The 70,233-nt window shown below is 33.0% G+C and overlaps 12 protein-coding genes across 17 annotated transcripts in view; 5 read left to right on the top strand and 7 right to left on the bottom strand.

The window, feature by feature from the left end:
• Positions 1–1,949: 1,949 nt before the first annotated feature.
• On the bottom strand, positions 1,950–2,567 carry LOC17891762 (transcriptional regulator SUPERMAN). The gene has a single exon (XM_006299807.1). The coding sequence runs from the start codon at positions 2,565–2,567 to the stop codon at positions 1,950–1,952; it is 618 nt and encodes a 205-aa protein (XP_006299869.1).
• A 6,434-nt stretch (positions 2,568–9,001) lies between these two features.
• LOC111831368 lies at positions 9,002–9,205 on the top strand. The gene has a single exon (XM_023785286.1). The coding sequence runs from the start codon at positions 9,002–9,004 to the stop codon at positions 9,203–9,205; it is 204 nt and encodes a 67-aa protein (XP_023641054.1).
• Positions 9,206–22,490: 13,285 nt separating this feature from the next.
• On the bottom strand, positions 22,491–23,890 carry LOC17892886 (putative F-box protein At3g52320). Its single transcript, XM_006297687.2, has one exon. It carries the CDS (start codon positions 23,863–23,865, stop codon positions 22,594–22,596), a length of 1,272 nt encoding a protein of 423 aa, XP_006297749.1. The 5' UTR covers positions 23,866–23,890; the 3' UTR covers positions 22,491–22,593.
• Positions 23,891–25,639: 1,749 nt separating this feature from the next.
• On the bottom strand, positions 25,640–30,878 carry LOC17890731 (DNA repair protein XRCC4). Of its 4 annotated transcripts, none has more exons than XM_023786874.1 (6): positions 30,702–30,878; positions 30,475–30,617; positions 30,213–30,341; positions 29,935–30,057; positions 29,578–29,815; positions 25,640–25,871 (listed from the first exon to the last, which is right to left on the bottom strand). In XM_023786874.1, exons 1-5 carry the CDS (start codon positions 30,841–30,843, stop codon positions 29,603–29,605), a joined length of 750 nt encoding a protein of 249 aa, XP_023642642.1. In that variant the 5' UTR covers positions 30,844–30,878; the 3' UTR covers positions 25,640–25,871; positions 29,578–29,602. The 4 variants fall into 4 exon arrangements, with proteins under 4 accessions (XP_023642642.1, XP_006298402.1, XP_023642644.1 ...); XM_006298340.2 differs by having other exon boundaries at positions 25,640–25,866; XM_023786876.1 differs by lacking the exon at positions 25,640–25,871 and adding an exon at positions 25,904–25,987.
• Positions 25,994–28,483, top strand: LOC17891521 (receptor like protein 30). Its single transcript, XM_006299258.2, has one exon. The coding sequence runs from the start codon at positions 26,023–26,025 to the stop codon at positions 28,312–28,314; it is 2,292 nt and encodes a 763-aa protein (XP_006299320.2). The 5' UTR covers positions 25,994–26,022; the 3' UTR covers positions 28,315–28,483.
• A 2,639-nt stretch (positions 30,879–33,517) lies between the features above and the next one.
• On the top strand, positions 33,518–36,186 carry LOC17892139 (protein WVD2-like 3). Of its 2 annotated transcripts, none has more exons than XM_006297871.2 (7): positions 33,518–33,635; positions 34,475–34,923; positions 35,017–35,090; positions 35,174–35,267; positions 35,374–35,445; positions 35,584–35,706; positions 35,828–36,186. In XM_006297871.2, exons 1-7 carry the CDS (start codon positions 33,632–33,634, stop codon positions 35,999–36,001), a joined length of 990 nt encoding a protein of 329 aa, XP_006297933.2. In that variant the 5' UTR covers positions 33,518–33,631; the 3' UTR covers positions 36,002–36,186. The 2 variants fall into 2 exon arrangements, with proteins under 2 accessions (XP_006297933.2, XP_006297932.2); XM_006297870.2 differs by having other exon boundaries at positions 33,519–33,635; positions 35,584–35,694.
• Positions 36,187–38,027: 1,841 nt separating this feature from the next.
• On the top strand, positions 38,028–40,434 carry LOC17892216. The gene is made up of 6 exons (XM_006297666.2): positions 38,028–38,503; positions 38,582–38,729; positions 39,144–39,320; positions 39,390–39,473; positions 39,583–39,664; positions 39,747–40,434. The coding sequence occupies exons 1-6, from the start codon at positions 38,136–38,138 to the stop codon at positions 40,172–40,174; spliced, it is 1,287 nt and encodes a 428-aa protein (XP_006297728.1). The 5' UTR covers positions 38,028–38,135; the 3' UTR covers positions 40,175–40,434.
• A 12-nt stretch (positions 40,435–40,446) lies between these two features.
• LOC17892399 (CRM-domain containing factor CFM3A, chloroplastic/mitochondrial) lies at positions 40,447–44,754 on the bottom strand. The gene is made up of 9 exons (XM_006299946.2): positions 43,394–44,754; positions 42,733–43,201; positions 42,515–42,645; positions 41,889–42,245; positions 41,620–41,776; positions 41,241–41,533; positions 41,103–41,162; positions 40,900–40,989; positions 40,447–40,804 (listed from the first exon to the last, which is right to left on the bottom strand). The coding sequence occupies exons 1-9, from the start codon at positions 44,255–44,257 to the stop codon at positions 40,571–40,573; spliced, it is 2,655 nt and encodes an 884-aa protein (XP_006300008.1). The 5' UTR covers positions 44,258–44,754; the 3' UTR covers positions 40,447–40,570.
• A 4-nt stretch (positions 44,755–44,758) lies between these two features.
• Positions 44,759–47,497, bottom strand: LOC17893861 (probable E3 ubiquitin protein ligase DRIPH). Of its 2 annotated transcripts, XM_023785410.1 has the most exons (8): positions 47,211–47,497; positions 46,631–46,730; positions 46,134–46,506; positions 45,987–46,047; positions 45,461–45,893; positions 45,285–45,365; positions 45,120–45,192; positions 44,759–45,023 (listed from the first exon to the last, which is right to left on the bottom strand). In XM_023785410.1, the coding sequence occupies exons 1-8, from the start codon at positions 47,320–47,322 to the stop codon at positions 44,763–44,765; spliced, it is 1,494 nt and encodes a 497-aa protein (XP_023641178.1). In that variant the 5' UTR covers positions 47,323–47,497; the 3' UTR covers positions 44,759–44,762. The 2 variants fall into 2 exon arrangements, with proteins under 2 accessions (XP_023641178.1, XP_023641177.1); XM_023785409.1 differs by having other exon boundaries at positions 45,461–46,047.
• Positions 47,498–50,325: 2,828 nt separating this feature from the next.
• Positions 50,326–51,512, bottom strand: LOC17893642 (F-box protein At3g19880). The gene is given in 2 exon segments (XM_023785592.1): positions 50,326–50,816; positions 50,819–51,512. Coding segments are annotated over 2 exon segments (1,185 nt in total).
• Positions 51,513–54,382: 2,870 nt separating this feature from the next.
• Positions 54,383–56,582, bottom strand: LOC17893912 (auxin-responsive protein IAA7). The gene is made up of 5 exons (XM_006298189.2): positions 56,258–56,582; positions 55,554–55,780; positions 55,279–55,414; positions 54,890–54,951; positions 54,383–54,784 (listed from the first exon to the last, which is right to left on the bottom strand). The coding sequence occupies exons 1-5, from the start codon at positions 56,497–56,499 to the stop codon at positions 54,744–54,746; spliced, it is 708 nt and encodes a 235-aa protein (XP_006298251.2). The 5' UTR covers positions 56,500–56,582; the 3' UTR covers positions 54,383–54,743.
• Positions 56,583–69,753: 13,171 nt separating this feature from the next.
• Positions 69,754–70,233, top strand: part of LOC17892099 (auxin-responsive protein IAA2) — a 1,012-nt gene continuing 532 nt past the window's right edge. Inside the window, exons 1-2 of the mRNA XM_006298617.2 lie at positions 69,754–70,014; positions 70,111–70,233. The exon at positions 70,111–70,233 is cut by the window's right edge and continues 532 nt beyond it. Of these exons, the coding sequence (XP_006298679.1) occupies positions 69,842–70,014; positions 70,111–70,233 (296 nt within the window). The 5' untranslated portion in view covers positions 69,754–69,841. The remainder of the gene's footprint in view (positions 70,015–70,110) is intronic.

Here is a 70,233-nt window from a genome sequence, read left to right as displayed (position 1 = left end):
AAAAAGAGATGAGTCCAATTATATATGAAGAAAGTAACAATTAATTATAATTTTTTTTTATTACGATGGTGCGTAGACATTTGAAGTGGGCGATGCATGTTTGAGTATGTGAAAAAGGTGTTGAGAGAAGAAAAAAAAACTTTAAAAGCTTTTTCAAGGAAAGTAAATTTGGTGGAGGAGTTAGTACTGTTTAGTTATGTGTAACGCTTAGAACTGACGAAAACATAACTTACTATAAAAGGAAAGCTCATCATGCCATTCAAAACCCAGACATTGTCGGGAACATGCAAACCCTCAGGTTTTGGGGAATACCAAACTTCCAGCATATATACCCTCTTGTCCAAATCCAACTATGGTCACATACACTACACACATGTACGTACGTACGTGTTGCGTATCTGTGTTGGGTTCAAAAGATTTTAATATCTTTGATCTTTGCTTATATAGTTTTTGTATGACTTGTATAGTTGTATGCCGTACGTGTTGACCTTTTCAAACCACAAGAAAAATAAAAGATTTTTAAGGAAAATAATAAGCGATCGAGTAATTATGACATGTTTACAGTTTTTGCACTCATGAAACTGAAATATGCTTTGGGACTTGTTTTTAAATAATGATTTGTTACCCTCAGTGCAATGATTCACTCAGTATATATTTTTGTACAAATTAGTCATGATCACACGCAAACGCAGTTTTCTATTCAAACCAATTTCAGATTTGAAAGATATTAATAAATTACCATACAAAAGTCAATACAAAAAAACTAACCAAAATTGCTCTAAACGTCTAGAAAACTTTTGCTCATCGATCATCGTTCGGCGTTTGAAGTAACTATAAGCTCTCCTTTCGTGTTCACAAACACTAGAAGCCTTGCATAATTGATTTTATATATATATATATATATACATTTTTTTTTCTAGTAGAAAATGCTTAATACTAAATTTTCTTAATGTGAACAGAATTCATATACTTGTAAACGCGAAACCTAATACATACATAGTTGCAAAAGCTAATAATCCATTTAATAACTGATATTATATTGTAGTATACTATTATATATTAAAATAGTGTCTACGTAGAAAAAAGGATTGAAACCCTAAGAACACGAAGATCTACTAACCAAATGAAATTTATATTTTGAATCGTAATAGGCTCTCGGGTAATCGTTACCCAAAAAGGTAGGTTAGGACGATGTCCAATGTTTTTGAGGATATGATCAGCATATAGCACTATCTATGAAGTTCGAATTTTAAGTTTTGTAAATAATGTATCGTTCAAGGTAGAGTTCATTGATATGTTTTCACTTTTTTCATATATATGCATGCTCTTGTACAAACACATGTGTAGGAATTTAATATGAATTACCAAGCTAATGTGATTTCAACTAGATTCGACCTACAAGTTCCACTACCGTGTTAGCTATTAAAGATTTGAAAAAAAAAAAAATTACAAACTCCCATCCAAAAAATCAAACCATGTTTTCGGCTAAACATTAATAGTTGTTATTCCATTTATAAAGTTTGATGCTTTGGGTCAGTTTTTCACACATATTAAAAAGATCTGATATATTTATCTAATTATATTGTCATTATTGTAAATTGTGCAATTATGGTCATATAGGGCTTCACCAAGAAATAGACACAAATTCGCAACAACAAAAAAGAAAAAAAATTGAAGTACAACACATCAGTTTATAATACGAGGAAATAATATATCAATTAGGAGACAAAACTGAATCCATTGTCATATGTAAAACGGTAGTAAGCACATACATATTATAAGACATCTTATACTATAGTCATATAATTAACCATCGACATGATCTACTAATTAGCAAGCTTATAGAGAAATTCTTATAGATGAAACTAAATAACCTTAACGAAGCAGCATATCTTTTAGAAGTGAGAACTTCAAATCCTTTATGGACAAAGCTCTACAGCTTAAACCATCTAAGCGAAACCCAAACGGAGTTCTAGATCCAGATCTTGCTCTGATTCGTTGATCAGACCAATCTCAAGCTCCAAGCTGATGATTTCATCGTTCCTCAAGAACTTACAAGCATCTTTATTGCTCAACCTTTTAGCTTCTACATCCTCCAATAAAAGAGATGATTTCTCAGTCTCACAAGCGTTTTCTGGTGTATGTTCTGACTTGGGGCTCAAGGAACGGACCACATCTGCCCTATATTCTGGCGAGGACGGGGGAGAAAGGTTTGGAAATAGGGTTAGAGGAGAATGATGATGAGGAGGAGGAGAGGTTGCCATGGAAGAGTACGAGTAATTAGGGTTAGGGTAAGGAGGAGAAGGTGTTGAAGATGATGATGAAGACTGTTGTAATCTGAGTCTGGCTCTGTCTCTTCTGTGAACATTCATGTGGCCACCAAGTGCTTGAGCCGATCTGAATTCCCTTTTGCAGAAGCTGCAAGTGTAGGACCTTGGTGGCCATGAAAACCCTAGAAGATACTCATGGTCTTGTTGGTAAGTATCATAATCACCATAGCTCCATGGTGAAGTTCTTGCACGGCCGTAGAAGCTGTTCCTCAACTCTATGTTGTTTGATCTCTCCATATCTGAGCTCTTTCTTTTTGGCTATAGTAGATCACAAACTGTGAAGAAAATTAAGATAGTACTACTAGTAATGATTTGTGTGGCACATCAGTTTAGTAGAAGCAAAGTGTTTGTAAGATCTGAAAAGATGAACTCACTTTTTTCCCCTGGGAAAAAAAATCTAAGATCTATGAGAGAGAGAGATAGAGATGAGAGAGAGGTGTATGTGATGATAGGGTTGGGGCTCTTTGGTGTTAAGACTGTGAAAGAGACTGATTCTTGGATGCATTATCAAAGCCCCCATCTTAGATTTTATAAAAATGAAAATTAAAAGAAAACTCCATATTTATGTTGGTGGGGAAACATGTGTTAAGCGACGAGCTTCTCCATGATTTGACTTATGGAGAAGACACAAGTTAATTAAGTACATCTATCTAATTTAATTAGACGTTACTTTCATTAAATAATATATATTACACCTTTAAGTTTCGTGAAAATCAAATATTGTACCAATTTGTCTTAAGATATAATTTAGTTACTTTCTTCTATGGAAATTGTAGTTTTTATTGAATTGAGATTTTTTTTTTTTGGGGGGTGCAAATATTAAAACATAGCAAATTTGCAAAAGGGAAAATAAAGTTAATATAGAGAGTTTGAACGGCTACAGTTCTCATCAATATATAAAGATCACTCCCTATATAGTTCTCAAACAATTTTATCACAAATGAAAATAAAAAGGGTACGTAACGTAGTCCACTATAAAAAAAAATCTCAACACAAACATGATTTTCAAAAAGGGAAACATGAAATAATATAAGGGGATGGGGAAAAAAGAAGTAGAAATGAGTATATGATTTAACTTTACGAAACACTAAAAATAAAAATTCGAAAAAACTGTAATTATGTAATTCAAACCAAACATTATAAGTTTACATTAATTCTGTAATGGCCAATACATCAAGTTATCGGTTTTTAATATCGCATATCAATCAAATTTTTGTAACACCAATTACTTATTTGCAACAATAAAAGACCAACTAATATGACATTTCACAGAGTAGATATCATAAGAAAACACTGTTCTTAATCATAACTTTTCTCTAAAAGATTATTAATTTTAAAGGAGTGATGGGTGAATGAATATGTGAGAGATGGGAGAGAGTATAAATATGGAAAACCTCGGCGAGCAAAAAGGACATTATATCAAAAGCTTTATACCAAAAATAGAAAAGTGGATGTTCCTTTCTCCCATTTTCTATTTTATTTAACAATTTTTTCATCTTCTAATAATTTTAAAAATCCTTTGCTATAAAGCTTTCCTCGTGAGCCATATCTTTGACATTTGTTTGTTATCAAATCTAAGAAAACGACGCACATTATTATTAGACTCTTAGGGTCTTTTAGATTTTGCCTTTCCATTACATTGTCCCTTTCTTTTGTTTTTTATATAGTTAATAAAACCACCATGAGTTCTGGACCAATTCCTTTCAACATGTGTTGTGTTTTTCTCAAATTGTGACCTCTTTACTTTGACATTGATTTCATCTTTAGTTTATGGTGCGTACATATGGATGCTTAATTATCCTATCTTAGTCGTTTGATTAATCATTTGTTTTGCAATACATTCAACCCAAGTCAACCCAATCTTGTGTTTATATTAGTGTCTATATCTAAACATCTTGTAAAACCGAGGGCAAGAACTATAATTAAGTTCATAAGTTCTTTAAACAAATTAGATTTTTAAAGTATGGTTTGTGCTTCACATGTACATATAGATTAATCTTGTGTTTGAACTATCTTTAGATAAAATGGATTGTCAAATGAGATTGTTTCAAAGGCCACACCATGCAAATACTTTGGAGGAACCGTACAATTTTACAAAGCGCAACATTCACCAACGAGGAAAGTCTCATTTAATACACATCCAACTGCTACATATATATCCACCCAATATGAACACATTTTCACAATTGTCGACAAACCATATCGCTCTTCTTTGTTTTTTATCACTCTCGTTGAAATCAAACTTTTGTTACATGTTACTATAGTTCTTTTTTTTTTTTTTTTTTTTTTTGTCATCACATGTTACTATAGTTCACCGATTCGAAAAAAGCTTATAATAAATAAAATAAAAAAGGTTTAGAATAATGTTCTTATAAAATCTTGTTTTATCTTCTACATATGCTAGATAAAATATATATTTGACCTTGTAAACCGAAAAAAAATAAAATCATAAATCTTGACTTCCTTGGAAAAGAGCCTTGATTAGTTATTCCGGTCAGGAAGAGTTTCGAATGAATAAATTAATATATAACATATACTGATCATACAGAATGATTAGACTCGAGGTATACCGGAATTAACCAATGGATTTCTTAAGGTTCTCTGACTTGAAAATTAAACTACTGTTCTTTTGGTTTCTTTTTGTATCGTTTATGTCAAGATCCATAAATTTCTGAAGTTACAACCACACCAAATATAAATATAGTTCTTCAATCTCGCCAAAAAAAGGTTATATTTCGAATTAATATACATGTGTTTGACAAGCCACATCTAATAGGACGGATTAACGCAGTTTGACACATTGCTTAGTTTTAATTTTGTGTTAGTTATGGTTAATTAGTGTTGTTACGACTCTTTTCTAATTAAATTACACAATTCTTTTATATATATATATATATATATATATATATATATATATATATACATATAGTTCTCTTCTGCTTGCACAATCTATATATCCCTCAACTCGATGTTATATATCAAAGTAATTCACATGTTCGTAATCTGTTTGCATGCCACATGGATTAAGGCTGTTTGACACATACATACTTAGTTGTAGATGGGTAAAATCGCATGCATGATCGACTCTTCTCTCTACATCATATCATCTAATCAATAAGAAATGTCACACCACCAAATTTTGTAAAATATAAAAGAAGCCTTTAGCAAAAAAGAAAAAAAGTTCACCGTACATTTGCAATATTTTACGGTTCACAATCATTTTTATTTTTCATTGTCTAACATTTACATTAAAACCTGAAATGATCTGGTTACGTACCTGGTGAATGAAGTGAAAAATATGGGAAACTTTAGGACAGAGAGAGTGGAATTAGACAAAAGATTCTGCCAAAATTAGAAGATGATATACACTATCATCGATAGGACATATCCAACGGCTGAAAGAGAAGGTCTAAAAGTCTAGTGGCCTCAGCTCTCTCACTCTCTCTTTTATTATTATTAACGTTATATATCTCTTTTGTTTACCATTTGTGAATAAAGGGCCTCGAGTTACTTGTAGCTTACTTGATCGAAGTTGCAGAGTTTACTCGCAGTAGTAGTTGTTTCAAAACCACTTTAGCCCCTTCCCTACGTTGTTTTTACATCATCACTAATTCCCTAAAGAGTTTACTTTAATACAAGACTCATTATTGTTTAATTTCTTCTACAAAAATAAAAAATAATCTGAAACTATTTTTTTGTTCTTTATGAATTGAGATGGTTTTGTTTTTATTGTTTTCCACAACCACATATAGTTTGGCTTTCATGGTAAAACTTGTGATTGGCTTGTCACATTTCACGTCAAGATTTTTGTATTCGCAAATAGTTTTCTTTGTCTTTCTTTATAGGAATGGTGAAAGCCTAAAGACGTCAAATCACAAATGGAACTATACAAATTAGAAAGGTCGTACACACATACAATGGTCGAAGTAGAACTGAATACAAGTATCAATTTGGTTTGGTACCAATACAAACAAAAAAAAGGAACCATATAGATATATTTTGTTAGGGGGCTCTTTTCGAATTTATTTTTATTTATCTTCAAAATACTAATTGAAACCAAACTGATATGTATAAAACTATAAATGAGCCAAATTTTCATTATTTTATTTAAAGAGTTAAATTTGTTTTTTTTTAATATTTTTAAAATAGACAGTTGCTGTGATTAATAATTATATTTAAGAGAAAATAATACATATCACAATTTGGTGTTTTTTTCTTATGGAAAATACCAAATGGCAGTTTCTTATAAGGTGTCAAAAAAATTTACTTTTTTTTTCGTTCAACAAAAAAAAAAATTACTTTACTGTTAATTATAAAACTTACAATTAAATACCAAATACTATTAAAAATATTTAAAATTTACTTTAATTAAAAAATAAAGTAAGAATCATACAATATTTGATGAGGTTATAGTATTTTAGTATTCATCTCAGAACTTTTAGATTCGATTTAACTTGTTTTCTTTTAATTCTCTATTAATCGGTTTAATTTGTTTTTTAATGAGATTAATTAACAGAAAAATCATGTATATTAAATATAATTGTAATTCAAGTTTTTTAATCGGTTTTACACAACATCTTTATTTAATGGGCTCTTTATAAGACCCAATGGGCTTGGACTTAACATTACACAAGCCTTTTCTGTGAAAAGGTTGTCCTCCTCTCGGTCTCTCGGCTACTCCTCAGCTTACCTACCGATGAGCGATGGAATTCGATAACCATAAACAAATATCAATTCTCATCTCATTGGATTTTCAATTCTCTTAATCAACCAAACCAGTAAAAAACTAATCCTAAGAAAATATTAGAATCAAGATTTCTTTTTTTTTGAACACCAGAATCAAGATTTCAAAACTAGTCAAGTATTCATAGATCTGTTACCAACAAATTAATAAAACATTATCATTACCCTTCCTATGAACATAAACTCAAAACGAACATTCAGAATTACGAAGATTTCAAAACATATAAGCTCATGGACATGAATTTAGAGACATCGAGTGAGAGATAAGGTTGGAGGAGCAAGCTCTTCCGCTAGCACAGAGAATCACAGAGGAAAGAGACTTTGAAGCTTTTGACCACACTGTGATTTCTCTCTGCAAGCGAAGGTGCTTAGTCACCAACGCAAGATTAGTTTGTTTTGTAGAGTAAAGAAGATGAAAAGGTTTGTTTGCAATATATATAGGGAGACAGAACATTAGGGTTTTGGGCTGAGGTTACGACGAGACCGCCGCTTTTTAGTTTTGTTGACTTGATGCGCTTTTGTGTTCGGTCTCCAAATATATTTTTCCTTTTTCAGCTATATTTTATAAGATTTTATTCCTTTTATCGTTATAAGATAATTTTTTTTTAATGGTGCTTGGACAACAGGATTTTCTTATTTTAGTTTCTTTAACTCTATGCCTTTAACTTTAAGTATCAAATAAATTCAAAGCTTTGGATGATACAAAACAATATATTTATTTCAAAAACATATTAAAAAGAGGATATAGACATGATTATAATTGGTGAAAAATATAGACCATTTTGTTGGAATCTCTATAACTAAGCCAACTTTCCATTAGTATGATATTGTCCGCTTTGGCCCTATAACTCAAGTCCGCACGAATTTATTGGGCTCCTTCCCAAAAGGCCTCAATACTAATTGGAATGTGACTTGACTTATATATTAGAAACTTCTCTTTCTAATCTTCCGATGTGGGATATTGTTTTGTATTCCAATACTCCCCCTCAAACCAATATCCATTCCCCTAAGTCCACAATCTTGACCTTAGGCTCTGCTACCAATTATTGGAATCTCTATAATCAAGCCAACTTTCCATTAGTATGATATTTTCCGCTTTGGATCTATAACTCAAGCACGCACAGATTTATTGGTCTCCTTCCCAAAAGATCTCATACTAATTGGAGTGGGACTTGACTTATATATTAGAAACTTCTATTTCTAATCTTCCGATGTGGGATATTGGTTTGTATTCCAATACATTTTTAGATTTTGACAATACTTTTGGGATTGTCATATTATTTGATTAGCTTCTTTTATAAACAAGTTTAGCTTAAGATAAGAAAAAAGATCCACAAAGTTGGTATTGCAATTCTATAAAGGGTCCCTTCTATAAACTACACTTCCCGGAAACTACTCATCAAAGCCACCTTTACATAAAAATACGATTTGAACAACTTTGAAGCAATTAAGCTTTTCATCCGTAGATATTGACCAACAATACTAATTTATTTTAAAACAGTTTTACTCCAACTTCTCAATAGAGATTTCTTGTAAACAAAGTTGACCGATGTTGTGCTCAAGGATCTTACGGTCTAATACATTGACCATGCCTAACTTTTTTTTTCTTTTCCTATTCGTTTAAACAAATTTAAAAATCGAGTCTATGAACGAAAATGCATATTTCGTATAACACCTATATACAACAAGTCAACATTCAAAATCTCTGCACAAGATAATATTCAACAAACAAGAAAACACCAAATAAAAACCATCGTTCTTATTACCAAAGCCTTTCCGTCTATAAATACAACAATCGCCACCACAAAAACTCCTCACCAATTAAAATTTTTAATCTTCTATTTCCTCTCAGGTGTAAGAAGACTAACAAGAAAATACTCCATTTTATTCATTCATTCATTCATTCATTTTACTTTTATATAAATAACATGAAAATATCTCTTCCATTGGTGCTCTCACTGATTTTTCTTCTACTAATGGTTTCACACATTCCATCAAACGAAGCAGTCAGGCTTTTACCAAAAGAGCGTCTTGGCAATTTACAGTTTCTACAAAGAGGTGAAGTCACTCCTTCGGATCCTTCTAGCTGCACACACATCCCCGGTGGTCGTGGTCCACCATGCCCTTCCTAACAACATCATTTCGCTGGTTACACTAGTATGTATTGTACAATATCGACTACTATGACGGAATTTAGCACTTGACTCGGGCTCCATTTCCAAATAACCCGACTCATAGACATTGATTTCATGTTCCCATAGGGTTCAAGCGTGTATACTGCTAATAGCCTTCTCCCTCCCATTTTTTATTGGTTTAAATTCTTTTATTTTTCTTTTATTCCATTTCAAAATTGTAAATATAAGCTTAATATTCATTGTCTAAGCCTTAGTATTTAAAATCAATTGATAATTAGTGAAATGTTATGTGAGTATCATAAATAAATTTATATATATATATATATATATATATATATATTTTATATGTTAACTTTTTATACTCATAGCTAATAGAAGAATGTTAATTTAACGGAATAGTGAAATAGGATGGAATCTTACTCGTAAAGAACGAATAAAACAAACAAAGAAACCTTGTTTGTTACATACACTTTCAAAATTTTCAGCATTTTCATTGTTTGTAATAAGAGAAGAAAGCTAAGAACAAATGAAAAACCACTAATATAATCAAAGTAAGTCTCTGATGGGATGCTACCTCAGACTTAGAAAGGTGCCATATTACCTCTATTTTATTGACACAAATACCACTCTTTAGATATGGCGCAATGTATATTTGTGTAACTCAGCTCAGTCAAGGTATCTGATAGGTGCTTAACATCAAGTACCGAGTGGAATGATTGAAAAGTTACAACAGGGTTGTTCAGAATTGGCAACTCGTTTGGGATGTTGAGCCTGAAAGACAAAATAGTGGACTCACATTGCTGGAGCTCTTATTGTTAAAACAGAACATCATGATTTATAATATACGATAATAGTATGTTTGGCCAGTTAAAATTCAAAGACTTTCAAGAGCATGCTAGGAGAAGGGGCCACAACGACTTTTGATACTTCAACTACTAACTTCATCTCATACAATACTTATTTGTATGCAATATGCATACCTCTCTGGCTCTCTCTCTACTATCAACTCTACCCAAAAGGCCAAAAGTCATATATAGGGCCCCTCATATATACCCTGTTACTATTTTATCTTAACGCAAAAAAGAAAAATAAAGGTTCAACTACGGCCAGCTTTTGGAGAAGTGACTTAGTTAAAGGAGCATGAGATATTGTCCTAAAGTTGCTGTTGTTCATGGAAGCTCTCCACCTCTAAATCCATACTTGACATTAGGGTTACCAGATTCATTTTAGTAACCTACTTGACCAAACTATCTCTCCTTTTAAGCTGATTTGTGTAGCTATTATCAGAATGCTTATGCATGTTAATTTTGAACACATTTTTTAGTTAAAGGATCATAAAAAAAAATAACAAGTTTAGTATTAAGAATTCTGAAACTTTAAATGCAAAAGAAGAGTGCAAGAGTTTTAGGGGAAAAGAGAACAAAAGCATATGTAGTCAATCAGATAATAGAATTAAAGAAGAGCAAAAAAACTTACGAAACATATGTTAAAACCCACCAAGTTATCACAATCTTAGGGTTGGGCAGGTAAGGCAAAACGACACAAGGGGCAAAAGTGGCTAGTCTTAAGCCATTCCACGATACATCCCTTGTGAAAGTGATGCCGACAAGGCAAAGTAGATGCCTCGGCTCCAACCACCAACTCGTCAAAACATATTGTGCAGCCTATCGTTTCCTCCATCCATGATTTTTTCAACCTTCTTATTGCACTCTCACTTGCTGGCTTTAACCGGGGTTTATAATCGGAAAAAATCGCAAGAGGATCGAGCTGGATAGAATCGCGAAAGGTATACTTGAGTGTGTTGTTATCATCTATGTTAAACAAGACAACATTGTCCCAGCCTTCTTCATGATCTACTACGAGAGAGTCCGAGTCCCAGACTCCATTGTACTGATCAGCCTTGATGATCCGACATCCCTGATCAACTTTGATTCCCCTCCGAATGTTTTTGTAGTGATCAACACCAACCAAGATATTCATGTACAGCGTTAGACAACCCCCTAGAGACTGACAGTTCAAAGCAATTGTTTCACAACCAAAACAAGAGATAGATGTTATCATGAAATCTGCATCTTCCTCCCTTATTCCAGAGCTGGTCAAGAATCCAAGTATGACTTGTCTTTCATGCTCCTCCATTACAGGATGCGAAATAAAGGTAAATTTGAATAAACGACCCTGACGTGAACCGAGTCCCTCTTCAACTATAGAAATCTCAACTTTTAGAACTAATAAACCTTCTCCCTCTCTTAGATAGTATCTCTGTCGGCAATACACCCGAGAAAGTGGACGACCAAGAACAACCTCCTCCTCCTCCTCCATGATACGATTTTTTTGGTCTGATCCTCTCTTCTTTGCAAAAACGCTTTTATTTATAAGAAAAGATAAAACCAAATAAAAAGGGAAAACAAATCCTCTTCAAAATAATAATAGGAAAACAAATAAAGGGAATTTCTAACTTGATATATCTTTCTAGTAGTTTTCAGTTTTTATCATTATTACTTTTTTATTTATTTATTTGTGGGTTATCCGACTCTATATTTATATTTCTATTCTCTGGTTGATATCCAAATTCCTAAGAATATTTAAATGTATGTCTAATCATGTTTTTAAATTAATCAAGCAAAATTTTATAAGAGATTATGAACTGATGAGTTTTACTAGAAGTGATTACATTGGCCGTTATTTTTATTTTTTACATTTACATTGGTCGTTATACAGAGAGTACGTAGCTATGTATACATTAATTAACCGAATTATTTGACAGCTAAAATGTAGTGCAGATTCAAGATTTGAGTACGGATCTTTTATTGATGGGTGAGACTTGATGCAACTCATAATTAGGATAATTTCCATTAATTTATATTAATTATTTTAATATATATATATATTTATTTTATATAGGATTTTTAGAATATTTAAGAGGTTTTATAGGATATTTATGATTTATTATATATAAGCCGTTAAGGCCTCATTTTGTCTTCAGTTGATTTGATTATTAAAATTAAAATGTTTTTAGCTTTTCAGAGTGAGTATGGTAAGATCTAAAACTGATCACTGAAAAATAAAAGTAAGATCTAATATATTTTTGAAGAATGTTAATGACTTTGTTTTTTAAAGAGTACTTCATAACATACATGCTAATAATAATAACTAGAGGATACATTGTAACAAAAAAAAAAAAGATATACTTGCATCATGCGTTCTTCATACTTGCATCGACATAAATTAATATAATCTACAGTACTTACGTAAGAAAAACATATTGTATAATGAATAGAATTACTTGGGTAGTAATACTGTAACCGTAATAGTGAAATCGTATACTAGTAATAAAAATATAAAAAGGGTTCAAAAGGTTTTTAATAATAAAGCCCATAAAACAAATTATTCAAGTGATCGGGCCTAGAATGGATTCGTTTAAAAGATTTCTGAAAAACGCAGCGTATTTGGTTGGAGGTAAAAGTTTGTCGTTTACTTAGTTTCAATTTTGGCCGTTGGATGATAAAAGAATCTGATGTGGCGTGATCATACGGTCGATTTTCATGCAAGGGACTGTAACTAACTAAGGAAAACAAAATTCAGTTACGGATCTCAAACATTTTACAAGTTCGATTAAGAAGAGACTTGAGGTACGCTGCGACTCCCGCCTTTAACACATGAAAGGAACCCAGAATTTTTCATTTTCAGAATTGAGAATTCTCTCTCTAAGTCTTGTTTCTCTCTCTAAATCTCTCTCTCTTTCTCTCTCGTTTCAAGCTTGGATTTACAGAGCGAAGATGGCGACGACTCCCAAGTATGATCACTCTTCCTTTCTCCACTACGCTAATACTCTTCTTTCTTTCTTTCTTCGTCGTTTCTGTTTAATTAGCTTTAGTTTATCGATCTGACTCTCCTCTCCTGTTTTTTTTTCCCGATCTTAGCAGTGAAGGAGGGATCCAGAATCAGCTCGTTGAAGACGATGCTCTGTTTGAAGCGACTAAGAAATGTAAGTTTCTATAAGCTTCGAATTAGTGCGTATAGTATCTGGATTCTTTCGAAATCTTCAAATTCGTTCAAAAGCTTCGAATTAGTGCGATCGCTTCAATTTTTTTTACCAATCTGTTCCTCTGAAACTCATCGATACTGGATTTTGAAGTTGGATCTGGAATGTTATCTCTAATTTGCTAATTGCACTTGAAATCTCGGTTAGATTCTTTCTTGAAGTATGATTATAGTTGTTTTTAGGAAGGTTCGAATTTACATTCGTTATCTCTTACTATTTTCTTCCCAATTTGTTCGTCTAAAACTCAATTGATGTTGGATTTTGAAATGGATCTCGAATGGTTGCAACCAGCAGCAGATTATACTCGAAATCTCTGTTAGATCCTTGAAATGTTAAGTAGGATTATAGTCTGTGTTGTGGTGGTCTTGTTCTACAAGGTAGTCTCTCTTCTATTTTTTCACAATTTGCTTGTCTTGAAAGCCATTATTGGTGTTGTTTAATTGAGAATTTGGAGTCTGGAATCTTGAGGATTGCAGATTTGACGACATCGGTGGCTCTTAACTCTACAGGTGGTGGAAAATGCAGTAGGGGACAAATGGCGCATTGGGAGAGAGAGCTTGAATCGTGCAAAAAAAGAGTCGCGAACATGGAAGCAAACAATTTCAAAAAAGGAAAACAGTAAAGGAGGGGAATACATTGTTTACAAGATCTTGGGGAGTATAAAAACATCTCTATGGGAATCTATACTTCTAACCTCTTATGGTTAGATCTCTCTTAGATTCTTTTCATCCAAAGACTACATTGTTAATCACTTGGTTCATGTTCTCTTACATCATTACAACGCTTTTATACTAATGTTTCATTATTAACCTAATTACTATAGCTAACCAACCAAAACCCACTAATCTTAATGGGCTTGCTTGAGGCTCAACAACCATGACACTCATAGAACAAAAATTATATGTAGTCATTCAGATTATATATTTAAAGAAAACCAAAACGAAAATGTTTTAACTTATTAAACGTATTTGAAACCACCATTATAATTAGGGTTGGGCTGGTAAGGCAAAACGACACAAGGGGCAAAAGTGGCTAGTCTTAAGCCATTCCACGATGCATCCCTTGTGAAAGTGATGCCGACAAGGCAAAGTAGATGCCTCGGCTCCAACCACCAACTCGTCAAAACATATTGTGCAGCCTATCGTTTCCTCCATCCATGATTTTTTCAACCTTCTTACTGCACTCTCACTTGCTGGCTTAATCCGAGTTCTATGATCAGAAAGATCCTCCGCAAGAGCATTGAGCTGGACAGGACCGCCAAAGGCACACGTCAGTGTATTGTCCTCATCTATACCAAAGAAGACGACACTGTCCCATCCCTCTTCTTGATCAACTATGAGAGAGTCTGAGTCCCAAACTCCATCGTACTGATCAGCCTTTATGATCCGACAGCCCTGATCAACTTTAACTCCCCTATGCATGTTTCCATAGTGATCAACACTCACCAAGATATTCATATACAGCGTTAGACATCCCCATCCCTCTAGAGATTGACACTTCAAGTCGATTATTTCACAACCGAAACAAGACAAGGACGTTATTATGAAATCAGCATCTTCTTCCCTTATTCCAGAGCTCGTCAAGAACCCAAATATGACTTGTCTTTCATGTCGTTCCATCACAGGATGAGAAATAAGGACAGACGACGACATACGACCCTCACGTGACCCATGTCCTTCTTCAACGATCGACATCATAACTTCTACACTTATTAAACCTCTGTGTATTCCTGCTCCTTCTATTAAATTATATCTCTGTCTGCAATGAACCCGAGAAACAGGACGAGCAAGAACAACTTCCTCCTCCTCCATGAATGATTTTTTTTTTTTTTGGTATGTATCTTCTTAGCACCCCCACCACTATTATGTTTGTGAATAGAGTTGATATAACTTCAAAACACCAAAACCGTTTTATTTATATGAAAATATAACACCAAAAATAAACGGAAAAGATGTACGTAGAAAATAGAAATCCTTCTTCAAATAAAGAAAAAATAATCAAGAATGGAAATTCTAAGTAGACTCTTAATTAGAAATTGTCTATTATATTGCTTCGTAATTTGTATTATTAGTAGTTGTACAACCCAACTATATTATATTAGTTAAGGTCAGGTTAGCGATTTTGGAACTTGGGTACCTTTTTTTTTTCCTTTGAATTGAATGTAAAAAAAAAAAAAAAAATGTTTGTACATCAAAGTGCAACTTAAATCTGAGATTCGAAGAGAGAACAAAAACTAAATAATAAAGCTATGTTATGTACTAGCTTGTAGAAGTAAATCAACACTGGAGTGCACCATCCAACACAATAGTGAATCGCTAACCGTACAAGGCCGAACATTGAGAACTAGACTTGGATCCCTTGTCTCCCAAGGAATAGAAGAAACTCTCCAGTTTCACTTCTGACTTCTACGTGAGTTATCCGACACAATGTGAGTTATTATGCTTCGATTCAGCTAGATGTCCTATTTATCTAGAAGGGGATATATGTGATCCGACGCAATGTTTAAACAGTATACTTTATAATTCTATGTCCAGATACTAACATACGCATATGATAAAAATAATTCACCCAAATTTTTATTTATTCAAAGTATGAAAAAACCACATGTAAACAATATATACAGTAACATTAAAACATATTGTTAATTGATTTTAAACTTATAATGTGTAGTCTCATGTATGTTGCATGGACTCAGAAGAAAAGGTTCAAATTCTAATGTCTTTGCGTTTGCTTCTCATCATTTCTATAGTAATTAAGATATAGTTTCCTTATATACGAATCTCAACTAAACTCCTTAGAGAGTTAACTCACAATTTTGTTCCTTTTGATCAAATTGTGTGAGGATGTTGACGCAAAAGTAGGATGGAATTAAGGTTCGACCAAAACAGAGAGACTCGTTAGCCTCTTTACAACCACACATTAGCCAGTACATAGTACATAGATGATACTGTTTGTAATAATTAAGGTTGGCTCTATATATAATCTTATACATATTGACAAGTGATGTCAAGATCTAAATAATTGTATGCATGTCAATATATATGTCATGAATTATAATCAAAAGTTTACATCGCACATAATAAAGTAGCAAAAAATATATATATCGATGCAAAAGAAGAGCCCAAGAAGTGTGTTCTGTTTTACCTTTTTACTCTATAGAGAACTAGAGAGTATCTAACTTATTATTAGGGTCTGTTGTCCTTGTTGAGAGGAGAGATCTGTGCACGAAAGCAATAACAATGAGGTTGTCTTTTGGTCTTGCCGCCGTGAAAGGCCTGAGGAAGAAGAGGTAGCAGGGGTAGGAAGAAGAAGCATCTTAGAAGGCTGATGCTAGATCTGCCGCAACCTTTGGGGAGACCCCCGAGTGATGAATACAAAGTGCTAAGTAATGTTTGGTCGGTCAGCAAGGGATCGAGGAGAGTGAGATCAGAGACTCAGGTTTTGGTTCTTGGGGCTGGAGCTTTATGGAGAAACACTCGGAGCCACACTCATCCTCCTCCTCATCGTCCTTACTCCGATCCCAAGGGATCTTGATCAATGGTGGTTTCTACTATGGTGCTTGGTGTCACGGGAAGAGATGTGTGCTCATGAGTTTTAACATGGCTTCTGACGAGTTTTAATTTGATTTGAATTTTTTATTTTTTTTTAATAAATATATTATAACATGATATATTGTTGTCTATTGACTAGCAAATTAAGAGGGGATGCATGAATATGAATGATGCACCCTAGAAGTGAACTTTATTATTTTATTTTTAAAAATCACTAAATACATTATTAGCCATTTATAAACAACTTAAGATAAGGAAAAAAGATAATAAAACCAGAAATGACTTGCACGCATCGGGCCCAAAGTTTTTGATCGGAGTCGTAGGGAGATCCGTCGGGTTCCACCGCTAGTTGAGACGGTGAGTAGCTTACGTAGTTGTTGCTACCGTGAAGGGTTTGGATATGGCTTACGGAGTGGTTGCCCAAAGAAAAAAAAAAAAATGACATCCCTAAGAGAAAAAATATACATAGGAGAATGCTGTAGGAGGAGGAGACCATGATTTGGTTTTCTTAATTTCTTTTTTATGAAAGATTTGTTTTTGAGTCGTAAGACAACTTTTATATATATAATGTTTCAGTAAACCGACTTATCCTTCTTTATTCCCCAAAACCTATTAGGAATAGGAACAGTCCTCTATGACCTGGGCCAGACTCTATACTTGAGTATAGGACCATGCAAGTGGTGTTTCTATAAGGCCATGCATATCATGTTGAGAATAATTTTTAGCTATTCGTCATTATCTTTTTTTTTTTTTGGTAAAAATTCATCATTATCTTATCGTCACACATGTACATCAATCGCAGAACATCTTTTTAAAGATATATCTCTAATCACATTCCACTTTCACTCATCTGAACCATCATCTCTTGTATATGGTCAAATGAACACTGAGTGGATCAATGTCAAACTGAACTCTAGGGGATTTTGGAGGTTTAAAGGGGAGTTATGGATCATTGAGGATACTTAGTACATGTCCATTCCCCTTTTCTTTCATCAATGCTTCTTACATTATGTTCCAAGCCTCCAAAATTATTTCTCTAAAATTGCTAAGTTAAAAATCTCTAAATCTCTGAACTCTATTGATCCACCTTTTGACTTTGGTTCAGTAAGTTTATCCCATGCTTTCCAATTAAAATCTTCTTCCACCCAAAGGCAGAAATAAATGAGGTTAACTTTGCACATAGTGTCTTTGGGAGGAGGAATCATGACATTGTGTAAGTTGGGAGAGCCATGGCCACTGCCTATCATCACCTCTTATACCTCTTGAGAGAATATGGTGTTCGAAATATTGAATTATCACTCTTTTTATTTTATTTTTTAGTTATAAAATTTAAATTGTAACAAACTGAAATGAATATACTTGATTTTCTATTCCGTCTATTCTATATACATACATATATATATATATATTCTAGTTAAAAAGCCTACGACCATGCATGAGTTCATCACCATAAACAACTAGTTATAACATTTCTTCTTTTTGTTATTTTTTCAGAAAGATATATTATATAAAATTACAAAATAACTCTTTTTGCAGGAAAGTTATAAAATAACGTTTTCATAAGTATAAGTTTTGGGGAAACATAGTACAAAAATTATATGTAGTCATTCAGATTATATTTAAAGAAAACCAAAACGAAAATGTTTTAACTTATTAAACGTATGTGAAACCAACATTATAATTAGGGTTGTGCAGGTAAGGCAAAACGACACGACATTTGCCAACTTAACCAAGCTTTCTTTTTATTTTTCTCAATATTTTGCCACATAATTTCTATTTATTTAACAAATAGCAGCTACAATGTTTCTGTTTAGTATAGCACAAATCATTTTAGAGAAAAATGAAAAGAGAATACAAAAATTTGTAGGATCAGAAATTTTGTGTCTTACAAGTCAGGAACAATTTTCAGATGTCACCTTGATCCGATCTCAAGAGGTCAACAAATTACTCAAATTAATATGCTTCTCTGTTTACGACACTTTATTCTTAGTTTTTGTAGAGATTTCTAGTACTTTGAAACTCCGTAACAAAGTTTAAAACAAAACTAAACAAAAAAAAACTTTGTAATAGTGGTATGCATATGTTTTAAATTAGAAAATTTGGGGTTCATGTGAGCTATACTGTTTGATTCAAGTTTGAAAACAGAACACCACCCATCTAAGGCAAGCAAAACCTTTTTTATTGAGTTCCTCTTGTACAATAAACATAAATAAATCTTCTTACCAAAAAAAGAATAAACATAAATAAATCTTCTAGATAGCCAGAGTCAAGGAGAAGGGAACTTGTAACTTTTATTCTTACCTAAGAGCATGTCTAATGCTAAACTTGTTAACAAGTTTTTTAGCATCTTACTACTATTAAAAGAGAAGTACACATTTAATCATAGCAAAAAAAATTGGTTTCAATTCCAAAAATTACCCTTAATTAGTTTAAAAGGAAAATAGTTTTCTAAATTAAGAAGGGTAATTTTTGTCAATTTTGCACAAAAATTAAAATGCTCCGACCCGACTAACTTTAACCCGCGCGTATGTCCACATTTATTGTTGACCTGAAGCAACCTACGTTCGATCTGTAGTTAAAACCATATATTCTTTTATCAATAATAAACTAATGGGCTTATTTATCATTCAGTATTCTTTGATTTTTACGGCCCATGTTTGTTTCGATTTGAACGCATCGATTAAAGAGTTCATGTAAGCTTCTTTTATCACCGGTGAACTCATCGTTAACCTCTGGTTCCATTACAGCAATCGACGTAGTATGTATATATTCTTACCGCTAACCATTTCTCTATCTCCTCCTCCTTTCTTCAGAGTCGCTTCGTCTCTGGTTCCGTTAGTGACCGGGAAGGTGATGACAACATATGTTAAGATGTCGTTGAGGTTTATCACTGGAAGTATTTGATCAGATTCGAAAGAGGAATCTGAAAATTCAGTATATCTGAGATGAGAGAGTGATTGGAGGAGAAGCAGTGAAAATGGTGGGACAAAGAGAGAGAGACGCACGCTGCTATTTTTCTTGATATTTTTTTAGAGAAGAAAGGTGCAAAATTGATTCTCTTTGTTTTGTTTTTTTTTTTTTTTTCCGATGTTTGTTGTTGTGCTTGAGATTTATTTATTTATTTTATATTATAATAACTTCTTTTTAAAAGGGCATAATAGAACCCATATAGTCATATAAAAAAAATCAAAAAAAAAATCATGATATGGTCATGATATGGTGTGGATCAAGTAAGGAAGGATCCATATAGTCATGATATGCATAGCAGATGAAATAGTATTACGTAAAACACAAAAGAATGATCCAAGATGAAACTAATTTTGAATGGTTACTTAATTATTAGAAGATTTATCTTGAGGCAAAAATTTAAGTCCAAGAGTAACTAACCTCCAAAGACAATATACATATATGGGTGACCATCTTTTAAATTGCATTGATTATGAAGTAATGCCTAAATATTATATAGCATAAATATACTATATTTATTAGGATCGGATCCGCGCTACACCGCGGAGAAAATAATTACATATATATAACATTCAACGGATTATAATATGTTACATTTTAATTTTATTACATTTCAGTCAGTGAATCATATAGTTATGTAATAAGTTTAAATAAAATAATAAACGGAAAAAGCGAGTAAATGATAATATATTAAGTTTTGATACAATTAAAATAATGGTAAAAATTTAACAGCACGAAATAATATTTGTCGATAAATTTTTCAATTTTACCATATTTGTAGTAAAAAGTAGGAATAAACGTAAAAATTACATACTTACAATATATGTTTTGAAGGACTAACATGTACATTAAATCATTTCGTAAAAGACATTATTATATTGGTCATAATTTTAAATCATTGTCCCAAATATTTAACCGAGTGTAGTTGAATACTATATGTCCGTTTTGAAAAATTCAAATTGCAACATATGAAAAAGTTAAATTTTCTTAAAACATTTTTATTATATAGTATAATATCATAAATTAAAAATAAGATCAAATAAAAGTTAAAGAAAAATAATATTTTTTTTTGATATATTATATTAAATTAGTTAGAGAAATATTAGGAAATCCTAAAATTAGTTATAGAAATATTTTAATCCTAAAATTAGATATAGAAAGTACCTGATGTATGTATCGGAACCCAATTTAATATCTAATTTGTTAAAATCGGGTTAAATTTTGATTTTGACATGACCCCGTCTCTATTTTGTACTTTTGTTTTACTAATATAGAAATAATACAAATATCTAACAATTTCTAACTAAACTAACGATAAACCAACCCATTCTAATATGATACACGGTCCGAAATTGAACACACACTAATAGAGACGCTGTAAATAAAATAAAAAATAAAAATAATGCAAAATAACGATGACTAAAACTAAACAACAATCAAATTTAACACAAAACACCCTACGGAACGTATGTACATTATATTGACTACTTAATTTATAACTATATACCATAAAACAAAACATATCAAATATAAAGTAGTATTACCTAAAAAAAATTAAAAAATAAACACCCGCGGTACACCGCGGGTTTAAACCTAGTTATTGTAATAAAAAGAAAGTACAAGTTTTGAAATTAACAAATTTTTGAAGATGAAAGAAATATTGTTTCCAATGGTAAAGTTCTAAATTTAAAGTTTTCAGGATTATTATTATTTCTTTTACTAAATTCAAACCACTCAAATACCAACACCTACCACTAAGAATCAATCTATAAATATGTTAACTAAGGGCATGGGCATTGCAAGGACCCATTCCTTGGTCCTTGCAATTTTTTATCAATTATTTTTGTTAAGGACAAATGTTTATTATTTTGGTACAAGCATTGGTCCAACGGAATTCGTCCCACGGGAAAAACTAATTTTTTTAATTATTAATTATTTTATTTTAATTTATAAGTAAAAACATTTCAAATATTAGATAAATTTATAACATATTAAGAGTGGAAAAAAAGAAAAATTAAAAAGTTACAAAAACATGAAAAAAATTAAACACACAATAAAAACATTATAACATAAAACACAGAAAGATTAAAACATGAAAACATTTTATTGAATTTTTGAAATTTAGAACTTAATCTTCAATCTTCATTATCCGGTAGATATTAAGATCGTTCATAGTACCTGGAGCTCCAAAGAATGCATGCCAAATCCAAAGGTCATAGGAAGCAAACGCCTCCAACACGATTGTAAAAAATTTAAATTTTCTTGAAAATTTCGATAATATGCATCAAATGGATCATCCTCATCTCTTTGGTAGTGGTAATGATTTGAAGATGATGCCATTTATGTTTTTTTTTTTTGGAAATAGAAAGTGAAATAAAAAGAAGACCGATGGTATGAGAAAGGTTTATTTCAGCCAAAGTGTTAATAATACGAAGAAAAAGAGTAGAAGATGTGGAAAGCAAAAATCATTTGGGTTAATAATACGAAGACCCCGATTCATTTTTCCCCTTCACTAATCCTTGTCCAATAACAGCATGCCACGTGGTGAGAAGGACGCTCGTTATTTGTCCCGTTTGAGAATACGTTTCTTCGTTTATATCGCATAAAACATTTTCTTTTAAATGTTTAAAGCCCAAGGACGATGTCCATATACGGCGATGCCCATGGTGTAAGATACATTTTTTAGCTTAATTATCATTATTGATTTTTTTTTTTTGCCTTTTATTACTAAGAAATATGTTAACAATCTTGCATTGTACATGGTCTAATTAGATGTGTGCGTATTATTGTTATTACGTTTAAAGAAAAAAACTGAGAGGTTAATTTCAGCCTTCTAAATACATGATGCTCTCAACATCATCCCAAAGAATCGCCCGCAAAGGCCCGACACAAGTGAACCTGGGGTATAATGGCTCCATAACAACCCCTCCGGCTATACGATTCTTCTCCAAGTCGTAAATAACATTGATTGATGTTTTACTTCTATCAAATCTTCTTCGAGACAACCTGACCTCTCCGCTGCGACTGGTACTTCTAATCAACAACTCATTAATATCGAGGCTCTGCCTAAGCTCATGACAAGGTAAAACAAAAACCTTGTGCGACCATTTACTCTTCCCGGCATCCTCAACCACCCAGAGCTGTAGCATACATTCAGTAACGAGACGGGAACACTCAAAGACAGCTACTTTACCTCTGTAATTCATGAGATTAGCTCGACAAGGATGCCAGATTACACCAGCCTCAACTGGTAACTCAATCAAATTAAACTCCTCAGAAGCCAAGTTAAAACTAATGAGCACACATCTCTTCCCAAGACACCAAGCACCATAGTACAAAACACCATTGATCGAGATCCCTTGGGAGTAAGGACGATGAGGAGGATGAGTGTGGCTCCGAGTGTTTCTCCATGAAGCTCCAGCTCCAAGAACCAAAACCTGAGTCTCGGAGCTCACTCTCCTCAATCCCTTGCTGACCGAACTAACATTGCTTAGCACTTTGTATTCATCACTAACAGGATCATGCCCAAAATAGTTCCACATAAGAGAATCACCTTCCCACATGTTGGATTCTACAATGGGCAACCTCAAGAGCTGCCTTGTGGTGAGGTTATAGATCCGTACTTCTCTCCCAAGCCTGAAACACATCAACCCCCGAAGCGGGTTCACGAAATGGCCTCTCATTGCCGGCAAAGTCAGATCTTCGTTGAGTTGAAGGAAAGATACTGATGCGTCCCAGTTTCTAGGCGATGATGCTGAGAACAGCATATAGTCACTGTAGCTTTGCAAGTCCACCACAGACATGAACACACGCCTTTCTAGCGTCTGTGACGACAATTTGAAGAAAAAATTGGTGAAATACCGAGAGGAGATCAAAGAAGACCAGAGCTTCGACACACACTTGAACCTCAACAGCGAATTCACTGGCAATCGCGCCAGGATCTCCATCCACACTTCCTCGGGGGTCTCCCCAAAGGTTGCGGCGGATCTAGCATCAGCCTTTACGATGCTTCTTCTTCTTCCTTTTCTTCTTCCTCCTCCTGCTACCTTCTTCTTCCTCAGGCCTTTCACGGCAGCAAGACCAAAAGACAACCTCATTGTTGTTGTTACGTTCACAGATCTCTCTTGTTAACAAGGACAACCGGCCCTAAGACCAACATTATAGGTAGTATGTTAATTAGGGTATCTTAGCATTAAATTTGAAAAAGTAAAGTTTAAGAGTTTTTAGTTTTGAGATGTGTTTATTGGTAGGATTTTAAGTTGGATATCTTAGAAAAAATTATTTTTAAAAAAATTAAATAAATTTATAATTTGTAATTTAAGAAAATTGTATAATTATTGCAAATTTAGAATTTGAAAACATACCTAAGAGAGAAATTATAAGATAGAAATTATAACATAAAGTACAGTAAATTTAAACTTGATTGTGTGAAAATTTATTCCAAATATGTTCGACCAAATCGTTCTTCAATTATTCATGCTTAGCTCGATCCCGAAGTTGAGTTCTAGCAGCCATCAGATCGACGAGATTTGAAGGCTATCTGTATCATACGAGAAATCCACTCGTGTACTTTCGGCAGTTTCCGCTTGTTGAAATTCGGTGACATCAAACTGAGTATACATATCTTGTTCATTTTCATCTGGAGATCTTACAAAGAAAATAAAATTATTTAAAAATTAAATTAAATTAAAATTTGTAATTTGAGAAAATTTTATAATTATAGCAAAATTTAAAATTTAAAACATACATAAAATGGTGGTCGTCAGTTGACAACAAAAAAAAGTGGTGGTCATCGGTGATATTATTGTTTCGCATCGCGAGAAAAGGAAAGAAAAAAACTAAGTTAATTTTTTCCCCTTATATATTTATCTCTGTATCCAATCAAACTGTGCCACATATACGTATCTTAATTCTTCAAAAGTATCTTGCATAAGATACTAAGATAGGTATCTTAGCTAACATTATGATTTTTGATTTTGATTTAAATTTAAATCCTAATTCTGCTAAGATACCCCTTAAATCTCGTTGCTCTAATAAGTTAGATACTCTGTACTTCTCTAGAGAGTAAAAAGTAAAACAGAACACAACTCACTTATTTTTAAGGAATCGAAAGTACAACTATTTTGTCTTCACGCTGGTACTCTTTATATAACACTATTTGAGGTTAAAAATGGGCCGAAGACCAAAAGGCCCATATCTATTTGAGTATAATTAACTTGGATACTATTAATTGTTTGGATATGTCAACCTTTTTGATCTTTGATAACTCGTCCACCCACATTTGAATTCCTTATTAGAGCTTCGATTATGAATAGCGTAGGATAACTCACATATACCCTCTTCGAATTAGGAAGTATATTACTTAAACATTGCGTAGGATAACTCACATATATCCTCTTCTAGTTAATTAGGACGAAATCTAGCTGAATCTAAGCATAATATACTTAGATGGAAAACAAGTTACTTAAGAACCCAAGTCCAAAATCGCTAACCTTACTTAAACCTAATATAATATAGTTGGGTTGTACAACTACTAATAATACAAATTACTAAGCAATATAATAGACAATTTCTAATTATAGAACCCAATTAGAAGCAATGATAAAGTCACTTGGTAACACATATTTTTAGCTAACAAACCAGTGATATGTTTGGTATGTGTTTTGCTTATTACAATACTTCGTCCAACACATGATGCCGTTTCAGTAAACTCTTAAGTAATGAAAAATTCAGTCCTTAGATGAAATGTCATGGAATTCAGTTAATTTTTGAATCAACTAAATTATTAATTATCAATTTTTGAAAAATCTTGTGTTTTGCTTAAATAATATACACATAAAGACCTCGGGTTTGGTAAGCACTAGGTTTAAATAATCATATGTTTTAAATTCGAGCTAGGTACACAAATGTCTAGTACAAATTTATATATATAAAGAAAAAAGTGTATAATTACAAAAGCAAGTCATAAGTAAAAGTCTTCCTTCATTTAGTACATTCATTCTTATGTACGTAAGTAAATCACGTACAAGTTCATAGAAATCCTTGCTCGATCTCAACATCATCCCTAGCTACCTTAGTCGGTGGGAGCTAAGAAATTTCTACACTAAAAGAAAAGAAAAGGACGTAAGAAAGGGTTCGTTGACTTTGTCTCAGCCACATGACCCGACTATTTCATAAGAGGAAGACTTGCCAAGTCAATGTCCTTACGAGTGATGTGCTCTATATTATAAAGATAAGCGTGTAAGCAATAATACATGTCTATCACATATTCACATAACAAAACTAAAAATAGCATTTGTCTCCAAAAACTTAGTATGATACAAAAAAAATCTTATTGCTTTCTTGGTATTACTACCATCTATTTTTTCTATGGCTTTCTTGGTATTATTACCTTTGCTTCTCTCACACAGTCGTCCTTGTGCCGCCACGACCAGAGAGATGCTCTTTTGGAGCTACAAAAGGAGTTCGGTATACCAACAACTTCATGGAACACGAGCGTTGACTGTTGTTCATGGCTTGGTGTTACTTGTGATGATATTTTGGGAGAGGTGAGATCACTATATCTCCGTGCCTCCAATGTCACTGTCAACACCTCTTTGAAAACTCACAGTGGTCTTTTTAAACTCCAACATCTTCGTGAGCTAGATCTTTCATTTTGCCATCTCCAAGGTGATATTCCTTATTCCATTGGAAATCTTTCCCATCTCACATCTCTTCGTCTTTCTCTAAATAACTTAGTAGGTGAAGTTCCGGCTTCAATCGGTAACCTAAACCAACTAAGATACATGGATCTTTCGTGTAATCATATAAGAGGTAATATTCCTACTTCATTTGCCAACTTAACCAAGCTTTCTATACTCTCCCTCTATGAAAATAAATTCACTGGTGGGGATATAGAAGTAGTATTAGCCAATTTAACCGGCTTGACCGACATAGACCTCTCCACAAATCACTTCAAATCCTCGTTTCCTTCATTCTTGCTCAAGATGTCTTCCTTAGTCAAGATTGATTTAGTTGAAAACCAATTCGAGGGAACTCTTGATTTTGGGAATACCTCTTCATCATCTAAGCTTGAAGTGTTATCTGTTGGCAACAACAATTTTTATGGGCTAGTTCCAGAATCTATATCTAAATTACAAAATCTCAATTCTTTAGATCTTAGCAAGAACAATTTCAAAGGGAAACTCCCTAGTTCCATATCCAAATTAGATCTCAATTTCATTGATCTTTCCTACAATAAATTCGAAGGCCAAGTACCTCATAATTTCTGGAGAGTCCAGCTGAGACCGTCTCAGGTGGACTCGGGGTCTGTAAAGCTTTCTCATAATTCTTTCAACAGTTTCGGCAAACCAGTGGAAGTTACCGATGGAGCAACGTTAGCAGAGTTGGATCTTGGGTCAAATTCATTCCAAGAAACATTTCCCCAATGGATATGCAAGTTCAGACATTTAACTCACTTGGATTTGTCAAACAACCATTTCTCTGGTTCAATTCCTCAATGTTTGAAGAACTTCACTGGTCTTCAAGTGTTAAATCTCGGACGCAACAGTTTAAGTGGATTCATACCAGATTTTATTGCCTCTCCGTTTCCAGATTTTATTGGCGCTCCGTTACGCTCACTCGATGTCAGCCATAACAATTTGATAGGAAAACTTCCAAAATCTTTGATCAATTGCTTTGATATGGAGTTTCTTAATGTGAAAGGAAACAAGATCAAGGACACGTTTCCTTTTTGGTTGGAATCTCTACAACTTTTAAATGTTCTCATGCTCGGATCAAATGCGTTCCACGGTCCAATCTATAACCCTTCTGCCTATTTAGGTTTTCCAAATCTGCAGATCATTGACATATCCAATAACAACTTTGTTGGATCATTGCCACAAGACTATTTTGCCAATTGGACAATAATGTCATTGGTGTGGGATGAGTCCGACATCCCAGAGTTTGGATATATGGTATATTCTGAAACTATTGATTTGGTGTACAAAGGAGTAGACAAGGAATTTGATCGGATCTATCTTGGCCTCAAAGCCATTGACTTTTCTGGAAACCGGTTTTCCGGACATATCCCTGGATCCATTGGTCTATTGAGCGAACTTCGTCTTCTAAACTTGTCAGGCAATGCATTCACAGGCAACATCCCACCATCCATGACGAATATCACAAAGCTTGAGATACTGGACCTATCACGAAATAACTTGTCAGGTGAAATCCCTCGTGGTCTTGGCAAGCTCTCGTTTCTGTCATACATCAACGTCTCCCACAATCATCTACAAGGATTGGTTCCACAGAGCTCACAGTTTGGAAGTCAAAATTGTTCTTCGTTTATGGATAATCCTGGACTATATGGCTTCGAAGATATTTGTAGAGAAAACAATGTCCCTCTTTCTACAACGCAACAGCTCGAGGAGTCTTTGTCGGAACCGGAAGAGCCAGTGCTGAATTGGATAGCAGCCGCGATAGCGTTCGGACCTGCTGTGTTTTGTGGATTAGTGATCGGACACATCTTCACTTCATACAAACACATGTGGTTTATAGCTAGTTAAGCTCAACGGTTTCGTCAAGTTTGTATAACTCAAATAACTAGTCGTTAAGTGTTTGTTATTTTGTGGTTTCTAATAAACATTGTCGGTGTTATAAGTTGTAAAATCACTAGTATGGAACTATGGATCACTAGTATAAGTTTTTATGTATGAATCCTCAAGTTTCTTTCAAGTGAATTAAATGCCATAGAAGATAGACTAAATTACTTGGATTCATCTGACCATGATGATATGAAACGTACGTATGTCAACTAACTAAGTTACAGTTATTTGTTGGAGCCGAATAGCAGGAATACATCTTCAACCTAGAACGCTTCGTCAAAGAACAAATCATCGGCCACGTTTTCATACTCTAGGGTTCTGGTGACTTGAGGTGGTGTATAATCCATATAATCCATTAATATAGGAAGTGAATCTTCTGAAGAAAGAATCAAACTAAGAAATATTTCATTCTTAATTTACTACCCTTATAAATTAAACGACTGGACGAAGGATGGGTAGGTGAACTTATAAGTAAAAGGAAACTTATAAACCAAGAAACAAAGTTACCCTAAACTTAGAGTGAGATCATGCCTCCGCACTTGCCGCCAGTTTTAGCTTGGCAATGTTTTTAAATTCAATGCCCAATTAATTTGGTTCGGTTGAACCATAACCGGATTTTGGTTCGGTCACAAATTGATCACTCGATTCCTTCTTAAACCTAACTGAGAAACCATAAGTATTCTCCAAGATACAATCTCTCCGATCCGATTAGAATCTTCTCAAAAGCCGTACATGGCTTCCCTCAAGCGTTTGTTGCCGTGGCTGCCATCAGAGTTACACACACATACTGATATGTCTCGTCCGTGTTACTCCATTGGCAAGTCAAGAAATATCATGGGCGTGGTGTGAAGATGTAGAAGAAGATGAAGATGATATGTGGTATACTTGCATCACTCTTTACGACAAATTGAGACAGAGCGACAGGAATTTCGCTACATTGATCCATTTATTTCTAGCTATGTGTATGTCCAAAGTCTGATTCCAGTTCCAGAATAAGAGATAGATATATCAGTGTTGTTTAGTGTTCTTTAAACCAACGGAAATGTGGTTGTAAATCTCAAGATAAGACTAAATGAGGCTTGAGGCTTTATAGTAATCATTTCATCTCCAAGCATATTGCATTTAGTTCTACAAGCAATACAGATTCTAACGAGTTTTCCAACAAAAAGATGTTTCTCTTTTCCTAGCTATGAGATTCACAAAACATGGAATGGAATCTCTGACCTGAAATCTCAAGCAGTGGAATCTTTTAGTTGGGTGCAGCTCTTTTCCGGCCACGGGCTTTACTGCTTGTTGCCTTCTTTGAGTCTACTTCCTCGCCCTGCTCATTGTCACTTCTTTCACTGTCGTCAAAGCTTTCAGTTTTATCTGTTGACTCTTCCTCCTCAACTGCCTTCCCTGAATCTTCTTTGTCCCTTAGTGCCCTGAGTTTTGCCTTCTTTGCATTTAACACAGATAGAAACTGCATTGACACATAACAAAATCAATACAATATCCTTTCACAGAGACTGTTCATCCCTAAAATTGAAGCAACTACGAGATAACAAAAGCCAACGATTCTATTCTAAAGATAACACATGCCTTGGCATAAGTTGCATCCTCAAACTCTGTTTTTTCTTTGCAAAGTTTTTGACCTTGCGCGAGACATTTCTCAGCTTCACTCTTCATCTTCTCAAACGATCTCGTCTTGTTCACAACTTCTTCCTGTGGAGTATAACTAAAAAACTTGAGAGTTGCCAATCCTAAGAAAGCACATAGATCAACTAACTTAAGATCGATTCCATCACATTCATTGGCAACACCTTAGCCATTTCATTCTAAGACATCACAAGAAATCCCCAAAAGTATCAGAGTCATACACTTAGCCTTATATTAGACTCCATAAGAAAATCCAAGACCCCTACAGTGATCTTCTTGCTATCATGAGATGGCTTACACTTCCACCTCCACTCAAGTTTAGTCCCTTCCTTCTCAAACGTCCAAGAGAGCTGTACCCAAACACAACATCCAAAATTTTCAAGACTTACTCAAAACATTAACGAACCATTTGTTCACCAAACAAAAGATTCAAATACTAATTTGATTATAATCAAAAGAAGTTAACATTTTTCATGAACTGACCCGTTTACATCCCTCAAGAGCATCAGAGAAACCATAGATAGAATCAGGCTGTTGAAACCCTAAGTACTGTTCGGCGAGCTCCAAATACTCCGATACAGGTTGGTCCCATTGCGCCGCTCGCTCCGCCACCTCCTCCTCCGTCGCTTCAATTCCGAAAACCAAAAAAAAAAAAAATTCGAAAATCTGTAGAGACTTAGTGACAGTATGAATTTAGGGGTTTCTTTTACCATTGCAAATCCAAGAGGAGGAGCCATCGGTGACGGAGATATCAAAACGAGAGTGATACCAAGTGCCTTTGACGAAAATCGGATCGGCGCCGGAGATTTCAAGCCGGAGACATGTGTGTTTCGTTCTCTCCGATTCAACCATTGCCTTCACATCAAAGTCGCCGAAGACGTTTTTAGAGTCAACTCCGATAATAATGTATTTGTTTTGTTTCGCTTACGTGGATGCTGAGTCAGCTTCGGTCATTAAAACTTGGATAATTCTCTTAAATAAAATATATTATAAATTTTAATTTTTAAAAATAGCACTAAAATATATATTTTTAAGAATATTATAAAATTAAAACTAATTAACATTCAAAACTAATTTTAAATCAATAACACTAAAACTTACCCAAAAAAACTATATCCTAAATATAAATAGTCAATTCAAACATTTTTTAAAAAATTGAACTTTCAAAAGTCAATGTTTTATATTTATGGTATTTTCTTGGAAAAATAAAACTTAAAATGTGGTATTCCAAAGATATTTCTCTTAAAACTTTAACATTTTTTTACATTTTAATGATTTTAGTATTTTACTATATGGTTCTCCTTACATAATTAATTAATTACTGTTTTTATTCATTATTTAATTTGTTTTTGTTAACTTTAAGCTTTGAAAAACTCATCATAAAATTGAAGAATATCTAAATGTAGTTTTACAATTTTTATGTTTGATATTTTTGCATTTCCTATCTCCCTCACTTATAAAGTTAGAATACATCCTTTTTAAAGTGTATTGTAGTCTTTTTTATTTATAATAACCACGTTTGTTATTTAATTAAGTTAATCAAATTTTTTTTTTTTTTTTTGATGAAAGAAAGAGAGAGTTCATTACGTTGAAGTCGCTTTCCAGATACTGAATTACCATTGTAATAGCGCAGTGAAAATATATTAAAATCTCAACACAATAAATCATTATGGAGTTATGAATGTAGATAGAAAAGTCTTGAAAATTTTGTAAGGATTGAAGAATTAAACAAGGTATATTCACCGGAATATATATATATATATATACACTTTCACAACTTTCATAATCTAACTAATTATTAGTTAAAATTTTGTTCAGCTTTGGTGCGAAATCTTAAAACAATATCACAAGTCAAAATAAATAAAAAACCAAAACATTTTTACCTTTTTTCTTTCTAAAACTACAAATTACAACAAACATGTATGTCTGGTGTGTTGAATCTGTGGCTTTAAAAATTATTTCACAAATCCTTCGCCTTTTAAATTACCATTCACTATACTAAAATGTCAAACCTATAAATGCGACGTCTATATACATCTCCCAAAAATATAAAGCATCATAATAATTATGAAATTATTTAATTGTTTTTATGTAACCATTTTGGAGAATTATTATTTATTATTTATATGTTTTTGGCATATAGACAAATGGGACCGACCCACTTATTTGTTGGATAGTCTTTCTTTTACTCCACTCAGCGCATAACCTCTTTATCACACACATCTCAATCATCTCCCACACGTCTTCTTCTTAGTTTTTCAAGTTTACTATCTCACCCTTGAACCTATCACTGATTCGACTTCGACCCTTACTTGTAAGAAGGGCATGTCAGGGAAATATGAAAGCATAATGAGATGCTTATCTTAAAATTTAAATATTAATCAGGGGGTGGTGCAATGTGTTTTTCAATTAAGAGTTTAGGTGTGGGATAATCTAAATCAATGAGCAATTATATTAAATAAAGATTTGATGCATTGCCAATAAGGATGCTATGTCTTTTCCATAATCATCACTTTTAATTTATGTATTCCTTGCCAAGTCCATAAACTCATGTTTAAAAAATAAATATGATGTGTTTTAGTAATCATCTCATCAACCATTGGCAGTGATGGGAGTGGAAGTAAACAAAATATAACAGATGTACTTTTGACTAGTTGCACAAAAAATACTATAGTTTGTGTACCCAAAGTTTATAAAATTTGGAGTTTGGAAAATAATAATTGGGTTTGATATCTTGTCCCTTTGTGCGTTCATAATGATTGTCTGATTAATATTCAATTGTTAGTTCACAAATATATAAATGGAAATATTTTGCATAATTGCCGGAAAAAAACTTGCCCCACCACACTTAAGCTGAAAGCTTATTAAAATATTACGATTAGGAACCAATTTTTTTTTGTAGTTTAGTGATTTTGTTACTGCTAATGTTGGTGAGGAAGACTTGAAATCAATTTAACTAGTAGTACACATTATTCTTAACCTCTGATCAAACTCTAATGAGTTTACGTGGTCTAGTTACTCTAGCTAGTTTCATCTTACCAACTTTGTTCACAAGTCTTTGCCTTTGGTAAGGCTAACCCGATTATGTGTATTATGAATTGAATTAAAACATTATTTTGTTGTAATTGACTTCTTTTCTTAAACTAACTCTATATGTGATTAATTTAAATTTATCTTCACCATTTCTCCAATATTAAAAAAAAAAAAAAGGACTGAAAGTTATTATTGGAGTTTGCTAATCAAAATAGTTCAACAATCATTGAAAGATGTTAGACATCAAACAAGTATGCTATTTCTTGTTTTTATTAACCAATCCAAACATATAATTGAACTATATACACCAAAAATAAACCAAAAAATAAAAAGTCTATAAAAGTTAATATCGAGTAAACCTAATTAACAAAGTGTTAAGTAGTGGAGCACTATTAAGAAACGGTGTCTAGTAACGGCGTTAGCACCGACGAGGAAGGAGATGGTATAAAACACACACACCAACATAAATTGCAAATAGTATCATCATCATCATCATCATTCTCATTACAACACAACACAACACACAGAAGAGAGAGAGAGAGAGATAGAACAAGAAAGACAAAAACAAGGAGAGCGGTTACAATTTCTCTTGTTTGTCACAAGAACAATGGGTAAGCAAATTCTAATCTTCTACTTCGATATCTTCTATGTTCGAAATTTTTGGTTTGAGATTTAGAGTTTTCTTGATTGTGATTGATGATCATAGTTCATAGTTCATAGAGTAGTTGAGATCGTTTGAGCTGCATGTTCATTTTTGTTTAATGCAAGAAAGCATCGGTTGTTAAAAACAACTAAAATTTTGAGTTTCTTATTTGTTTATCATGTTCTTTAATTGTTTTGCTTGATTAAAAATTTAGTTATATCATTAAGGAAAATTATTAACAAAGAAAGTCTTCAATTGAAAAGTTTTGATGTTGGTCCAAAGCCATGATGATTTATGCGTTTAACAAAAGTGTCTTTTCTTTGTTGATTCTTGACTATGCAAAAAAAAGATTTGTCTTTTGGTTTTGTCTAATGCAAAAAAGATTTGGTCGTGTGAACAGTATAATTGATCTTCTTAGAGAAATTGAAACTTGTTGATTATATTATTATATATGCATTGTTTGATTATGCTTAGAATACTATATTACTTTTGTTTAAATAAACAAGCTGTATTCGTCTTTGATGTCCCTACGTTTGGTTAGCGCCTAATGCTTTTAGAAGAATAATTTAGATGGTTAGTTGAATTCTTGGTCATCATTTGTAGCTAAGTATACTTTAGCTTGTTATACTAATAATGAACTTGAGTTGTATATTGTCTATGATTTATATAAGGTGGCATACCAAATATATATCATAGTATTGAATTGTGTCGTAAACGCTCTTTGGAAGTGAGTTTTTCTTGGTTTCACATAGAGTATGTGTAATATGATTATCTTTTTTACTTAGTTGATTTGTGTTTGTGTGGCAGATATCTGTATGGACAAGGAGCCAGATGGTGTGGTGGTCTATGCGAATGGTGATTCGTGTAATCCGAACCAAGAAAATGTTTCTGAGCCACTCTTAGATTCAGTATCGCGCGATGATGCGAATGTACATACAGAGCTTCGGTATGCAGAAGAGAACATCGAAGTGAACGAGTATGATGTTAAAGAGTGTACTAGTGAGGTTCCTGTTGGTAAGCCGACAGGAGATGATTTTGAGTCCAAGGATGTCACTAAGTCAAGTTTACCTGCAAAGCATGGTTCAAAATCAGGTAGAGGGAATAACAAAACAAGGAACACCGTTCCACAACCGTTTTGTTTAGCGACTGAGAAGCGTGCTTCGTCTACACGTTCGTTTACGAGTGAATCTCTCGAATCAGCTGGGTTGAAAAAGTTTCCGGATGGGCATAGTAAATCACAAAACCAGAACACAAAGGTCAGAACTGATTATATTATAGCAAACATACTCTCTTGAATCTTTTTTTTTTTTGTCAAAACGTAACGCCTAATAATCTATTTGCGACTGTAGGTGACTAGGAAACCATTGCAGCCAAAAAACAAGAAACTTTCTGATGAGGAAGATTCTTGCTCTGTTGCTTCTTAGTATGTTTCCGTCTTAATTAAAATTGATTTCTTTGTAACTTACAATTTCAACCTATTTATCAAGTCTTGACTATTGTTCACAGTTCCACGTCGGGTGCAAAGTCTGCTAAATCAAGAAATGTTGCCACCGTAGCTCCTTCATTTCGATCCACTGAGCGTGCCGAGAAGCGGAAGGAGGTGATCTTTCTTTCTATGTTAAGTTTGTAACTACTTGTCTAGCACTTACACTCTAAGAAGTTTCTAATACATTATGCATTGGCTTTAATTGTTTTATGTTCTTTAGTTCTATACAAAACTGGAGGAGAAACACCAAGCAATGGAAGCCGAGAAATCGCAAAGTGAAGCAAGAAATAAGGTGCCATGCTGTTTTCCTTTAGTCTAGACTTGTATAACATATGTTGAATGTTTTTGTTTTTTTTTGGTAAACATATGTTGAATGTTTCTAACATATTATTTTCCCTCTCTTACTATGTGTGGAACTCAAAATCTAAAGGAAGAAAGCGAAGCAGCCTTGAGGAAATTAAGAAAAAGTTTGAGGTTCAAAGCAAACCCAATGCCAAACTTTTATCACGAAGGGCCTCCTCCAAAGGTTGAACTTAAGAAGGTAACACACAAGGTTGTATACAATTTCACTACAACATTCACATAAATAGATATTACCCCTAAACTTTAAAACCCGTTTCGAGTTGTAAACTTTGCATTATGCTTATTATATCTACAATGGTGTACATACACAGGCTCCTCCAACTAGAGCAAAGTCGCCAAAACTAGGACGGAGGAACATAAAAGAAGGGAACAAAGCAAAAGGAGCATCGAGGCGGCATGAAACTCGAAAGCCTCTAGTGATCTCTAAAGAAGGCCATGCTGATGAAACTACACATTTGGAACCGGAGACCGCTTTTGTGTGCTAAAAAAGAGTCTTTTTGGTCACAACGAACTGAGATTTTATGTTTCCGTTGTGAGAACGTGTGGGATGGTTTGTGTGTTTTTAACTTATGATTTGAAGTGTAAATGTGTGTAATTTAAATGTTGTTTATGTCGTGTTTATGAATGTGTACACATAGAAATAAGAATCTTACTGTTGTGCCTTTTACTTGTTTTTAAGTTATAATGAATCTTTTGTTCATAATAATATTTAACAGACACAACGAACGAAGCCTATGTAACCTACCATGGGTCGTGACTCGTGAGAGGACCATCATCGAGAGCCTTGCTTACACTTTTCAAGGCCATAAGCGAATTGTGGCTCTTTTCACTATATCAAAAAATTACCACAAGTAAAAAATAAAAATAGAGAACTTAACTAATAATGATGAAAAATATTCAAAACTCTATAAACATTTATTTGACACACACAAAAAAAAGAGTCTAAACCTTAGGAATAAAAATGTTGGGACCCTGAATTTGTGAATAATGGATGTCATGGGGTCCAAGACCATTGCCTTATTTATACAAAATTTTTGTCACGGCTCTAATCATAATGACATTATATTAATTTATACAAAAAAAGGAGGTTGTTTGATGAAAGCTGTCATTATTGGTGAGAAGTTGGTGGATCAAAAATGAACTGGTTATTCCTTAATCATTTCATTAGTTGTTTGATTATGTTATCAATATGTTGCAACTTGCTCCAATCTCTCCAAACTATATATAATATCAATATTTTAAAATGCAAAAGATAAAAAAGAAAATATTTAGTTGACAAGACAAAAAAGAAAAGAAAATTATTATTAGTTCTTGTCGGTTTGTATTGCCATATAACAACATAAAAAAAAAAAAAGAAATGTTATCACCGTTTCTTGCACAATCTTGATTTCGTAATAGAAGAGTAAGCTTAGCACTAATGGGCCTAGATGGGCCGTAAAATGATATATATATGTGGCGCAACGATGGTGGATTTCAGGTTCTGACACAGAAGAATCTTAATCCAATTTCCCAACACAAGACAGCAGTCACTATCCAGAACTCACACGTGTTTCTCGAGCTCACATCGAGTCATCGATGACTCTTACAGCTTCACATGAAACGTTACCTTCTCCTTTGTATTAGTTGTGTGAAATTTCTCTGCACAGCACTCTATAGATTTTTAGTCTTACGTCGATGTTTCTTATGTAACAACAACTATTAATAGATGTGATTAGAACAGTTATAATAGGATTATGGATTTAACTACTACATGAAAATAAAGTGGAACAGATTTAGTATATAATCCAGACTTGCTAATGATTTATTTACTGGATATTTTATTCGTTAAAACAGAAATATTAAAGTTTAGTTAGAAAAATTTGGTTGGTTTGTCTGGAGTTTTGATGTCCTACCATCACCCATAGATTTTTAATTTTCTTTTAAATTTTATACATCCTAGTACTATTTTTTTGTCTTGATTACTGAATAATTTTTTTTATGTTGGTAACTAATTTATCCTCCTTTAATTTATATGTATACTTCCTTTCTAATATTTGTTCCTCTTCGTTATGCTTTACAAGTTTGTTCACTATATTTAAATCCTTTTTCAACAACTTGTAGCTTTTCTTTAAAACTTATCTAACAATTTCAAAATTTCTGTTGTATATAACTTTTCAGCTAATAAACCAGTGAAACTTCCAAAATATCCTACACTTATAAAAGAAAATGGATTAGCAACACTTCAATATGTTTTTTTATATACAATAATATCCAAAGTAAACTTAATATCATATAAATATTTTGGTATAAACTTAACGTTAAATCGAAATAATCGCAACTAAAATAATTACATCAGTATTGTTTTCGTTTTCATGCAGCATAGGTTTTACTTATCCACAACAGTAAAGCCACGTCATTGTTATTAACTTTTTATTTTCAAAATTTGTTGAAGCAAATTAAATTTAAATTAATAAAATAAACAGGCGGAAACGACTCTTATCTTCTTCCTCTTTTTTTATTCTCTTTTTTTTTTTTTTTTGGATCGCTTCCGTTCAATGTCGTTAGATTCTCCAGCGAAACAGAGCAATCTGAAACTATCTTAGCTCCGCCATAGCTCAGATTCTTTTGATCTATCTAATTATGGATGTTTTCATGGATTTATTCAAGAAACCTTCTGTTACAGAGACATTCGTCGACGTTTTGCTATGTGCAGTTCCGATTTGGGTCGCTGTTACGATCGGTCTTTTGATTGGTTGGTCTTGGCGTCCACGGTGGACTGGATTGGTTTTTCTAGGGTTCCGTTCTAAGCTTCGGTTTCTATGGACTGCTCCTCCTGGATTTGGTGCTCGTCGTCTTTGGCTTGCTTTCACCGCTCTCTCTGTTTTTTCCGTTTGCCGTACTCTTTGGTCAAGGCTCGGTACGAGTTCAAAGAAATCTTCGGTTATTAATGGTTCAGCTCCGATGTCTAAACCGGTCGATGAAGAAGAAGAGGAAGAAGCATTTTCACGGTTGGTTTAACGGAAGAAAGTAATATGTTTGGGTTTGTTCTTGTTGAGTTAGTGATGTTAGCTTTGGATATTTTGCAGAGCTAGTGATAAGGTTATTGTGACAGAGAAGGATCTAAAGCATTTGTTGCATCTGCTTGAAGCTGGAAATGCTAATTTGGAGTGGCAATCTATGATGGATAAGTCTACTCCTAATATGAGTTACCAAGCTTGGCGTCATGAGCCTGAGGTAATCTTAGTTTTAAAGACTCTTGCTACTATGTTTCTCTTTTGTGATATGTAGAGAGTAATATAGACAGTTTTGGTAAGATTTTATGAAGGGAGGCGCTACACATTTTGATTATTAGTTCCATATTCTTAGATCTTTTCTGCTTTAAGATTACAAATAGATTCATAATCTAGCTGCATTGGTTCCTTAGAAAAAGTTATGAATTTTTGAGGAGAAGGATATTGCTCTTTGGTCACTACTCTATATGGCTTAGGTACAATTTGGGTATATGTTTGGGCAAGTTGCTACATTTATGTCTCTGATGGATTAAGCTTATAACACATTTTACCTGGAACTTGTTTTTGGAATAGCACTTGGTAAAAGATTCTATTACATCAAATGATTTAGTTCCTGAAAGGTTTTGTTGTTTGTCAGACATGTCCTGTTGTTTACCGTAGTCGAACTGTGTTTGAGGATGCGACACCGGAAATTGTTAGGGATTTCTTCTGGGATGATGAGTTTCGACCTAAATGGGATCCTATGCTTGCTTACTTCAAAACTCTGGAGGAAGATTCTCAAACAGGAACTACCATTGTTCGTTGGATCAAAAAGGTATTTTGTGCTTTTCTTTTTTCTTGATAATGTTAGTTCCTCTTTCTTACTGGTTTCTTTTGTCTGCAGTTCCCTTTTTTCTGTAGTGACCGGGAATACATCATTGGCAGGAGAATATGGGAATCTGGGAAAAAATATTATGCTGTGACAAAGGTATGATCTTGGATTTGCTTCCTCATGGATTCAAAATATCACTAGTAGTTTGGAATATCAGAACGTTCGTCTGATAGTAATATACTGTTTTGGTATTAAATGTTTGTAGGGGGTACCTTATCAAGCTCTACCAAAGCGTGTTAAGCCGAGGCGAGTCGAGCTTTATTTCTCAAGTTGGGTTATCAAAGCAGGTATGTCCACTTCGACAGCTTGCTAATTTCCTTTACCAGATTGTATCATGTCTGAATCTAAGTGATATACACAAAAATGCAGTTGAATCCAGAAAAGGGGATGGACAATTATCAGCTTGTGAAGTCTCTCTTGTCCATTACGAAGATATGGGAATCCCAAAAGATGTAGCAAAGTTAGGAGTCCGTCATGGCATGTGGGGAGCCGTAAAGAAGCTAAACTCCGGCTTAAGGGCATACCAAACTGCTCGAAAACCAGGGACTTCTCTCTCACGGAGTGCACAAATGGCAAGTATCACCACAAAACTGAGCATGGATTTGGTGGAAACATCTGGAGCAGAGGAAGAAGAGAGAGGAAGAGCAATGGAGAATGAGAGAAAACAAAAGGATCAGTTCGGTGTAGATTGGAAATGGATCGTTGTAGGAGGAGTGGCTTTGGCTTGTGGGCTTCATTCTAGTGCTATAGGCAAGGCTTTAATGGTTGGAGCTGGACAGAGACTTGCTCGTAGGTGAGATTCATAATCTTATATGTTTCCCTGGAAAATTCTTGGACCAACACAGAAAGACAGATTCGCAATATATATTATATATATGGATTGTTATCTTGTGACTACTACATTGAAAAGAGCATAGTGGTCTTGGAGGCGAACCATGCAGAGTAGTTTTGAACTAAGGGATGAAGTTTGGTCGAATATTTCTTGTAATACAGTTTAAGACTCTGGAGCTTATTGGACTGTTTTATTAAAAGATACAATCTACCTGTCAATTTTATTTCTATGGAGGTGTTAACATCGGGAAAAAATCATTTAAAGATCTATTTTACAATTTTACTAATCATAATGCCACAGGTCCTAAAGCTTAAAGCTAAAGTTGCAGTGCCCATTCAATTGTTCTTACGCTTATCCTCGTTTAGCTCTGATGCTGCAGAGGAACTTTGTTGCTCGATACATCTTCTGATTTTGTATGGCGATCCTCTGCGTAAAGTACAGAATCATCATCAAATCCGGATTCTGATTCAATTGAACTCGAATCTTCATCATCTGTTACAGATAGTTCCCCTTCTGCTACAATCTCACCTTCTTCACCATCTTCTCCTTCTGCATATGTCTCTGGAAATGAATCGTCATCCTCATCTTCTTCTTCCTGCAGAATAGCACCAGGCCATGTGAGACCTTAAACATAGATTCTGTGGTGACTGAAAACCATGAAAAAAGAACAGAGTAATTCGAGGTTCTTACGTCTGTCTCCTCATCACTAGAGGCATAAACCATATTAAGCTTGTTGTATAATTCTTCATCACCCTTGTCTGTTACTTTCCCCATTTGATCCTGATAGAATGATTGCAAGCTCTCAAGTTAGTCTACATTCTTTCGTTAATCAGTGAATGCATGATACAGTATAATTAGACAAAAGCCAATGTAAAATGAGTTAGATCCATTACAATTTCAGCTCTCAGCTGCTCTGCTTTCGCCTGCATCGTAGAAATGTGCTTCAGAAGACCCTGTTGAATGCAAACGGAATACAGATCAGCTACTGAGTTCCAAATAAGAAAGCAAATGATGATTTTATATCAATAAACCTCGCGTCTTTGGAGCTCGATGGAACGCGCTAAAGCCTTCCTCTTTGTCAAAAGATTTTTCGGCCTCAACATGGTAGGACGCTTATAGTCTTTTCCTCTGTACACGATTATGGCATATCCTTTGGTAACCTTGTCAATAGAAACCAGGATACCACCACTCTCGGCTTCCAGGGCTAATGCCACTTTCCTTACACCGTCAAAAGTTTTAGCTTTCACAATAATTTTGACCAACTCTCTGTATTTCCAGTGCAAGTGCATGTTCTCCACCGTACCGTCAAACACTCCTCGCCTACCTGAAGCAAAATTTTCAGGTTTCTTTTACGAGTCAGAGCACATATAGAACACACTCGACTGCACTCATCTGTTATTGATAATTTACCTAGAAGTAAGAAAGCTTTCATTTTCAAGCCAAGCTTGCGGAACATAAATCTCTCTTCATCAGTTATGCTTTCTGGGTCGTCTCTCTGCTCCACAGGCTTAAGACACGCTTCCACCTTAGCCAAGCCACGTTCAGCTTTCAACAGCTTTCTCTCAGCCTAAAGCAGAAGAACCGATCTCATTAATTTGAAGAACAACTCACGGACACATGATATGTCAATCTAAGTTAAAGGTAGGAGAAAAGAAACAAGAGGCAAGTCCAGAACTCACAAAAGCAAGTTTCCTTTCCAGCTTCATGACAAGATTTTCATGCCTCAATATCTCAACCTCTTGTTTCACTTCGTCTGTATGATCATCATCGTCCAGATTCTTTCCCCACTTACCAGTCGCATCAAGAGTTTCACCAAGAGTACCAGCAGAAACAAGTTTTTTGGCGGGTTCAATACATGGGACAATCAGAGCTGATGAACCTCTCAAACGTGCCTGTTCTTCTTCGTCTTGCAAAGTCCTTGCAAACCTTTCCTGCTCCACCAATGCGTCAGCTACTTCTCGTGACAAAAAATTCTTACCTCTGTAGAAAACCAAGTAGTCTTTATTCCTAGAGAGTAGTATACCTCCTGTCAGTTTCTGCAGTTACTTACCAAAAACATGATATCAAATATACATCTCCAAATGCAGATAAAAGAAAAAGAGAGCATAAATGCATACACAGGAAAAAACAGAAAATGCTTGAAGACTAAAAGTTGAGAAAATAGTATAGATATTCTATAATCTTTATATGACTGGGTCAATTCAATTATTTTCAGCTCTCTTGCTCATTTTTCCAGAAAGTGAGGATAATAGAATTTTCTCTCCAATCAGCAATTCAACATTAACCAGCCAAGAGTCCTTATTACCTTGAGATCTTCAGCCATTCTCTCACTGGTAGTTGATTGAACGCCACGTTTAATAGCAATCTTTGCAAGCATACTCTTTTCCCATAGCCTGATCATTGCTGTAGCCAATCCTTGGAGCTGCCTACTTCGACCTGGAAATCAAAAGAAACTCTATTTTTCAAAATCTCTTCCAGACTCCCAAAGAAATAAATATATATATAGAAATAGAAATCTCATACCTAAAGCAAAATGTGGAGGAATAGATCTAGCAAGTCTTCTCAAAGCTGTTGCCTCCTTTGGCCCCAGAGATGATTTTACTCCATAAGGAAGTATCCTGAAAGGTGGTTCATAACCAGGAATGGCGCCTGGAAGCAAATCAGCATCTACTGGTAATGGATTATCTCCCGGCCAGTCCATGAACCTAGGACCAAGACCATCTAACAGTTCATCAATTTCATCTTCATATTCTACTTCTGGTCGAGATGTCTGGTCTTTCTTTTCCGCATTAGTTGGCTCCTGCTCCAGTTGAGGAAGATGAACTTTCTCATCACTATTATCCACCATAATTGAAGTTTCAGGTAAGGTAGTAGGTGGCGTCTCCTCTCGTCTTTGCTTGTTCCATTTTCCTGAGGGAAGCTCATAACTGACACCTCTGTACAAAGAGATGGAAGTCCCAGACCTCCAAATCACTAAACCACCAGTTTTTTTCTGCCATAGAGAGGAAAAGAGAAGTACATTTTAACAAGATAAAGGAAAAGACATTGAAAAAATCTGACAAATTTTTTTGTTTATGCTTTCATAAAGAACATTGGACTTAAATCGTATGTTCATGATATTTGCAGACGAAAGACAAGCCTTATGCAACCAAATCCAGTGATTGGGGCGTCATAAAAAGCAAACCTCTAATATCTCATGCATCTTTCTCATGTTAAGCGCACTTGCTCCTTCAATCTTCAATCTCACAATCTCTGCGCTTTTCCACTTCTCCTTAATTGCATCCACTGCCACCTGAGTCACACCTGCACCCCGAATCCTCATCTTGCTCGCTGTTCGAAATGTCAAATTCCTCAACCTCCTTAGCTCTGATTCCGGAAGAGTCATTTCCGCCAACGAGTATCTATTCTCCTTCTTTGCAGTCCACTCTGCTTCTAACTCCTTCTTCTCCTTTGCGCTTATCTTCTCCCAAGGAAATCCAACTTCTCCATCGCCTCCAAACATATTATCTCTACCAAGTAACGATTCCTCAGTAAATCCGCCTCTAGTATTCGGTAAAACCCCTTCTTCAACAAAGAATACATCCTCCACCGATCCTTTCTCAACCCTTCTCTCTTGTTCAATCCCCTGATTCTTCTGACCCTCCTTATCATTTTCCATATATCCATACTTTTTCAATTTCTCCACAATCTTCTCCATTGTACTACCATCACCATCTCTACTACTATCACCACCACTCACAAGCCCTGACCCAGAAAATCTCCCTTCTTTTCGATAATTCACAACTACCTTAGGAGGTTTAGGTTGATTACGTTTCTGAACCCTGTTCCAGTTCTCCAACCACTCACCATTACCACCATCCCTACTAAAGCTAAATCTCCTCGATGAAATCTGATCATTTCTCGAACTAAAGGCGACACCTTTACAAGACCCTAGTGAAATTGATGAACTGTACCTTAAGAAACGGAAGCAGAAGGAGCTTTGAAACGAGTAGACAAACTTCTTCGTGACCGTAGTTGGGCAAAAATGGAGACTTGGTTTCATCGCCATCGATGGGTTTATCTATTCACAGAGAAATGTTTTTGTAATCCAATCCATAAAAGAAAAAAAATCGAAATTTGCAATAAAAATTTCAGCTTTAGCCGCCACGAAGCTCTGGCTCTGTGTTTTATCCATGGCGGGCAAAAGAAGAGTGGAGAGATAGATAACTAGTAGAGCCTTGTTTGGATACAGATCTTTCTTTAACCTAAACAAAACCAAACAAAGAACCAATCCAGCGCATCTTTATCACATTTAACTTAAATGAGCTAAAATGAGCCAATTTTTAAATGGTACAAAACGGTACCGTTTTTAAAAATCCCCAAAAGTCACAAGAAGAGCAATTAAATAAAGAGTTTCCCATAGGTCTCAGCAATTTAAATAAAGAAAGATCCTAAACTTAGCAAGTCTTTTTGAAAAAGGAACCTATTCATGCTTTCTTGCACAGCAAGAAATAAGCTTAAAAAGAAGAAGAAAAGTTTGATGTTCTGAGAAGAATTATCCAGACTGAGAAGAATTATCCAGACCCAGACCCAGACCCGGAGGCAGAGGCAGAGCCTGAGCCTGAGCCTGAGCCGGAGGCAGAGCCAGAGCCGGAGCCGGAGGCAGAGCCTGAGCCAGATTTGTAACTGTAGTGGAGAGGCATGAGGTAATCAACAGCGGAGTCTCCAACCATCACTGGACCTTCAGGAACTGGAGTTATTTGAATGAACCAATTTAACAAGTAACATAGTGTCTGTGAAGAACACACTGGCTCATCCCCTAGCCATATCTCCACCTGCAAAAGGAGGTCAACATATTTAAGAGTTAAAAGACGAGTGAGAGAGATAGAGAGAGTGAGTGACCAAAAAAAGATAGAGACAAGATTAGTTACCTCGTCTTCGGTTTGGAAACCGACCTTTTTCATTAGAAACTTCTTGACTTGTGACACAGTCACGTTTCCATCTCTGTGAATATAAAAACAAACCAAAGAATCAAATACCACACATTCTACAAAAAAACACGAATTGAGATTACAGTTTGAAAACTTAGTTCTTACTTTGCTTCCACGTAGCGAATTTTTTCGTCTCGCTTTAGCATTTCTTGAACTTTGTTATCAAGAACTAGCATTTCACTGTTTCTGTAAAACGAACAAATCGAGTCTTAATTAAGCGCTTCAAAATATATATCATAGGTTAAAGATATGAAAAGAAGATAGGAAAAAAAAAGCTTTACCTAATCCTTAAAGGCACTAGTTTAAACCAAACTCCATTATTATTAGGTCCTTCAACAACTTCCCCTATCGTTTCCACGGAAACCAAAGCTTCTGGTGTAGAACTAGCTGCTGGAGTAGCCGCCCTCCCGTCTTTTCGGGGTCTCAAAGCATAACTATTATTTGGCACCATCCCCTTGTTATCACCCCTCCTATTCCTACTTGGCCTGGAGCTGCTAGCACATTCTTGTTTCCCTTTACCATTGTTCTTTAGTTTCTGACCAGAGACCTCCTCTGTACCCCTATCAGAGCTGATAAGGATAGTGTTCTCATTCACTTGGACTGGGACTTCATTTGCTTCTCTATTCACAACACAGTTGTTTTGAATACTGTCAAGACCATTTGAAGCCACCCCTGGTTCAACAATCATAGGAGTACTGTTGATGTCTAGTGGCGCTGCAACACCATTCGAAGTTAGCGCTGGTTCAATAGCCACAGGAGTATTAATGTTGATTTCTAGTGGCGCCACAGTATCACACAAGGACTTACAAAGATCAGATAAACCTTGAATCGTTCCACTATCATGAGATCTTGATGATTCAGCTTCGTCCTGTATATGAATCAATTCGTCCAGTAAACATTAGTTGCAAGTACAGAGACTTAAACAAAGATAAAGTATACACAGATTATACTGACCAGTTCTTCATCTGGTTCTTTGTTGAGATCAAACAGATAAACCTTCTTAACAGTAGTCTCCTTAGGAGGAGGCTGTTCTGATTCTTTACCAGTATCATTCTTCTTAAGAGCTATAGTTTTCTTGTAACGTTTCTTAATGGCGCGGTAAGGCCTGGCACTGGCAGCCGGAAGAGCTAGCACAACCGTAGTGGGCACCAATGGAGCAGCAGATGAGGATGGTACTCCAGATGAAGAGTCCATGAGTGAAGTTAAAGGCGTTTCTTTCATTTCGCAAGATTCCGAAGAGGCTGCAACAGTTTCAGGTCCTGCCTTTACGCCTTTTTTCTTTGATGGGAAGAGTTTTTCTTTCATAGCATTCTTGTGGTGATCCACCCTGCACTCACATAGATTGTTCTAAACATTTAAACACACAAATGCAAATTCTAAGAAGTAAGAGCATAAGTCAAGACACATCTTAAAACTATGTGAATGGAGAGAATATGAAAAAGAGACTATACCGAAGTTTCTCGTCAGGGTAAGATCCAAGATGAGTATCACAGACTGGACAAGCTGGCAGATTCTGTGCTGTGAAGTTGGAATGTATGCACTTCCAGCAAACTGTTCCCACAAATTTTATAAGTTCCAATTCATATATATATGAACAACGTCTTAGTTAAAGCATCACAGATGTTGGACCAAAACAGATGACTAGATACATAAACAAGCTACACAAAATATATATGAATGTACCAATTAATCAACACTCAAGCCAAATAAAGCTAATGAATGGAGACAAAACATCTTCAAATCACAAAGACATAAACTGAAACTGAACCATCAACTTATAAAACAGTCCTCACCTAAGCTATGAAACAGGTCTATACATGTTCAACACACAACTCTATAACGAAGTCAATTCACACCTGGAACAAACCAAACACTATTCTCACCAAAAGATGAACATAAAAATGGGTTTCAAAGTTTCAGAACCAATCTGAGAACAGTTCTAACCTACAAATGACAAAACCAGACGATATAACCCATAAAATCACACAAAAAAAAGAGAACAAAATTTGAAGAGACATCATCATCACTTACAGGTGTGAAGGCACTCGTTGATGGTAGTTGCAACTTCGAAAAGGTTATGGCAGAGAGGACATGTTAAGCATTTAGCAACCTCCGTCTTCTTCAGTCGTTGTACTGAAGGCATATTCTTCTTCTCGAATCCAAACACTTCACAAAATCTCCGATGAGATCTATATATATAGATTAAGCTGTATCCTTCACGTATGAAGCAACATGGTGCATGCTCTGAGAAGCAAACCCAATAAGAAAAAACAAAACTTTACAGCTGAAATCGGAGAATTGTTGGATTTTTTTTTGTGTGTCTGTCTCTCAGAGGAAAAGATTTGTGTAAGAAGAGAGGTTTTGAGTTTTATATTAGTCAAGATGGGTTTGTTTAGTAAGTAAATGTAAATAGAGAGGTCAAAGTGAAAAAAATGTTAATCTTAAGTGGCTCAAAAATGAAAATATATTATAGTTCTTTTGCCAATGATTATTTGAGTGATAGTATACTTTAAAATCTTATTGTAACGTTTTTTTAAGTATAGAGCTAAAAATTTGTTCTTTAGAATTAAATATTTTATATTTATTTTTCAAGCTCTCTATTTTTTCTTTTTGTTCACATATATCCTAATATTTTAGCTTTAGTAATTTGTAAAGAAAATTATGTATTTTTTTTTCAGTCAACAATTAAGTATTTACCTAATGAAAATTTGGATTTTTTACCACTTTTATGAACACTAAATTAATGCGCGTATCTGTAAATTTTTTAACTTTTTGTATATTCTGGTTCAATACAGAGAAATATATCCGCATGTATATTACGTGTCAACAATTTCGAATCTTTCTAAAAAGTTTTATCTATATATATTTAATATTTTTTGACCACACTAATCTTCTATATTATGCTAGATAAGATCGCCAGATCATATTTATTTATCTTTTAAGCTTTCTATTTATCTTTTTTTTTCTTTTATTACTAACTTGTAAGGAAATGAAAAATTTTACGTGGCCATTTCGTATTCACCAAATGAAGATTTAGGTTTTTACCACTTTTACTATATTGAATTATAAATTGCATATCTCTCACCTAAAATCTCTAAATTTTGTAATTTTCTATGTATATATAGAGAAAAATATATGCATGCAATTCTACATGTCAACGTGTCAGTTTTTCTAATATATATATGTAATATTTATAGAAAGCACTAATCTTGTGTCTTATATATGCTAGGTAATATTGTTAAATAATACCTTTTAAAAAAATTATGTTAAGTATAACAACAATCACATATATTATTTGACTAATTAGAGAGAAGGTTCACCAATTTTTTGTGTGGTATGAGACCATGTTTATTATGTTGTTCGTTTGGCAATCGCAGGAGGCTTGCGATTACGACTGAAAGTTGTTCATCATAATTATATTATTTGACTATTATGTTGTTCGTTTGGCAATCGCAGGAGGCTTGCGATTACGACTGAAAGTTGTTCATCATAATTATATTATTTGACTATTCATGAGTAAATTTTATATGCCATGTAATAGTATATATGCCAGGTAATATTATTTGACTATTCATCTACATATCTGTAATTTTTTTTTAACTTTTTGTCTATTCTGGTTCAATAGAGAGAAATATATCCGCATGTATATTACGTGTCAAAAGTTTCGAATCTTTCTAAAAACATTTATCTATATATATTTAATATTTGTTGACCACACTAATCTTCTATATTATGCTAGATAAAATCGCCAGATTATATTTATTTATCTTTTAAGCTCTCTATTTTTCTTTTTTTTTTCTTTTCTTACTAACCTGTAAACCTGTAAGGAAATTGAATCTTTTACGTGGCAATTTTGTATTCACCAAATGAAGATTTAGATTTTTACCACTTTTACTAAATTGAATTATGAATTGCATATCTCTGACCTAAAATCTCTAAATTTTGTAATTTTCTATGTATATATAGAGAAAAATATATGCATGCAATTCTACATGTCAGACTTGTCAGTTTTTCTAATATATATATGTAATATTTATAGACCGCACTAATCTTGTGTTTTATATATGCCAGGTAATATTGTTAAATAATACCTTTAAAAAAATTATGCTAAGTATAACATCAATCACATATATTATTTGACTAATTAGAGAGAAGGTTCACCAATTTTTGTGTGGTATGAGACCATGTTTATGATGATGTTCGTTTGGTAATCGCAAGAGGATTGCGACTGAAAGTTGTTCATCATAATTATATTATTTGACTAATCATGTGTTCTGCAACTAGCTGCTGCAATCAATCGCTGCGATTGCGACTGAAATTTTTGATCGCAGGAAAAAAACATCAATGCTGCTATTTTAAATGCGATTAGTCGCACAATTACGAAACAAACAACATCTCGAAATTTATAATTGCAGTCACAATCGCGGCCGCCTGGGATTGTGAAATGAATATGGTCTATGATACTTAACAATATTTTTAGAGGTTTTGGTTTGGGTCACTGTATGATTAGAGTTGAACTTTATAACTATATTTGAACAAATTTATAGCTCTATATATATATATGTATATATAAACTCATGATAATTCGAGTGATGCATTAGGTCTAGTTTATACTCAAAAGCTTACTGAAAAGTTCTTGCTAATTTTTTTTCATTTTTTGTATTTTTATTTTTCAAGCTCTTTAATTTGTAGTATTTTTGACATTACTATTTCTAATGTATGTTTTTGTTTAACATTTTGGGAAAAAATATACACATAAAAAAAAGTGTCAAATTCGAACCTTTATACAAATTAATGTACATTGAATTTCATCTCGCATCACATCAAATTTGTGTATTATGCTAAGATATACCATTAGATTAATTTTTGTTTTAATGATGTTATTTGTGTGTGAACCTTTAGAAAGAATGTTCATAAATGCTGTCGTAACAATAATAATTTTTACACAAATAAATCTTTTAAGCTAGTTTAGTGTTTTCAAATGTGTGTTGCAAGTACAATGGAAGCAATAGTGCAGAGTCAGTGAAAACCCTCGAGTGTCCCTGTAGGATCCAAGACATGTTCCTAAAAGCTTTTGCTCCACGAGACCTATTCAATGCTTTGTGGGAAGTGTGTGGAACCTTGCTCTGCTTCTCTTTGTGTTTGCTCAATTCCTCTTCCTCTTCTTCTTGGTCTCTCTGCTTTTGGGTACCTCAGTTTGGTTGATTTGCACTAAACTTGGAACATAAGAGCTTGAACACAAAAAAGAGCTACAATGTGCTTCAACTTGTCCAATATCCACTTTTTAAAAGTAACTATCTTCTCCAATGATGTAAGCTTTTCTGTTGTATGGAGATGCGTCCCTGTCGCCGTCTAAAGCAAAAACCACAGCGAGTTTCTTCTCTTCGTCAATGAAGAAACTGTCGAACTCTCCATCAAAATCTAGTCTTTCAGGACCAGCGAGTGGCTCAATATCAACTTTCAAGAAAGGGATCCACGACACTGCATTGGTCTCTATCTTACTAGTAACCCATATCTCTATTATTCTACTTGTAGTACCATCCTCTACGTATATCGCAGCTAGTTTCTCTTCTTTAACACAAGATACAAAATCAGAAACTTCAAGCTCACACGGTAGATCAAGAAACTTTCCAAATTTTCTTCTGTAAAATCAAAACAGATTAAGAAATCAGTAGCTTCATCATCGGAGTCTGAATCTTCATCATCATCATCATCTTCATCTTCTATTATTTCTCTAGTGCAAAAATAAGTATTTCCATTTACAGATACACCCCACGGTGCCTGACAATGACAGATTATATCCCAGCTGGCAATAAAAGTTAAACTCCTCCATGAATTAGTCTTAAAATCGTATATATCGCAGTAGCCCTGGTTATCTATATCAAAGCTCAATATTTTGTGGTTTTTGTTTTTGTCATATCCAAGAACAAACATGGTTCTTATTGTTGTGGTTGTAGTGGTCTTGATCCATCTGGTTTGTCCTAAATATGGGTTCCAAACCACGAGCGTTGACATATCCCTGTTGACACATAACAATAAGCCGGCGCAGTAAAAGACTTTAGATATCTCCACTTGATACATTAATATACTAACCAAGTCTTCACCATCTACGTTCAGGATTCTATGGAGATCGAACCTCATTGAACAAAGCCTATGGTTCATCATCATGAACCCCATAAATTGCTGCTTTGATTCTCCTGTACATAGAATCTGATCTTTTGATAAAGCGTTCCATCCTTTGCAAGTACATCTCAATGCTCCAAGACAAGTTTTCGGAAGCCTAGACAATATCTCCACTACCAAATCCTGCGAAAGATCGCTCATGCACGTCATCTTCCTCAAATAATAAAACTAGGGTTTCTAACTTTCACCCTTGCCTATTCGTATATATATACTTCCCAGATGTGTTTTTATATATAAATATGTGAGTCTATCTAATTAAGCCTCGCAAAATGTCAAAATAGACAAAAAGAAACTGGAAAAAATCCTAAAAGGGAAAAGCATTATTTTCGGTAATGTTTCTCAAATTCTGAACTAACCGAGTATCCGAATTAATCGACCCGACCCGAAGTAGCAGACATTGTATATTGTTTTGTTTTCTTGAAAGAGCCTTCATGGGAACTGCGAAGTATAATATAAACGAACCTCTGAAAGATGTCAAACTAGGCCTGTCCATAAAACGGGCTCATGAGGCTTTTGTACAAGTTTGGATTTTTATTTGGTTTGCAATTATTTGCAATTTTTATCGAATTTTGGATTACAAATTTAGTAATTTACAATGGCCCCTCTACAGTCTCTTAAGATATTACAAGAACTGTGGTCGGACGAAATAAAAACATCTAAAATACATTACGAGTAAAAAAAGAAACTTTGCTGTGGAGACATGCATGCAAAGTAAAGAGTCCCAAATCATCATAATTTAAAATTTCCATTATTTCTTTTTAAAAATAAATATTTCGAATTTGTAGGCATACTATTGTTTGTGTAATTCGGATCCTTTTCTTTCTATATTATATATTTGCATGTAGCATTATTTTGGGAATTTATCAATAAGACAGTACATTTCTTAATTAAATTTATTAGATTTGACCTAGAATTTGCAAACGCATGCATGCATGGCCCTAGTAGCTTTAGCATTTTTTTCTTCACTTGGTTAAATTTTTAAGAAATTAAATTTTATCGTTGCATCGGATCCAAGAAAGAAAAAAAAGTTTGGGTATTCCAATCATCAAAAATCATGAATTCTGTATTTAGTGATCCCATGTCACTCATTACTTTCTTTATAATTGAATATAGCTAGAATTAAAAATAGAGTTATGTGATCGAGCTTGGTACTACACTAACTACCAATAAAACTTACCCATAAACTCTACTTAGTCTACTTCATTTGTAATATGTCTGAGTTTTCAATGAACCAATACAATATATTGCTGTAAGCTTAGAATCCAAAAAAAAAATTATGGTAGGAGTAATATAGCTACTATATACATAAAAAGAATTACTATAATACATTGTCAAATATAATTGGTGTATTAGTACTTAATTAGGACCCATGAGATGGCGCATTGCTTTAGTTTTATTTGGTTCAAAGTCATTATCATATTGCACGTTTGACCTTGGTTTGGCTATTTTTTCGAATAAAAGGATCATTATGCGAGTATAATTAAATTTTGAATATGACACAAACATTGAGACAAATTTATAAAAATAGGATGAAAATTTCTTCTCGTGATCGGGAAAATAGGGTACAAATTACAATAACATAATGGCCATATGAATTAAAAGACCCATGAACATGCACATGCTCTTGTTCCCTAGCTCCTCTCATGGGTCCTGAATTTAATAAATTCCTCCCACAAAATTAGAGCGCAAAAGAGGTCAAATTATACTATTTGGAAAGCATCATCAACGACTTACATAATTTGTACTAGTAATCTATTATATGTAAGACTGTAAGTAATCATTTATCAACCAATAAGAACGATTAATATAATTCGTAAGTCGTAACAAAATGTAAAGTATGTTCAAGACTTATTCGAATATTAACATTGTTAAACTATAAGTTTTATATGTTCGTTTCTGTGTGTATGCTAAAGAAAATTATGATAAATATCTTAATCACTTCTTCTTCTTCTTCTTCTTCTTAATTGCAAAATGAATTATATTGATTGAATTAGGAAAACAACATATTTTTGGAGCGGTGACTTAAATAAAACTTTGTAATGCCGCCACACATATAATCATCAGTTAGTTTAAAATATGACAGATTACGGACCACATGTCCGAAAATATTAGGATCAATTTATGACGAAATGACTACAAACCAACTTTGATTTCTTCATATTTTTTCGTGAGTGGTAGGATATGTTCATTGATTAAAAGACTTGGTGTAAAGGGAAATTTCTTAAAACCAACAAAAAATTGCTCGTGTTAAACAAAATTTTATCAATATATACTATGAGTATGTGACTTGTTAATTCAATCTTGAATCTTGTATATATACTAGGCTTGAAAGGTCAATTTGGACGTGTACATATCCCCGATTACATTCCCCAAAACCCATAAAGTCATTAGAAACTTACGTCTACCAGTAGTTAAGGAAGATTGGAATTGCAGTGTGAGGGTTTGGATCCCTGAGTCCTCGGCTACTAGATTACCCCCCATCACTTGGTAGTAGTGTAGTGGAAATGGTCTTGGTTTGAAAGATATTACTCAAATAACACGATATGGATTCAATACATAATTATCTTTAATAATTTGTCCATCGTATAAGAAGTTGGCCATATAAGTTTCCACCATTAAATTTTGGAGGATATGTTATATAGTGGTGTATATGATGTAATTTTTGACAAAATAAATGTTGTTTTCTAAAACAATTATACATAAAAAAACAATCACCAATGAATTCACATCCAAATTTCATTTCAAACTTGCCACAATATTATGATGACTCATAACATATCTAGCATATTGAAAATCAAGTTTGAAGTACTTATATGTTCATCATTTATAGTGCCCATAGCTACAAAGAGTTAGGAAAATTACAAAGAAAAGCAAGTCGTTAATTTATTTATGTTAAAAGCTAAGATGTTATATTATTGGTACATAGGACTAGTATAAAAGAAACATAACAACCAACTAATTATTCATTTGCGAAGAAAAAACTATAATAACCCACACAAGAAACGACAAGAAGCATAGTAGGGATCAAAACACATGACCATGTACATACACATAATTTATATATATATGCATATACATCAAGTTGTGATTGATCATCAAACCGACAGACACATGTTGGGCAATAAATATGACACAAACACAGAGATTTTGAAGTTTCCTCTCTTTTGGTCACATTACAAATTTGTCCACATCTTTCTTACTGGTAGTAAAATAATACTATTTCCCTATATACCCATCAAGTATTTAATATTACAACACACATATATAGGAGATAACCACATAAAATCATCTTATAACAAAAAAAAACATATAAAATCAAGAACCCGTCATATTGTTGATCATTGATAGTTCTTTTTTTTTTTTCTTCCTTTTTAATTGACTTTAAGATCTGTTCTTGCAGTACTTCTCCATTGCTCTCGGAGCTATATAACAAAACCAAGATAATAGAATTATAATTTATCTCTAAAAAAAAAAGAGAAATGGTAAAAAAGAATTAAAGAGTTAGGGGTCTATATATATGTACGTACCAAGTCCAATGGCTTCAGATCCCTTCATAATGCGCAAACGTTTGCAAGACTCGACAAACATTCTGAAAAAAATAGATATTCAAGTTTTACGGTTAGAACATTAGTATAGGAGTCGTTAACATTTAAAGTTTATTCTATAAGGTTTCTTTGAGGCAATAATGTTGATGGTGTGCCAGCTATGAATGAGCTCTAAACTTATTGATACTATTGTATATATATAATTTTGAAAGATCCTCTTGTCTCTTGCCAACCAATGCATGGTTGTACGTATTTATCAAAACATGGATGTTCAATATCTTTGGCTGTGTCTCTACCAATTCAGGAAACATGGTTAATGCATGAGTTGGTTAATTTCTAAGTTAAATTAAAGAATATGATATTTGACTCACTCCCATGGGACATCGCCGACGAGCATCCAGTCACCATCTTTGTCCTCGTAGCTTGGGACATACTCAGAACTATTCAGGAGGTTCATGAGCTTGCTCTCGTTCATGAAATCTATCATTCCTTGTGCTCCATAGTTTCCTTGATAATTATTAAAGACATTCAAAGATCATATAAATTTATGTGCTTATCTCATTATGTGTATATATACTATAAATATCATATTGTAAATATGTATAGTTTTCCCAATAAATTTTGATATGAAAATTCTAACACGTACCCATAGTGAAGGAGCTGAACATTTTGGCCAAGGCATCAGAGAGATCCTGGTAGCTTTTGTACATCTTGAGGTCAACCTTCCTCAGATATGGAGCACCATCCATGGACACCTTCACCAAGCCGGCTCCAGCCTTCTCGCTGCTGGCCTCTTCCGTGCCGCTGGTCTTCTGCTGAGTCATTATGTTCTTCCTGTAGTTCCTCACAGGTGGCCATCCCACCACTTGTGCTCTATACATACAACAACATTATTTGTAAATGTGTAAATCAACAAAATGTAATTATTAGTTACCATTATGGACCATATTGGTTTGATTATAACATGTATATATTATTTCATGTTTGCTTGTACGCTTGTATATAATTGGTGTTTAAGCATCAACCACACTTTAAAATTATTATTATAATATTTATTTCTTGGTAGAGTATATTATTAGAATACAAACTAATCAAAGTTGTACATAGTTTATAACAAAATTAAAAGATTATTCATATGGGAAGTAAGTATATATGTAATATTTAACATTCAAGAATTTTTATTTTATTCGTACATGTTTATGTTTATCCCTCACAATATTTGTATTTTGTAATCTTGGAGGACATAAAACTATAAATTTTATATAGATCAAAATAGTGGTGAAAATTGTAGATACGTAGTCCAAGAACATATAAATATATACAGATGTTATTTATATATGCATAGCTTACTTGGCAGGAGGCTTGGCAGGATCTTTGATGAGATTCTTCTCCTTGGGAGATGCAGCAACGTTGTTGAGATCAACGGAACCTTCTTTGTTAGATTGAAGATTGAGCATGAGATCAACTGTCTCAGAGAAGCCTCTCTTGCTTCCCACAGCCGATTTGGCAGGACTCTCAACGGCTTGATCAGCTCCACCGGGGAGGCCAAGACATAGCTCCGTCGCCTTGAGGTTCATAAGTTGTCCGATCATGTTAACTTGTAATAGATTTAGAAATATTTGTTTCTCTCTCTGAAGAGGTAAGAGGGGAAGAAGAAAGGAGAGGGGAGAGGCAATAATAATATAAGGGGAGAGAGCGAGAGAGGATGGTGTGGTGGGGTGTATGTATTCGTGTAGTTGCATGTGCATGTCCTCTGCTCTTTTTTTTCCTTCATATGTGGGGTTTAAGACACGTGGGCTTTGATTAGATATTACTTAATCACTTATTCTCTTTTTAAGTTAAGATAATTTTGTTTAGTTAATCTTCCAGGCTAGAAAGATTTTGATTGGTGACCATGGCCAAATTATGTTTTAAACTATACGAGGAGTGTCACATATTGATCATGATCTTCTACTATATATTTGTAATGTTAGTGATGTTTTTGTGTCACTGTCGAGATTCAAATCTGGATAATGTAAATATGGCTCATATAAGACTTACCAATTTGAAGAGATGAGGAAAATTTCTTATAGATAGATACATATTTGTCACATTATACCCATTTTTTTTATAAAATGACTTAGTTCTTTCATCCAGAACTTTTCGTAATTAAATAGCGCATTAGATCAACAATATTGTTTTGTATAAGTGTGTTCAGCATTTTTACTTTTAAATATATACGAAACTACAAAATTATAGTATGTTTTTATAATCTCTCGTACGGTTCTGAATTGAAAGATACATTAAAGTTCACTGTGAGCTCATCATCTGTTCCGGAGTTTAAGGATTTATATTAATAATGATGATGTATACTTTTAGTATATAAGTGAAGTCATGTAGTTTACTACATTTTTAATGGTTGGGGTTAGTTAATGTAGGTTTAGAATATAACTGAAAATTCAACTAATTAGTAAAATAACTAAAAATTTTAAATTTTTATTTGAAAAAGGTACCCAAAATATCTACCGGAGTGACATAATTTTTTGTTCTTTTATATAGAAAATAAGCAAAAGCACTTAACAACTTTTTGGTAACTCCTTTTTTATATTAAAATCTAGAAATTATACACCGAAATCCAGAGTTATTCCCAAAAATTATGTAAAATTGAGTATTCAAGATGTCAAAAAGTACAATACCAGTTTATGATTTTGCAGTGGAAGAATTCGAACTCTGATCTTGTAATTCATAATGATTTTTTTTTTCATTATAGGTTACTTAAGTGCTTTAAGAATTTGTACTATCATACCATCATTACGAACTAAACATTTGTTAAAAAACCATCAATAATGACAGCTTCAATCTTTTCTTTTAAAAATCATCCTATTCTTCCTAAATATATCAGAGTATATCTAAAGCTAACTAGAGCTAGCTTGAGCACATATAACTAGGTACATTAGATCGTATGAAACGAATTCGGATTGTTTGTAAAAGAAGAAAAGAATAAGTTCTCTCAACATGTCTATTTATATATATGAATGTATTAATTAGTGACTAGTTAGATTTGTTAATAGCCTATTTGTTACACATTGTCTCCTCTATTATAGTCAACTGTTCATCGCATGTAAAGCTAGTGGAATTGGGCGGTGAAGTTCTGTTAATCAAATTGGTCAACATTATAATTTAGTTTGTGTCATGTACTGTAGTATTATTAATTTAATTTTCTATGGTCTCCCGTTTTTTTTTCTGTACCATCTTGGTTATTAAATGTGTCTTAAATTTTAGAATAATAAACTAAAATAATAATAGTACTACTCATAATAAAAAAAGCGTAGACATTTGTGGTCTAGGTTCATGTTCTAAGTGAGGACAGTCACTGAGTGAAGAGTGACGTTCAAGGTCCATTGCATCATGGCTGACGGGAAATGAGGAAAGTTCTTGAGAGCTTTTCGATACGATTCTAAAAATGTAAATATTTCATTCAAAACGAAAACATTTGAAAGATTATAAATCTATATTGCAAGTTATGTATAGTATTCATCGTAAAAGCTAATTATGTTTATAGTAATATGGATTGCAAATGCAATATATGCATTTTCCGTAATTATATAAAAAAAAACATAATCAACAAGTTAAAGTAATTTTTATATAGTCTATGATTTTTTACCTTATCAAAATGTCTTTTGAGGAATTATGCAAAAAAAAAAAAACGATTTTTCTTGATAACATTTGGAATTTTATTAACAACCATGAAATTAGACGAAACATCTTTTCGTGAATAGTTGTAATTCACCAAAGAAACTTTTTTTTGTTTTTTTTTTTTTTTTACAAAGAAACAGTATCGTTCGTATTTATGTAATCATATGAGAAATGAAGCCCACACCACTGAATCTTTATCATGTTCAACCGGAAAAGATTGACATGTGTTTTGCTAACCATTAGTGATTAGAGTGTTATTGAGTTCTTTGTAATCAAGTGTTTTGATTCGAAATCTAAACTACTTAACCAAAAAATACAAAACCATATCAATATCAAAGTGGCCAACCGAACATGGCACCAAAACACTCTTAATTATTATTGCACCACCAAAACTTTTTATATATATTCTTTACGTAAAATTTTGTTGGTTTCTTTCAAATATTCCATATTTGGAATTACCATTGATTCCCATTTATAATCACTCAAACAAAGCAAAAAAAAAATATTACACACACTACACTAAATTTGACTTTTTGCTAACTTGACCATAACTCATAGCATATTGTACTACTTAAGCCAAAACAAATCTACAATATTATTAATATATTATAAATTTCATATCTAGTATTTAGCTACTTGAATTAAAAAATTACAGAAGAGAATTACAGAGTTTGTTCATTTATATAAATGTCAGCATGAAACCCGACTTAGGGAACTAGTAAACCTGTATACTTCAGAATTTGTTTGACCATATAAAAAGGAATATATATGTACATCAGTACATGCATGTCCTGGAAAAAAAAAACAGTTTTAATTATAGAAATATCCCACAATTTCGAAGTCAACATTTTGTAAAATATTAGAGTTGCAATAATACTATACGAGTTACCGTAAATAATAATTTTTATTTTTTTGACCATCTAATCTACTCTGGAGTGAACATATTCCTGAATTTCCGTGAAACAGATAATACTCATGAAATTATTATAAATTATTCATAAATATTCCCAAATTAAATTAGATATACACAATTTAAGAAAAATTGTTCCCAAAAGACTTCCAATCATGTAAAAGCCACATGAAAAAAGTAATACCTTAATTCCACAGAAAACATGGATTAGTGAAAATAAATTATTTGCATGTTTGTTTATAAATTGTGTTTGAGTTTGTTTATAAGAGACTATTTCGTCTAATTGTTTTATTTAGCTAATCATTAGATACCAAAAGAATAGAAAACACTTGCAACACGAATTGGAGTCGTTCACAGTTAATAAAATAATATGAAATGGCACATGGATTAGAGTTAGACAGGTAACAATTAACATCTTTTAAAATTGAATCATGCCCATGGTTTTGCGGTAATTGACTGGATTTATAAAAGTCTAGACATGGATAAACATCCAACAGTATTATACTGTACTTGGCTAAATTTATGTTCAAATTCCTAATATAATTTTAAAAAGATTTTAATTTTTTATACTCTTTTTGTTTTTCTTTTCTTAACGTTGATATTAAATTGAAAATTAAGGTTTTTAATCTCTCTGTTTTTTAATAAATATTTTCTTAAGCACACTGATTAGAAAGCCACTATTTAATTCTTAATTGGGGGTCAAATTATTAAAATCATTTACCCAATAAAAAATATCGAAAATAAAAATTATGATTTTTTTTTTGGCTAAGCTAAAGTTATGTATAGATATCCCTACTACTTTCTATTATGTTATATTTATACTGTTGTATGTGAAAATATGATATTCTGTTATAAGGATTTGAAAAATTAAATCAATGGAATAAATTTTTCAAATTACAATTCCTTTTGTTCATAAAAAATATAAATAAATAATTTTTTTTTTGATAAAAAATAAATATATATACCTTTCAAAATTAAGAATTGTTTTTGCATAATTAATTTTGGGTATCCGCCCAATAATTAGTATGCGCAACTTCTTACAACGGTCATGTGGTGGATTATTTAGCTGGAGTTCCAACATTTCTATTATACTTGTGAAGCATAGAGTACTTACTGATACTCAATTTCTAAATTTTGAACTAGTACCATACGAATTGTACGAAAAAAAATCGAAGGTTCATCATAATGATGTCTATAATGAAAGAAGTAAATATAACATATTCATTCAAAAATATAAAAAATCTATTAAGTTTAGGTGTTTAAAAATTAAGTATATACTATTTCTCTCAAATATTTCTAACAAACTGATCCAATACTTTGAGAACAACATGAATATAGATATGAGAACAATAACTTTTATTTGATTCAAATACATGATATCCCACACATGTGGTAAAGTTGTGGTAAAGTTATCCGCATATCAGACTTCTACATAAGTCAAATGTTCAATAGATTTTGAATACTAACTTTTTATTACATACTATCAAAACTAAATTCCGTACTTTAAATAGTTCATAAATCTCTGGAATACGTGAGCACATAAACAAAATTAAATCGTCTAAACAAATGCCAAAAAACTGCAAAACAAAATATAAAAAATGCAATATTGATAATAATTTATTTCCATATATTTGCTGTAAACTAATGTTGATGAAAGAAAATATCTAAATACACATTCAAAGTACCCAGTCTTTAAGCATACCCTACAATCTGGTAAACGGTTGTTTTGTTCAGTTTCTTATATTCTAGCGTGTACGGAAAATGGTTTTATGTGAGTACGAATATCAGTATTACATTTCTATATACTTAAAAATATGAAAATTACCAAATATCATCATAATATAAGCCTAGGTTTTGAAATGGTAATCCTCATACACGAATATTTCTAAGTTAAATCTCGCTTATAACATACATATGTAACACTCGTACAGTTCATTAACATATAAATCGTGGTCAAATGCACAAACCTAGTCGAAATATTTGAAATTCGCAACTACTGAATATATAGACACACTTCAACACTTGGACTTGAAAAGTCTTTTAATCCCTTTAGGAATCCTTTGATCTCTAAGGAAATGAGAGTGAGTGATCAAGAAGGAGAGACAAGTCACATCTAAAGAAACATACCAAACCCCATCAAATCAGGCTCTTGTCTTTGCCTTGTCAACATCCTTCACACCCATTAACCATTTCTTTCTACCACTCCACCATCCCAATCCTCAAATTTTTTTTCTTCTTCTTATCTCTTTATTTATATAAAAATGTTCATCATCTAAGAACTAATACGTAAGATTAGTTCAGTTAGTTGTAACACCTCTTAATTATATCTAAATACACCCAATACCTACCTTAGATTCTTAAGAGTTGTATGATGCAAATGGTCGTTATCTTGTTATACAGTGATCATGTCGATATAATATTTGGTTTCTTTATAGTGAATCGCCTTGATCTTTTGTCAAAAGACTTTTGACTTAAAAATTATGGAAGTTCGACTGTATGGATTCTTGTCATCGAGTGCACAAACAGAATTTTCAATTTTCGAGATCTTTACGTATTTATATGATCCATGTCATATGAAATGCCAACTTGATCGTAGAGATGTTCTGAATCTCATGAACAAAACGGTTAAACATATACAGACTAAAACTTACCTAAATAATATATAAAACAATGGATTCTTGAGAGTGAAGATAAATACGAATGCATGTTAGTGTGAATACGCATTGACATAGTCAAGGGTTATATGGTTTAGATCTGATTTTGACATCTTTTTATCTTTCTTTCTGATATCTTAAAAGAGCAGAAACTGTCTCCCTTTATTAAGTCATCCAAGTATAGTACAATGTTTAACTATTTTTTATAAAGGTATAAATGAAAAAAGACAAATTATATTTTAAATCTCATTCGTTATTCTCATATATATATTGTCAACTAAATATATCTTGATTTATATATTCAAATTTGTATTAATAATTATATCCAAATGATAATATTATTTTATTGTAATGTGGAGAGTGAAGCTACTGTTAATGTAATAATTGTAATAGAATTCCTAATGTCGGTAGGCAGTGACAATTTGTAATGCAGACAATAGTAAGTAACAGTAAAAGCACAATTATCCAAAAATATAGAAGTGATCTAATCCTCATTGATCTAGATATGCTTTTACAATGATGCAATGTTGCAAATATCCTTGTGGATCTAATCCTCATTGTGCTAGAAACATACTTGACCCAAGTATTTTTCAGTATTATAATTTGGTTTAAAACTCGACATACCACAAAACACACCCTAAATTTTCATTCGTAGCTCTATTTAATCTATCATTGACTGACACCTTAGGACCCTCTAAAAGATAATGCAAGCCCAAAAGCCAATTTCATTAATACATACAAGAGAATAAAAACAAGTAAACAACTTTAGCTTGAGCCCAATTTCATTATGCACATCTCAGGTGTCCACCTCATGAATGGTCAATGCCAGAAAGGCATGATAGGAACATAACTTCAATGAAACTGAAAACATGTTGGCTTTGGATTCTTTGAACGGTGAACATATTAATGACCTTGCAACTAAAATTTATTGTATTTTATGGTAAAATATGTTTCAAAGGAAAGAAAATATTAGAATCTAACGGCCAATCATTGTTAACCTCTTTACTTTTCGAGTTTAATCTGCTTTATATGGTTTAATTTTCTTTATATTTTTCAGTAGCATTGGTAGTATTGTGTGTTTTTACTACAATCAAATCCTTTGTTGTTAATTACTATTACTATTTGCTTAATGAACTCTTTGATCTCAACTACGCTACCCGCATGTTAAACTGTATTTACCAATTACCATAGAAGCAGAGCTTTTTGTGGTCGACCTTCTTTTGCTATGGCCAAGCAGGAACAAAGCAGACCAAATGAGTATAACGTGTGTGGACCGTGTAAGTCATAGTACCATTTTAATGGTCTATGCTGTACACTTTAAACTTTTTTATACACCTGTCTTAATTCCTTTTCTTAAGAAAACGCGTTTTCCAAACTCAAATTTTTATAAATCTGTATGATATTTTCGAAATAGGTAACGTATATATTTAGACACATATTTTTCTACATAAAAACCATCCATAAACAAACAAATTAGATCAATGAGTTTTCGCAAGATCGACTTCATTATTTTTGGGGGATACAATGTATTTTCTCCAAAAAATTTGATCAAGTTTCCTTTTTTTGGAGGATTGAAAAAAGGTCAAAAGTATCACACGTGCATGTGTTTAAGGTACGGTATGGGTTAACATGAATTGGTCGTATTTTGCTTTCTCTTCTCTCTGCGTTGGCTTTTGGCCTTACTCGTCACGTATATTAGATGTTTGGGCCATATACATTTGCTACATTCCAATTTGTGTCGGGAGTCACACGAGCGTGTACTTGATGATACATGTCGCATGCACATCACACACTTATTTTACATCTACGCATTTATGCTATTTTGGATAACTATCTCTATATTAGTAAAAGAGAAGTACAAAATAGAATGCGTGTCGGGTCAAAATTAAAAAATTAACCCGATTTAAACAATTGGATACTTCAAAATTGGATATTAAAATAGATTCGGATACATACATCGGATACTTTCCATATCTCATTTTAGGATTATATTACTTCCATAACTAATTTTAGGATTTCCTAATATTTATCTAACTAATTTAATAGAATATATTAAAAACAATTATCATTCTTCTTTCACTTTTATTTGATCTTATTTTCAATTTATAATATTATACTAAATATGAAAAATGTTTAAAACTTTTTTAATTTTTTTCGCATATGTTGCAATTTGAATTTTTCAAAACGGACATATAATACTCAATTACACTCGGTTAAATATTTTAGACAATGATTTAAAATCATTATAAGTATGACCAATATTAAAATCATTTTTACATGAGCATATTTAAAATTTTAAAAAGTTTCAAAATATTATAATAAAAAGGTTCAAATATATAAAAATTTTAGATTTAAAATAGTAAAACTATTGTTTTCAATACATAGATGTAAATTTGGAGACGTAAGTTTTATTGATAAAATATTATATATCAAACTACGTAAATTTTAGATAGTTCACGGGTAGTTTTCTAAAATCACAATTATAATGGTAAAGCGAGTTGTGAATAATGTTTTTACGATATGAATTATGTTACGGGTTGGTCCTTCAAAAAATATATTGTAGTATGTAATTTTTACGTCTATTCCTACTTCTACTACAAAAATGGTCAAATTGAATAATTTATCGATAAATATTATTTCGTGCTATAAAATTTTCACCCTTTTTTTAATTGTAGCAAAACTCAATATATTATTATTTACTCGTTTTTTCATTTTATTATTTTATTTAAACTTTTTTTTTTGGTAATCTATTTAAACTTATTATACAAATATATGATTCATTCTCTTCATTGTAATCGAATGCACTGTAATACAATTAAACTTTAATATATTTTAATCCGTTAAATTTTTTATTCTTTTTTAGTAAAAGATTAAATGAATTATTTTAATAATCCGTTAAAATTTATATATAAGTAATTATTTCCCCCGCGTTGTAGCGCGGGTCAAAACCTAGTTTCACGTAAGTTGTAAAGAAGAAAAGAGATGATATGTCACGTAAATGTCATGATTCATTCCATATAAATGCCTCTATCTAAAACTTGGCACAAATACTTGGGAAGTTTGAAAACAAATTGCTAATTAGGTTATTATCTTCGTTCTCTAAGTTAAGTTTTAATAGGGGTTCACACAATCAATCACAGACGTTTTGCCAACTATATATATATGCCACTTGAGATTTAGTACGAATGCTTTATTCGTCGTAGATTTGCAGATAACTATTTATCGAAGAGCTTGTTCAAGCTCCTCGAACTAGTCTATTAACCGATACTAAAAAAATTGAAATGTAAATAGCAAAATCACTCGAATTTCTACATTTTTTTTTCTTTTACGACATATTTTTGAGATTAGTTAGGATTGCGGCCTATAATTTCCAACGAAATTTTCCATAATATGATTCAGAAAACAAAGAAAAGAGAGAAAACATTACAGGGAGGAGATGCAAGCGTGTGCATTTTCAAGAATCATAAATGAATTAGACCACCTACATGTTTCTTGTTTGCTCAACCACTTCCAAGTCCCTACTCTCCCTCGTTCCCTTGCTCCATCTTCTTCACTTTCCACGGTCTTCGTTTCCAAACTACAAATTAATATTCAAATTATATCTCTATGAATTTTCATACTACAAATACCCTTTAGATTAACAATGTTAAAACTATAGAAACTTATAGAGATATCTTAACAGTTGAATCTAAAAAGAAAGATCTCCTAGGGATCTATTAGATTTTATTTTATTTTAAGAACTATTCCTCTCCAACAACATCATTTATAATGTCTGGTAAAGAGATACTAAAATGGAGTTTTAAACAATAAACTCGACTTTTACTAATTTATGGCACTATTATTTTAACTGGTTTCATTACCGGAACCAGTCAGAAACATAGTGTCGCCCTCATGAATAGTGTAATCAATGCACATTCATCAAGAAACTAAAAACACCCCAAGAAAGATATACATCAAGATCGAATTAATTGACTGAGAGGATAACTAACACAAGATCATGATCGGCTATATTTCGTGCCACGATCACTTATACGCTGTCCACAAGTTTCATATTTTTGTCACACACACACAAAAAAAAACGTAATTATTTCTCGACAATACTTCGAAGTTGGTTCGATGTTGCTGTCCGAGTGTATTGGCCCGGTCCCTACGTTGCATTTGGAACAGCTTATGTTATGATTAATGCTTCAAGGAAAAGACAGTGAGACATATCCAGCTAATTAGGGTTGCTCTTGTTTGAATCGTTTTAAGCCTCCCACGAAAATATGTAATAAGAATCAAAATCAAGATTCTTGTGTTGAGATGTCTAAGTAATCTTTGATTTCATGAATCTAAACGAGTCATATCAATATTTTCAAATCATATCGTTCATAATTCGAAATTTTGGATATCTTAGAAAGGGATTAATGGATTCACTCGACAATATTAAGGGTTTTGAAAACAACATTTTATCTCCTTTGACATATAAGACCTGATGATTGAAACAAGGCTAAAAGAAGTATATAAGATGTAACATTGATATATATCGTTAATAAAAACAATATATGAAAAATATAGAAGAAAAGAGAGAAGGTGGAGATAAGAATGAGATAGTGATCAATCGAAAAGGGAACAAAAACTTTAATAATTTAAAGAGTCCAACTTTTTTGAGCTATACACACGAATGTGATTTGCAAAAGACACGACTCTTTGGAGTCAAGCTTGTGTATGCATCACTAGACAAGTTGTGTTTCAACATCATCATTCCTCTTCTCATCTTAATTTAACTTTCTCCATTTTTACATTTTATTATTATTATTTCTATCACCTTTATAAAATGTCTTTTGTTTTGGGTGCATATATATATCATTTCCTTAGAAAATTAAATTATTTTAATGTTTTGGTACAAAAGTATAGTCATGTCAAATATACTAAGATTCAAGTTATGTCATATCACACATACTAATTTCAAAATTTTAACGTTATTTATGAATCTATATACCGTAAGATAATTCACAACGAAATATCTACGATATGTTTCGCATGTTATTTTTCTAAAATAAAAACGGTTAACCTGCGAAAACATATTTAAGATTCAAAACGATTTATGTACAGTAAAACCTCTATAAATTAATAATGTTGGGACCATGAAAATCTATTAATTTATAGAGGTATTAATTTATCGATAAATTAATAATTATTAATTTATAGAGAGATATTCCTAATTTGGAACATATTTTCAAAACAATATTTAAAAATAAGATTTAATCATGATAATTAGTATTTTATATAATCAATTACAAATAAAACAATAATTATTATGTATTAAAAGAGAATGCTAACTATATTTCATATAGTAAAATATTAGAAATAAAATCTAACAAAAACTAATGTGTCTATAATATTGATGGGACCATATATTTACAAAGGATTTTCAAAAAATTTATTATCTTATTATTTTATCGAAATGTGTCTAAAATTATACTGGTCCCAAGTTGGGATCGGAGAAATTTATTAATTTATAGAGATTATTAATTTATCGAGTATTAATTTATAGAGGTTTTACTGTATATCATACATACTTGTCTCCTCCCGTATTCTCTGGTTTTCATTGTCAAAATCCTTTGCTTCCAATGTTGCTCTTTTGTTACTCTTAACAAAAAAACTGTAGTCTAAACTTCGTCCATATATAGAGTTTAAAAAAAAAAAAAAAAATCTCAAACATAAACAAAATAAAAGAAGAAAATACTCATTTTGATTCAGGACATAAACTGTTGATGTGATCACACAAAAGAATCAATGTAGTTTTGGCTTAACTAATGTTCAATATAAATTACATGTACTAACAGTTACTGATCAATGCCATTTCCTTACTTAAATCGGGTTACTATACAATTTTGAGTTAACCAAGAACTAGCTTTAGTAATCATCTACATAAGCATCACAGAGATCTAGTATAAGTTTTCTCTTTTAATAATACATTTCTCACTTAGACTACATAAAACATGCATGAACACACAAACATGAAAAAAACTATTCTCAAGAAGATTGTTTCCGGCCACCACGTTAAGTGATTTTAGAAATCCGTAAAAAATGGTAAACTTAAAGTAATCATTCGTGCAAATTCACAGAAGAAAATGGTATACATTCGTGCATCTCCAAATTTGTGAGAAAATACATTGCATGAGTTCGTTATATAAATGAAAACAATACACACTAAACTCTATGACATTAAACTATATAAGAAGAGAGGCTACGTATCGATCTCATGCTTATCTTTTATGTACTTATCTAATCTTTTGGTGATGGAAGGGGCAAGAAGAACATAGAAAGGAATCTTTATCTTGAAAAAAAAGAGAAATAACAAAATAATATCTAAAATTGGTAATTAATCAAATCCATTGAATAAAGTCTTAACGTTAACATCAAAACGCATGCGGGTTTAGAAAACGAACATAGTTAATTAAGCGTAATCTATGGGGGAATGATTCGAGTTACCACTTTGGTTCATTCTTTTTAAGCTTTATGATTCAATGAATACACAGCACGTGGAACCTTACCCCCACAACCCATTTTTGTAGGGGAAATAATCAAATTAAATCATTTAAAGATAGACATCTCTATGCATATATATGAATAGCACATGGCTTTACCATTCCTCTATGGCTCTATCAATTACACCAACACATTTGACCCTTATCCACATGGGTCTCCCTCTCCTCTATTATTATATTCTCTCCTTTTACTAAATTTTGAAATCTACACACATATAATTATTTACATTTTCCAACTCACAATACATACAATATGCCATGCAAAAATATTTTCGAAATATGTGACGTATAATATTCGGTATTATCTTAGATTTAAAAATAATCTCATATACGTGCAAGAATGATAAAAAAATCAACTTTTATTTACATTCAACAAAGTGCCTGACTTAGAAGAATACTTGGATTCTCTATATAAACTGCATTTTAACTATTTAATAAAAGAACTGATAAAGGTAAACTAAACAAAAATTAATCAAATTGTAAGAATATATATATTGATTAATACAGTACTCAATTATGCACAAAATGGAGTAACAATGATTAGCACTTGATATTTTCTTTATAAACCTGCACTATACACTTTTATAAAAGAAAAAAGAAAAAGCTTTAATAAACAGTAAAATAAAATGTTATAATAACACACCTGTCTTTATATTTTATTTTTCATTTCCTCTGTTTTGCTTTTATTCCGGGTCGGCCGATAGAATTTTTCATCATTTCATTCCATTCTAATAATTTTAATTCTTGGTTATAATTTAATTATAAACTAAATAATACATCCTTTGCAAAGAAAAAAAGAAGAGGAGAAGAGAGAGAGATGGACGGCTAAGATGTAACGTAAACAAAGTTGGCGGAGGGAAATGAGGAGCGTGGAAATGATATAAACAAAAGAGTCGTGTCCACATGGGCGGCCTTAGCCTTCTTGTCCCACTTCTGTCTCCTTGCCTCTTTCTTGCCTTTCTTCCTCCCGACAACACTTCTCTCTCTTCCTTTAACCCCCTAACTTCTATGCTCCTTTATATATATCTCTCTCTTCCTCCTCCTCTTAACTCATCAAACCAAACTCACCAAGAACAAGAACAAGAAGAACAAGAACAAGAACAAGAAGAAAGAAGACAAGAAGGAAAACACACAAAGATTTGATATATTAGATCCAAAAGAAATGGCGTACGAGAAAGTCAACGAGCTTAACCTTAAGGATACAGAGCTATGTCTTGGATTACCAGGAAGAACAGAGGAAATCAAACAAGAACAAGAGGTTTCTTGTGTTAGAAGCAACAACAAGCGTCAATTTGAGGAAACTCTTGATGATGAAGAATCTACACCTCCTACGAAGTAAGTAAAGAGATCTAACTTTTCCAAAGTCGCTTTCTCTTTCAAATTTATTGGTTCTTGAATTGTTTTACTCATCTTTCTTTGCTCTATTTACAGAACTCAAATCGTTGGATGGCCACCAGTGAGATCTTACCGTAAGAACAACAGCGTAAGCTACGTTAAAGTGAGTATGGACGGAGCTCCTTACCTCCGCAAGATCGATCTAAAGACATACAAAAA

Source organism: Capsella rubella, unplaced genomic scaffold (genome assembly GCF_000375325.1).
Source record: "Capsella rubella cultivar Monte Gargano unplaced genomic scaffold, Caprub1_0 scaffold_3, whole genome shotgun sequence".
NCBI classification, from domain to species: domain Eukaryota; kingdom Viridiplantae; phylum Streptophyta; class Magnoliopsida; order Brassicales; family Brassicaceae; genus Capsella; species Capsella rubella.
Note: the sequence above shows the minus strand (reverse complement) of the source record. Positions and strands in the feature narration are given on the sequence as shown.

Coding starts and splice junctions, on each gene's coding strand:
- LOC17891762 (XM_006299807.1), bottom strand. CDS start 2,567: ATGGAGAGATCAAACAACATAGAGTTGAGGAACAGCTTCTACGGCCGT.
- LOC111831368 (XM_023785286.1), top strand. CDS start 9,002: ATGAAAATATCTCTTCCATTGGTGCTCTCACTGATTTTTCTTCTACTA.
- LOC17892886 (XM_006297687.2), bottom strand. CDS start 23,865: ATGAGGTTGTCTTTTGGTCTTGCTGCCGTGAAAGGCCTGAGGAAGAAG.
- LOC17891521 (XM_006299258.2), top strand. CDS start 26,023: ATGTCTATCACATATTCACATAACAAAACTAAAAATAGCATTTGTCTC.
- LOC17890731 (XM_023786874.1), bottom strand. CDS start 30,843: ATGGTTGAATCGGAGAGAACGAAACACACATGTCTCCGGCTTGAAATC. Junction 30,058..30,212: donor AGTCTAATATAAGGCTAAGT/GTATGACTCTGA, acceptor TATACTCCACAG/GAAGAAGTTGTGAACAAGAC. Junction 29,816..29,934: donor AGGATGCAACTTATGCCAAG/GCATGTGTTATC, acceptor GTGTCAATGCAG/TTTCTATCTGTGTTAAATGC.
- LOC17892139 (XM_006297871.2), top strand. Junction 35,268..35,373: donor GTGCCGAGAAGCGGAAGGAG/GTGATCTTTCTT, acceptor TATGTTCTTTAG/TTCTATACAAAACTGGAGGA. Junction 35,707..35,827: donor TTAAGAAGGTAACACACAAG/GTTGTATACAAT, acceptor GTACATACACAG/GCTCCTCCAACTAGAGCAAA.
- LOC17892216 (XM_006297666.2), top strand. CDS start 38,136: ATGGATGTTTTCATGGATTTATTCAAGAAACCTTCTGTTACAGAGACA. Junction 38,730..39,143: donor CTTGGCGTCATGAGCCTGAG/GTAATCTTAGTT, acceptor GTTGTTTGTCAG/ACATGTCCTGTTGTTTACCG. Junction 39,665..39,746: donor AAGTTGGGTTATCAAAGCAG/GTATGTCCACTT, acceptor ACAAAAATGCAG/TTGAATCCAGAAAAGGGGAT.
- LOC17892399 (XM_006299946.2), bottom strand. CDS start 44,257: ATGGCGATGAAACCAAGTCTCCATTTTTGCCCAACTACGGTCACGAAG. Junction 42,646..42,732: donor TCCTCCACATTTTGCTTTAG/GTATGAGATTTC, acceptor TTTGATTTCCAG/GTCGAAGTAGGCAGCTCCAA. Junction 42,246..42,514: donor GAATGGCTGAAGATCTCAAG/GTAATAAGGACT, acceptor AAGTAACTGCAG/AAACTGACAGGAGGTATACT.
- LOC17893861 (XM_023785409.1), bottom strand. CDS start 47,322: ATGCCTTCAGTACAACGACTGAAGAAGACGGAGGTTGCTAAATGCTTA. Junction 46,731..47,210: donor CAACGAGTGCCTTCACACCT/GTAAGTGATGAT, acceptor TTGTGGGAACAG/TTTGCTGGAAGTGCATACAT. Junction 45,193..45,284: donor ATTCGCTACGTGGAAGCAAA/GTAAGAACTAAG, acceptor TTATATTCACAG/AGATGGAAACGTGACTGTGT.
- LOC17893912 (XM_006298189.2), bottom strand. CDS start 56,499: ATGATCGGACAACTTATGAACCTCAAGGCGACGGAGCTATGTCTTGGC. Junction 55,415..55,553: donor GTTCAGCTCCTTCACTATGG/GTACGTGTTAGA, acceptor ATAATTATCAAG/GAAACTATGGAGCACAAGGA. Junction 54,952..55,278: donor GTCGGCGATGTCCCATGGGA/GTGAGTCAAATA, acceptor TATTTTTTTCAG/AATGTTTGTCGAGTCTTGCA.